General features: G+C 40.5%; 4 protein-coding genes across 5 annotated transcripts in view; all 4 read right to left on the reverse strand.

The window, feature by feature from the left end:
* The window catches only part of LOC149275790 (epididymal sperm-binding protein 1-like), a 14,776-nt gene extending 8,313 nt beyond the window's left edge, over positions 1-6,463 (reverse strand). The window contains exons 1-4 of one of the 2 annotated variants that reach the window (XM_089504331.1): positions 6,441-6,463; positions 3,912-4,070; positions 1,215-1,361; positions 270-431 (exon numbers count right to left, since the gene is read on the reverse strand). In XM_089504331.1, coding sequence (XP_089360457.1) covers positions 270-431; positions 1,215-1,361; positions 3,912-3,975 — 373 coding nt within the window. In that variant the 5' untranslated portion in view covers positions 3,976-4,070; positions 6,441-6,463. Of the gene's footprint in view, positions 1-269; positions 432-1,207; positions 1,362-3,911; positions 4,071-6,440 lie in introns of those variants that run through there. The other variant, XM_089504333.1, reaches the window with a different exon arrangement.
* A 24,067-nt stretch (positions 6,464-30,530) lies between these two features.
* On the reverse strand, positions 30,531-39,112 carry LOC149275791 (epididymal sperm-binding protein 1-like). The gene is made up of 7 exons (XM_089504334.1): positions 38,950-39,112; positions 37,232-37,396; positions 36,850-37,014; positions 35,359-35,526; positions 33,865-34,029; positions 31,965-32,102; positions 30,531-30,667 (listed from the first exon to the last, which is right to left on the reverse strand). Exons 1-7 carry the CDS (start codon positions 39,098-39,100, stop codon positions 30,531-30,533), a joined length of 1,089 nt encoding a protein of 362 aa, XP_089360460.1. The 5' UTR covers positions 39,101-39,112.
* A 2,951-nt stretch (positions 39,113-42,063) lies between these two features.
* LOC149275792 (epididymal sperm-binding protein 1-like) lies at positions 42,064-48,847 on the reverse strand. The gene is made up of 6 exons (XM_089504300.1): positions 48,781-48,847; positions 46,991-47,137; positions 46,486-46,644; positions 44,945-45,106; positions 43,635-43,793; positions 42,064-42,068 (listed from the first exon to the last, which is right to left on the reverse strand). Exons 1-6 carry the CDS (start codon positions 48,845-48,847, stop codon positions 42,064-42,066), a joined length of 699 nt encoding a protein of 232 aa, XP_089360426.1.
* Positions 48,848-55,604: 6,757 nt separating this feature from the next.
* On the reverse strand, positions 55,605-59,148 carry LOC149275793 (uncharacterized). Its single transcript, XM_089504301.1, has 3 exons — positions 59,137-59,148; positions 58,396-58,517; positions 55,605-56,187 (listed from the first exon to the last, which is right to left on the reverse strand). Exons 1-3 carry the CDS (start codon positions 59,146-59,148, stop codon positions 55,605-55,607), a joined length of 717 nt encoding a protein of 238 aa, XP_089360427.1.
* Between the last annotated feature and the right edge of the window lie 3,040 nt (positions 59,149-62,188).

Below are 62,188 nucleotides of genomic sequence, written 5' to 3' on the forward strand. Positions count from 1 at the left end.
CACACCCTGTGTCCCTTTGATTCTAATATGCCTGATACTTAATTAACCCCACTGAAATTAATATAGGAAATGCCAAAGATGGCTGGATCACATCTTGAATTTCACATTTTCATTTTACACTCCAGGGCCCTGCATCTAAGCTTGTAATAAACAAATTCTATCTCCTTGCTGTGTTTCAGCACCACTTTAAGCCACGCTTAGGCACACTGATTGTGCCAAGCAAACACTCTAGTTTCTAATTCAGTCAACACACATACAAGTTCACTTACTGGTGTCAGCACAGTAACTCCACTTCCTGTTTTTATCATAGTTCCCTGTCGTGGAACACCAGAACCGCCCTTGGGATAATTTGTTAATGCAGGTGTAGTAAGTATGACGCAGGTAGATGAAGGGAAAGACACATGGGTGTCCACCTGAATTGCCTCCATAGTCTAAGACAAAGACAAAACCAAATTTTATTCACATTTATGTTTAAACTTCCTCTCTTCCTATCCTGCCATCAAATGATGTATGCTACATAAGAACAGTTGTTGGTGCTATCTAAGAAAAGGAATCAGAGCCCCAATGTTTTGGACTTCAGCTCCCACAAACATCTCACAGGGAATTGTAAAATTTCCAGTCCAACTACTGGGTGAGCCAATGGTTCCCTGTCCCTGGTAGTAACATAGAGCAGAGAGGAGAATGAAGCCTCTGAATTGGAGAAGTCAAAGTCTAACTGCATACCAGCAACACATAAAGATCTGTATGTGAGAGCAAATGTCTCCTTAAGAGGAAAAAAAAATCAAGCATGGGAGGTATGATAAATACTTAATCCTCACCTCTGGCTTGACCACCCTTCCTCCAGCAACTGGAGAAGAGATGTGGATTTAAGATTCTGATAGCTGAACTGGAGCATGACAGAAACCCCACTACCTCCTTTAGCTAAGAGTCTAGAGTTAGGGAAATTTTCTGGACTGGATGACAGAATGTGCATCTATTTCCTTTCACAGAACACAGCATGCCACTGTGGAAAACACAAATAAATAAATTCTGGAGGACAAGTTGTTGGCCACAATTCAAGGGTAGCCAAATGTTTCTGTGTCAAGAGTGCAGTTCTCAGTTATATTCTAGACTTTTTAGGGAACTGTTCAAAGCGCTGAACTTCCTAACATGGAAGCTACTGACCACCACAGAGCCAGATGTTGACAGTTCCAACAGAACTCTTCACCTCTCACCGGTAATAGTACATGGCTTCCATTGGTGATCCTTGTCATAGTTGCTGGTTATGGCACACCACGGCTGATTATCTTTGGTACCATTGGTGGTGCATTTTGAATATGATGTACCCTCAAAAATGAAGGGGAAAACACAGGGTGGAAATACTGAAAATGAAACAGACATGGGGAAAAAGCAGACATTCCATTATGCCAAGAAGATACAGCATGGTAAAAAGAATACATGACTGTGAAAGCCAGTTCACAGTAAATGATGCTACTGCCCACCTGTCTCTTAGCTTACATACACAAATGCTTTGAAGACATTTTAAAGTCCTACATAGAAATTTTAGCTATGAAAAACAGGACATGTCCTGGGAAAGGAGGATGTGTGATATCTCTACAATAAGCTTCTCTATGTAGCCATTTGCTTTAACTGCATTAGCCCCTCACTACCAGTCTGGCTGAGAAGCTTGATCCTGGGAATCATCTAGGGACAGAAAAACTTTGGACCCAGCAGATCCAAAACTGATTCTGCCTCCTTCCCAGAACACCCCTGCATCGGTAACATTATTATTTTTACTGTCTGTCAGGTGACAGGCTTTGCACCATCAGTAATTCAGAATCTAGCCAAGAATGTAGGGATCAGTAAAGTATTTTTTATGACATGACAAATTCCAAGAAGTGTCACTTTTTGTAATTGTGGCACTATGATCCATTCTATGAAAATTTCATTCAATGGTTTTGTCAATCTGTTTGGAGTTACATCATTTATTTATTTATTTATTTATTTATTTATTTATTTATACCCTACTTTCCCACCAAAATTGGGACTAAAAATCATTTACAATTTAAAACAGGTATAAATAAGCCAGAAACCTACAAAGGTGAATGTTAAGATGGTATCCAGCTGTTCCCAATATTCAGATAATTTAAAACATACACTCAAAAAAGATGGTTATTTAAAAAAAAACAATAAAAATTACAGCACTTTCTTAAAGGTGCTTTCTGGAAACTCTTCAGCTCTAGATACCTGTCAGAGGGGTGTTTTTGTTTGTTTGTTTGTTTTTGTTTTTGTTTTTATTGTTTGCGTATTTGCCTAACACCAGAAGGACAGCAAGGACCCAACCCAACAAAGAGAGTTCCAGAGCTTACGGACATCAAGAAAGCCTGTTCTTGTGACAGAGACAAAGATATCTTCAAAAGGTCTCAGTGCCCAAGAAGGCTCATATGGAGAGATGGTCCTTCAAATGACCTGAACCTAAGCCATGGAGGGCTTTTATAGATCATAACCAGCACTTTGAATTGTGCCCAGAAGCAAAGCAGCAGCCAATGACAAGGTCATTGTAAACCTTTCCAGAAAACAACCTGGCTGCAGCACTTTGCACCAGCTGAAGTTTCCAAACACTCTTCAAAGACAGCTTTATGTAGAGGCATCTTGCAGTGATCCATATTCATGTATCATAACTGAATTTGTAATTGTATGTGCCATCAGTGATCTCAGTAGACTGAGCACCACTCATCATGTAACCAAACTGCACTATCCAAAAACAAAAGGTATAAAAGAGCAGGCCTAGGGGACCCCCAAAATATTCAAGAGTGCAATTTTTGGGGGGAAGTTCTAAGGATGATTCCCCCAAAACAACTCTGCAATGAGGACTGAGAATTCTTGCAAGCTTACTAACCAACTACTGTAGATGATTTAGAGACTGACAACTGTGGGAAGAAGCAATCCTGAACAAAGGCACTCCACACTGAACCACTTTATTGCAGTTTTTACTAGAGTACAGTGTTTTATTATATTTTATGTCCTTTTCAACCATTATGCACTAGCAGGCAGCATTCTGCATCCTCGTTGCAGACCTCCAATGAAGGTCTTATAGGGTGTTCTTACTGTCATACTACTAACAAATGTCTCGAATTTCAGTCCCCTGAAATTGCAGCTTTCTTTTCATAAACAAGTAAACAAACACAAAAATGAAAACCCAAAATGTATCTCAACTTGTCAAAAAAAATTTATCACTGGGTTACCACTTTGGCCCAGACAATGTAACTTAGGGTGTATATGCAATGTAGAAACAATGCAGTGTGACACTACTTTAATTGCCATGGCTCCATCTTACAGAATCTTGGGATTTGTAGTTTTGTGAAACACTGGCACTCTTTGGCAGAGAAGACTAAAGACTTTGTAAAACAGCAAATCCCAGGATTTCATAGGATGGAGCTACAGCACTTAAGTGGTGCCAAACTGCATTATTTCTACAGTGTAGATGCACCCTTCATGAGACAAAAGTGTGCATATGCCTTTTTAAGAAACAAAATGTGACATAGAGAAACCAAATTTTACTTCAATTGTCAATAGATCAGCAGAAACAATGGCCTTTAATTAAGTGGACACCAGCATTCAGAAAAGATCCCACACACAAGCAGATTTCATCCTTTGTTAAAATGTTGTTCACAGCTTGTGTTTTCCAGACCTGGATGTCTGGATATTGCACAGTACATTTAATTCTGCAAATACAAGTATTCTGTTGCTTGTGGAGTATGATATTGATACTCACATAAAAAGAGACCCACAATATGAGTAGTGTCAGGGGGAACTTACATCCCATGGAACATGTGTTTTATTAAAGCTTTGATAAGTTACAAAAAATCTCACTATGACATGTTAACCCAACCTGAAGGCATCAGAAGGACCAGATATGGAAGATTTCTTACCTTCACTTGCAGCTAGTGGAAGGAAAACCCAGGTGTACAGGAGGACGGCTACAGGAAAGGCCATCTCTGCTCCCAGTCAGAGAACGTGATAGGCGTGAAGAATATGCATCATGCTCTCTCTTTTTATAAGCCCCACTTGGCCACATCTTCTTCCCACCGCTATAACAGAAGGAGACGTCCAAATGCTGCCATCACTTGGAGATGAATGAATCAATGAATAAATAAGGACTTAACCCTTGCCTTTTCCAGCAGCACTAAGTTGGTAGTCTTTCATTGACTTCAATAGTAAAGTACAGCACAGCCAGTGCTGCTAATTCAGTGTTACAGAATTAACAGCTGCACTGAGGTTACCATAAAGTCAAGGTGAAAGAAACCAGCCAAGCCTGTTCCTATTCATTCAAGACAGGGTTCATATGAGGCTGGTATATATAATATTTTACAGAGAGAGAGAGAGAGAGAGAGGTTTTGACCTTTAACTGGCTGTTGTGAAGAGGTTTTCATACGGGTGATGTACAGTAGGTCCTCCACATTCTCTGGAGTTTGGGATGCAAGATCCCATGATAATGGGAAAACTGCAAATTAAAAAATATTGCTTCTGTACCTGAGAGACCACTTCTCTAGGAATCCATTTTACATCAATAAAGTTAGAGAGAGAGAGAGAGCGCACAATTTGCTTTAAATCATAGTGGGAATGTGGCCTATGTAAGCTTTTAATAAATTTTAATGTTTTCAATGTTTAATGTTTTTAACTTTACAAAATGGTTTTATCATTTTAAAATAACTTTTATATTTATACTTTATTGAAGCTTTTATATAGCTTCAGCCTGTGCTGTCTTTAAATATGATGTCATCTACCTTGAGTCTCATTAATCTTGGGTAGTGCGGCCACAAAAAATACTACTGTGGGGGGCGGGGCAGGTACAGTCCAGAGGTCACCATTTGATAAAGAGCTGTTTTGTTTTGTTTTGTTTTTTCAAGATCTCTTCCTCGTTGCCCTTTTAAGCCTTCTGTCAAACACAGAGGTGCTAAAGAGCTTGTTTGTTGTTTGTTACAAGCTCATTCAAATGTAGCAGAAAAGATTGCCAAGAGTGATTTCCTACCATTAACATCCCTAATACTTACAAAACGATAGATATACACAGATCATTTAACTGAAGGTTTCATCATCGACTTTCCATTTCCAGGATTTGTAACAATGGTCCAGAACAGACCTCTGCTTTGAGGCAGCCTGGGGCTAAAATTAGGGTTCGGGAGAACCACACGCTCCCGAACCCTAGTACGCACCGGGCCACCATGATGATGCACATGCCGCACTGCGTGCAGACGTCACTGGCAGGAAATGGTATCATGGCGGCGCCCTTTCCCATTTACGGCACCTTCTTTCTGGCAGCGCATCGTTGCCACACTGTTTGGTGGCTACAGCAAAGATGTGGGGCAAGAACGAGCAGCACGGAGCCACCTGTCTGTCGAGCCCCATTGGTTGCTTCCTTCTGATAGCCATTCTTATTGGGGCTGGAGCAAGGGCAAAAAAGGATAACACATTTCACACACACACCAAGCACAGTGTAATATTGGTTCTGAATGGCTAAATGGCTGTTTCCTATTTTGAAAATCAAAATCGTGAAACTACAAATGACATGAGTGGTGTACTGTGTAGTTTGATTGCCTATAGCCTACTAAGGAAGGAGGAGCAGAAAAGGAGAAAGATGAGGAGGAGGATCTTTAGCTCCTTAGCCAGAAAAGCTTCAACAGCTGTTTATCAGCATCACTAGCAAGACCATATCATCTAGTAACAATGAAGGTCAGAAGAGTGCTAGTCTCAAAGCTCTAAACTAATGGGATAGCCCTGCTTCTCTTCCTTGGCTCTGCTCTGCAAGCTGGTGGCTCAGGCTGGATCAAGATGTTCACATATCAGTGCTGGAGTGAGGATTTCAAATTGTTTACTCAGTATATTAACGTTACACTACATTCGCATAACATCGGTCCTGTGACACACCATCCCAAAAGGGCAGAGACATTGCTTCTGGAAGAAGTAGGGATTTCTCAGTGAGGACAGAGAGATTTGTTGTGGCATTACATGGAGTACTTTGATCAGTTACCCACACCAAATAGTTTATTAGTATCCATCCTTCTGCCTCACAGAGATACATTTAGTAATAATCCCGTTTGAGTCCACTTTAACTGTCTTGGCTCAATGCTAGAGAATTGTGGGAAATATAGTTTTGTGAGACAATTAGCCTTCTCTGTCCGAGATCTCTGGTGCCACAATAAACTACAATTCCCATGATTCCCTAACACTGAGCCATGATCTCAAGCTAGATTCTTTCTGCAGTGTGTTTTGGCCCTCACTGACTTTGGGTCAGTCAGTATCTCTCAACCTTACACAATAGTTATAAAGATAAAAGAGAGGGAAACCATGTATGTATGATGGGTATAAACATCATAGATGTAATAACAATACTCAGATCTTACATTCCTACAGAGACATTTGAGGAGGTTTCCTTACTCTTCTCTTCCTCACTTGCTTACCCACTTGAGCCCCACGGTTTCTCTTCTCCTCCAGGTTTTCCTTCGGATTTTTCTAACTGTCCAACTGGCCTGTGGAACCCCACTATCCAATCAGACCTCAGCCATAGAACAAACCAATTTCATTCTAAGCTAAAGTCCACCAATCGGATAGGTTTCTCCAGCCAATAGGAAAGTAACATATTATATTCTCACCTTTCTATGTTGGACCTTATTCAGCCATGAAACCATGGTTCTTTTTTAACCCTTGCTCTAAGAACAAAGCTCAGGAGGAACTGTTACAAAGCTGCCCCTGTCCACTCCACACAAGTGTATGCAACCCAGACAGATGTGTTGCACTGCTTTGCTCTGCCTAATGGTAAGCAGAAGTTTCTACCTCTTCAGGCAGCCCTAAGCAAAGCCCTGGTTTCATACTTAGACACCTTGGAAGAGCAAATAGAAGGTAGACTGCAGTCTAGAGTGTGTATTGGCAGATCTGTGGGTTATTACCTGTCTCTGGTAACTGCATTTCATTCTGGGGTCCAAAACACACTGCAGAAATAATCTAGTTTGAGACTGCTTTAACTGTCCTGGCTCAGTGCTAGGGAATCCTGGGAATTGTAGTTTATTGTATCACGAGTTTTCTGACAGAGAACTCTAAATGTGTCAAAAAACAACAGTTGTCAGAATTCCTTAGCATTGGGCCAGGACAATTAAAGCAACTTCAAACTGGATTATTTCTGCAGTGTGTTTTGGACCTTAGTTATTTAATAATGTCAAAGATGTTCCCTTCCCCAAATACTAGGAAAGATGATTTGAGAGGAAAAGTAGGATTTTTGTGTGAAAGTACTTGAGCCTTGAGGATAAAAGAAAAAAGAAAAGTGAGTATTTGAGAGTTTACCATCTTAGAGCACATGAAGCTTGTCTCTTTACTATCCTCTCCTTGATAGCCCTTGATTTTCTAATAAAAACAAAAACTATTGTACAAATCTGAGATCTGCCCATGACTAACATAGAAGGGAGTAGGAATGTGAGAATATGACACTTTCATTTTCTTACCCATTTGAACTATTTGAATAACAAGTTCTTTCCATCTTAATATGAAGAAATTTACAAATTTGGGTAAATTCTTATTTAAACTGAATTGAAAATGTACACCAATTTGTACTTGCCAAATCTATTGGTCACAGCTGTTCTCAACAGGGAAGGAACAACTGTCACTCCTTACCATGTCCGTAAAAGACCGATCGTTGCTTGTTGTGAGATTCTGGGAGCTATAGTCCTTTAAAAGTAACTTTTCCCAGCTCTGGACAAATTTGTCCATTTTGGTTTTCACAATCGTTTTTGTAATGTGAATTTCTTTCTTTCCTGAATATGAAATCTTTTTTGTTTTTATTAAAAAAAAACTGAAAGCAACTCATATGGCCACATAATGGAAACCATGTTTTGGACCATTGAGGGGCAACTAGTAGCTTCCATTTCATCTGCGAAATGGTGGCTCTGTTCTGAGTTTTAGTGTAAACTGTATAGGAGTTATCCACAGTACTGAACCCTAACCCCTACAGAGAGAGAGAGAGAGAGAGAGAGAGAGAGAGAGAGAGAGAGAGAGCAGAAGGCCAGCAATTTGGAGAACTCAGTTAAAGTTTGTACTATATTTTAGATTAACCACCCAATTTATACTGAAGCCACCAGCTTCGATTGGAAATAAATGAGACAGCAGCAGAAAGCAAAGATCTTGGAAGATGGGTAAGACCTCTTCCCCACCAAAGCAGGGGAATTTAAATGAAATAAACATTTTCTTTACTATTCCACAAAGCCTCAGTACCTGCTTTTAATCTCTTGGCAGGAATCATTATTTTTGGAGGGAAGAGTTGAATTGCCACAATCAACATGACCCAGGAAGTTAGTCTAAGGGAACAGATTATCACTGTTGGCAAAGAGAACAAAAGCCACTTTGCCAGGGTAATCAGCTGGTAACATTGGGAGATAAAACTCCAGAACATAAAATATCTGTGTTTAATGAGGTAAAAGTAGTTGTGAAAATGAACAAGAGGTTTTTACATGTGACCCCCTGCCATGGAAGTTTGTGTGATCTAGAAAAGACTCTTTCAGCTACTCCAACTAGTGCACACAGAAACGGTAGAATAAAAGCAAAAGTGGAAGAAGACCATAATTTAAGCCCCAGACAATGGCAACAAAACTCTTGCAGTCTTACGCTGACATAAAGGGTGTTGTGCGAGCAACTGACTGCTGTATTGTGCAGGTGTGATTCAGCTGTGACAAGACTTTTTTTGAGTAAGCTTGGTTTACCATTTGGATGATATAGAGTGCATGCATGCAGTGGCTAGCTATTGTAAGAAGCACTGACAGCAATGGCTATGGAAAATAAACTAAAGTTTTATCATAGGACCTTCATTAGAGATAGGAAAGCATTCTAACAGTGCTAGGGCACACTAAGATGGAAAAGGAAGAGAAGGACTAAGTTAGTTTCACATCTGGAGCAGTGAGAGAGCAAAAAGAGGTGGATAGAAGAGATGAAGTGATTAAGAATATTAGTCTATATCTCAGAGAGGTTAGGATATGATGATAAGGTATTAGGAGATTTTAGATCACTGAAACACTTCATAACCCTGTCACTGCTATTCTCTCTAAGACACACTTAAGTCTTTAATTCAATAATTTTTGTTTAGTGTTTCAAGAAAAAACAGGAGAACAAGGAGGAGGAAGAGGAGGAGGTCATGTATATATACATAGACACACAAAAATAAAAGCGCCTTTTTTTTTTGCGTCGCCAAAATGACGCAGCAAGGCACCAATGGTGCACTCGCTGTGTCATTTTTGCAGCGCGATGAGCGGACACTAAGCATCCGTGATGTCAAAATGGCGGCACCCATCTGTATAGGGCGCCGCCATTTTGTACGCACAGAGTGCGTACTTTATGCCTGTGTAGAACGGGCCATAGTTTCATGTGGCTGAAGTGAACATTTGGTAAAAAGTGATGTTTTTAAAGAAAATTTTTAAAGGATTACTTTTTATTTTTTTAAAAAAATTAAAAATTTAAAAGTTTAAATTTATTTTTTTTAAAAAAACAAGGACCTCTCTTCTCTGCTTCTACTGAGCCTCACCCCATTCACTCCATCTCTTTAGTGTGTTAATGAAACACAGGGAAATGCCACAGCTCATTTCTGCCAAGTAGCAAATATTTGAGGAGAAGTGGCGTCACCCTCCTTTACGGTGTCATCTGGTGCAATCCACACCCGCCTAGTGATGCCACTGCCTAGGGGTGGAGGGTTGCATTGGAGCCCTCCCTCATCATGCCACGAACTGCACTACCACCCCACTATTATTCAGTGCCCTAAAGTCTCCACAGTTGCTATCAAAAACATTATAATTACAGTGGCTATCCATAGTTCAGAAAGTTAACAAAATAAATTCTTGATTAGAGTGGTCCTTCCTACATCCTAGAGTGTCTCCTTCTGTTCCAGGTGGAAGGGCCAAGAGAATATTGGTTTTGGTAGCAGTGGCAAATGGAGAACATGGACACTTCAAAAGTGACTGATTGGGTACATGTAGCCAATGGTCCATGTGTTGTGCACCACTGCTTGTACCCAAACTAACTAGATGTCCAAGCACAAATTGTATAGGTATATTTACAATCAGAATCATAAAGATAATCTGCAAAAAAATGCTTTATTTCCATTTGTGAGATAGGTAGAACTGAGAAGAAGCAAGAGAAACACGATGGAGAATTACTATAGCTGGAGTCACAATCATTCAGCTGGTTTGTCACCTGAAAGAGAGGAAAATGACAAAGCATATCTTTGAAAGGAATTGGGCAGATATAGTGATGCCAGGAGCCCATACAACTCAAAGGAGGAAAGAGTCAACTAGTGTTATGTTGAAAAATTATTCTACTTTTTTATTTAAAAATAACAAATTAGCAATCAAATAAAAACAGCTTACAATGAGTCTTATGTTGGCTATAATGTCTAAACATCTTTTCATAAATTCTGGGGCTGTGAAGGAGGTGAGAACTTTTCTGAGTGGGTGTTAACACATTCAGCAAGGGGAAGCCACTTTTCAGCAAACAAAACTTTTTTACAACTGGCTTTTTTTCACATTGTGTCAAGTTTTGCCATCAACCAAGTATCCCAGAGTCATCTCCACAGTCTCCATGGAGAGATTTCCTGTTTTCCAATTCTTAGCAATTTACAATCCTGCAATAGCAAGGAGTAAGGCTATCAGCTCTTTATATTAAGTCCTTTTTTCCCAGACCCAAAGATGGTAAGTAAAAGAAGGAGAGGTGAATGGTTCCTATTTCTTGCTTTGAAATTTCATTAATGAGGCTGATAATTCAAGTCAAAACTGGACTATTTTAGAGCACTCCAGCCACATATGTCTCAACATCTCCAACAATTGGGTGATTTAATTTTTGTAATTCTAACTATATGCACAGGAGCAAGACATCATTTATAGATTAGTTATAATGTGTGCCTTTTATGTAAACAGATTATTAAATGTAAACAGATTTTTACATTTTTTTCCACACATCTTTCACTTCTTTTCCAACATTCTTGTTCAATTTGATAGGGAAAAACTTTGCTAAGGAAGGAGGATTGGAGAAGAAAAAGAGAATTTCAGGAGGGAAAATTCATGCATGTTGCTCATGGTGCTTCACTTATTTAAGATGGAAGATGGCTGAAGAATGTCCTTTTATGCACTGTACACTCATCTTCTCAGCAGCCCCTCTCAGCTTTCCCCTCTTTGGTTAAAGCCCATGGATACTGCAGTGTGAAAGAAAGACTATAATAGAAAGAAAACACACAGAAAGAGAACATATTTTTCTACTTTGCAGTGATCTGTCCTGCTTAATAACACCATTAAAAAAATTCTATGGTGCCCCGCTAATGAGGCAGAAAACTGCCTCAAGAAGAAAGAAACATTTGGTGAATTTTGTACAATTCTAGCTTTAACTGTTTCCCAGAACTGGACACAAAACAATGAAAATTTTCAAAAGTGCATTTTTGTTCTGTTTTCTGTGCAAAAATATCTGATGAGGATTAGCATTTTATTTTGGTGAAGCATTTTGGTGTATCAAGAACAGTTTCTCATCAAAGATGAGGAAAATTGCAAATATTATTCACAACCCAACAGTGTAAAATGGGAGCCAGACTGCCCAAACTCCTGCCGTTGTTATCTTGTGCAGTGGCAAGATATATCTGCATTCCCTTGTTGTGAAGAATTGCATGCTAGACTTGTAATTCAACAAATTAAAGTGAACTAGTCTTCAGCAAGATACAATGGGACCTTGATATCCACTGGGGTTTGGTTCCAGGACCCCCTGTGAACATCAAAATCTGTGGAAGTTCAAGTACCATTATATACAATGGTGTAGTAAAATTGTGTTCCTTATATAAAATGTCAAAATCAAGGTTTGCCTTTTGGAATTTATATATTTTTTCATATTTTCAATGGTTGATGGTTGAATCTGTGAGTAAAGAATCCATGAATATGGAGGGCTGAGAGTACAATAATAATTTTTAAAAAGACAAGTTTTATTACAAACTAGGAAACAGAGCTATCAGTCTTAAAAAATGAAGGAAATTGGCAGTTTCCATTATATCTTTCCCTCCTTCCTCATATATCTACTCCAGTTTACATCCTACCAGGGCAGCCAATGGATCCACTGCAGAAGGAATAACCAATACACTTTTGATTTTACCATCAATTCTCCAACATCTCCTCTGAGTTTTATGTAATGTCTATGAGAACCAACCCTCTGAGGAGATAGGATCCAGCATTGGTAGAACTCCTATACAGTTTGGAGCAGGTGCCCCAGGAGCAGCAGTAAAGTCAAAAGTACATTTGTTTCCCCCATGGCATTAGGGATACCATGAACTCACTTTGCCTCAAACCTTTCACTTGAGTTTTTTCTCATTTGGGGGATTACAGTAAGTCCATTTGCGATCCACATCATAGTTGCTGGTGAGGGAGCACCAAAGCTTTCCAGCGAATTCGCCATCTGTTGTACATGACGAGTAAGATTTATTTCTGTAGATGAAAGGAAAGGTGCATGGTCCTTTGGGTTTATCATCGAGTCCTTGAATGAGCGTGGGGAAAGAGGGAGAAGGAATGAGTGAGCACTCATGGCAACAATACTTCATTTATGCTATCACATGGTCATGGCAAACAACACCTACAACATTCTACCCTTCATTAAGACATGAAGACATAATATTTGTTATGGTAGGTATTATTCAAGGAGGATGTGGTGAAATGGAGAGATGATACAAAAAGAGAAGAAGTCTCCTGACACTGATGCTTCCTTCATGTTATCAGTGGATTTTGACATTCAGAAAACCTCTCATGACAAAACTAGATTGAGAAAGTTGCATGGAAAGACCAGTTGGATAGACTGCATATTCCCTGCCTGTGGTATAGTTGTTCCTTTAAATGACACTCAGCTATTTTCCACTTTCCAGTAGTGGTACAGTGGGCCCACCATATCAGTGGGCTAGCCATCTGCAGACTCAAACATCTGCAGATTACCCTACCCCATCATTGGCAATACCAACATGGCCACACACACATCACTGCCCATTAACTATAATGGGACTTGAGCATGCACATTTTTTCTCATCTGTGGAGGGGAGTGGAACCAAACCCTGATAGAGGGGAAGAGCATGCAGTACTTTTACATCGGGCACTTTTGGTCTTATCTGTTTGGGTGGTGTGTAAAAAAGAATAAAGCAGATAGGTGATTGGTCTTCCTGCCCCCCAAAAAACCTTATTTCTTTTACATTCTGAGTCTGAAATGCATTATCTAGTGTTAAGTTATGCTTCCTTGCCTGCACAATTAGACTTTATGACTTGCTTTCTTTTACAGCTGTTCACACAGTAGCAGAAGTCTTGAATGTAGACTTGTAAAGAACCAATATGGTTTTACAGCCTCAACTGATGTCCATTCTGAATACTGCTTGCTAATGTCACACACACACACACACTATCTTACTTGTGTCAGCACAGTAGCTCCACATCTCATCCGTATCATAATTGTTTGTTGTGGCACACCAGAACCTTCCATCCCTTGAATTATCATTAGTACAGGTGTAGAATGTCTGGTTTTTGTAGATGAAGGGAAAGACACAAGGCTGACCACCAGAGCTGCCCTCATACTCTGCAGATGCATGGAACACAGAATAAAGGTAAGAAAGAGTTCAACCATAATTTTCCAAAGTAATGTAAAATATATATATATAATCTAAAAGTTATGTTCTAACTTTTAAGAAACAAGCCAAAAGGCCCACCATCATGCCATGAGAATGACCTGGAAGAAACAGTTCAATGTTTGTAGCAAACATCTTTATGAAGGGTTGAGCCTTCACAGTCTTTAGGAGCCTGAACAAGCTTGGACTTATATGGGCCACTAACGAAGGTCAGTTCTCAGTTACGCTGGGTCTATTTCTTTTTCTCTAGTTCAGTTTTCTCTATCCTGGATTTTCCACATGAGTTACAGTAATACATAGCTGTTTCATTTCTTCTGGGTGTTCCATGATACCTTTGGAATCAGTTCTAGATCCAAGTCCAGATCACCATCAACAGCCAGAAAAGGCTAGCATGCAGAAGATAGTGAGCTATTCAGTGTAGCCTTAGTCTTATACCACAGCACTCAAGGAGCACAACTCAGAGACATAGCCATGTCCATCTGCAACATAAGTATGCAAAGGGATGTCTGGACAGTATGCAAAGTATAAGTATTAAACATAGATCTTTGTGAAGACTGAATTGCCTACCTTGAAGGGAACATGCCTTCCATTTAGAATCTTTGTCGTAATCAGGGGTTGTGGCACACCATAGTTGGTTATTAGCAGTCCCCCTGTTGGTGCATTCAGAGTAGGATATTCCTTGCCAAGTGAAGGGAAAATGGCAAGGAAGGATTTCTGAATAAAGAAAGGAAATGTTCATAAAAGCAGAGGAAGTAAACAATGAAGCTGGCCTTTTCTGAAGTGGAAATCAAATAACAACATTCAGTCTTGCTCTTTGTCCAAAGAGCTCAGGTCATCCTGTCAAGATTCCCCCTTTTATCCTCAAGACAACCATGCAAGGTAAGCAAACTCAAAAGATAGTGACTTGTCTCCCAGGTCTGCAGAGTCCCTAGGGTTAGGGTTAGGGTTAGGGTTTGGGTTAAGGTTAGGGTTAGGATTTGGGTTAGTGTTAGGGTTAGGGTTTCGCTTAGGGTTAGGGGTTAGGGTTTGGGTTTGGGTTAGCATTTGGGTTAAGGTTTGTGTTTGGGTTTCAGTTTGGGTTAGGGTATAGGTTAGGGTTTTGGTTAGGATTAGGGTTTCGGTTAGGATTTGGGTTTGGGTTAGGGTTTGGGTTTAAAGACCTCCAGGGAAGGAGACTCCACTACACTCTGAGGGAGTTTGTTCCACTGTCGAACAGCCCTTACTGTCAGGAAGTTCCTCCTAATGTTGAGGTGGAATCTCTTTTCCTGCAGTTTGCATCCATTTTTCTACGTTCTAGTCTCTGGAGCAGCAGAAAACAAGCTTGCTCCCTCCTCAATATGACATCCCTTCAAATATTTAAACAGGGCTATCATATTATCTCTTAGCCTTCTCAAGGCTAAACATACCCAGCTCCCCAAGTCGTTCCTCATAGGACATGGTTTCCAGGCCCTTCACCATTTTAGCCACCCTCCTTTAGACACACTCCAGTTTCTCAACATTCTTTTTAAATTGTGGTGCCCAGGACTGGACACAATATTCCAGGTGGGGCCTGACTAGAGCAGAATACAGTGGCACCATATGATTAGAACCATCATATGAGGGTAGAGGATGGATGAGCCTTTCCCCTGTAAAATTTTCCCCATAATCTACTCCCTATGGAGTCCCCCACCCTGTTGAGTTGCCACACAAATTAATTATAGAAAAGATTGTTGTGGAGCAGGTGTAGGTCCTCTACTAATGTGATGTGCTTCTAATGATGCTTATTTTGACATATGTTGTATGTTTTATATTCAGTGCTGCATGCTGTTTATACCTTTGACCGAACAGAGATGCAAATATCTCCTAACACTAACCACTCCACTCAGCACTCAACTTACTTTTACATTCTTCTTAGTAACTCCTAAGCACTCACATTAGCTTTACCTTCCCTGGTCCTTCTCAGTATTATTCCTACCTGAGGGATCACAGAAGGTCCGTCTGAGATCCATGTCATAGTTGTTAGTGAGAGAGCACCAGAGTTTCCCTTTGGTTTCCCCAGCTGTTGTACAAGATGAGTAAGATGTACCATTGTAAGTGAAAGGGAAAGCACATGATCCCTTGGGGCTTGCATCTAGTCCTAGAAAACAGAGTATATGAAGCTACATAAGTCACTGATGTTTATCACACTATGCTCTTAAAGAGGTACTATTCCAGTGTGACTCCTCTAGCTGCCTCCTGTTGCATGCTGGGATTGGCAGTTTTAAGGAGGGGTATTTAGAATTCTCAGGCAGAGAAGTTCAGCTCCTTAAAACTGCCAATCCCAGCATGCAACAGGAGGCTGCTAGAGGAGTCACACTGGAATAGTACCTCTTTAAGAGCATAGTGTGATAGACATCACTGTCTTCTGCTAAGTCAGCGGTATTCTGTGTTAGCCGTGCCTAACTTTATGCCTTACAAATAATTAGATAGGACTGCAAATCCCATAAGCACTGCCTGTGATATATATGCCGTGCCTGTCTAGCCTTATAACAGCTTAGTAGACATGAAAAAGAATTTTATTTTTACACCCTCAGGATTCATGGGAAAAAGTGCACCTTGCCTCAGAAACATATTCATTTGTTTTCAGTTTTAAAATTATATCCTGCCTATATTTCAAGATCTCAGGGCAACATACAAATAACATCATTTTGAAACATTTTAGAACAACTGAAAACAGTAAGAAATAAACTGAAATAATCTGAACAATCTAAGAGAGTTGTTTTACTTGTGTCAGCGCAGTAGCTCCACTTCTTGTCCTTATCATAACTCCCTGTGGTGGCACACCAGTACCTCCCATTCTTAGCGGGTTTATTGGTGCAGGTATAGAATGTCTGCTTTTCAACAGTGAAGGGAAAAACACAGGACTGCCCTTTGGCGCTCCCTTCATATTCTGTGGAGACAGAGAACAAGTGGTTATTTAAGAATGTAAGTAGAACAATCTTGAATCACACCAAAGGCCTTTCTGGCCTTGTTTTACATATTGGATATCCAGATGCCTCTGTGTCACTCAGGAAAGGGTGTGAAAGGGTGTGTGCCACTGACTACTAGCCATCAGCTCAATGATAGATCATACTCAGAAATGTGAAGAGTGTTTGCCTTAGGAAAGCTCCATATTCGAGATCCAGATAAGAACAGATTATAAGTGGAGTGGAGGGGGTGATTCCACTTTTATCAACCAAACCATGTGATTTTAGGTTTTTTCCCTCCTTTTGATTTTGATAATAACATTTTAACTTTGACAGAACATATGTTTTGGGTGAATTGGGTGGTACAAAAGCTGACCGAACTGACAATGGCATTTTCTTCTATGCTGTCAATGTAATAGCAGACTCCACTGCACCTGAAGGCTGGTGAGAAAAACAGGGCAGCTTGTGTGGCACACATTTGTATCCTCCATCAGCTTGTGGCTGTGCCACAGTATCTACTCCTTCATAATTGCAGGGATTGCCCTGTTAAATATTTAGTAGCGGTGTAGAAATAAAGCACATTGGGTGCAACAGGACGCTCTGTGGTATTTGCAGAAAACTCATTATGCAGATAGGGAGTTTTGAAACAAAATGGCTTTTATTGCCATCCCTCCACACTTTACCTTGAAGGGAACATGCTTTCCATTTACTGTCTTTGTCATAGTTGGTAGTTGTGGCACACCACAGTTGGCCATCAGCAGCTCCTTCTGTAGTGCAAGTAGAATAGGATTTCTTCTTGTAAATGAAAGGAAAGACACAGGGACGGGGTTCTGAGAAAGAAAAACGGGGGTGGGAGAGAAGAAATTTAAGATCAGTTAGTATAAAACATTTTGGTGGGGTTTGTGTGGTATGATGAGTAATGACTAGAGGTCCTAGTGCAGTTTTGTTCTTTTGAAAAAATATTAAAGTTTCATGACCAAATTGTACATGTACCCAAAACTTTAACAAAACAAGTCTTGCAGATACCTCCTTCACAGGTGTGGAACAGACACAAGTAGAGTCCTACATAAAATAAAACTATAAGCATATTAATCTTACAAAGGTGGCTATGACAGCTGAAACATATAGACCTCACTACTGGATTGCATCTGGAAGGAAGAGCATGAGAAAAAGTTGCTGAGTTATGGCTGCTATTCACTCAGATCTTATATCATGGTTTCATAATGTACATTTCTGTATGCAAAGTTATGCACTAAATCTGCACAACTGAACCAAGATAGCAAATGTGCAACCCAATGGACAACCAAAGTCCATACATAACCCTGCATTGTGTGCATCTATTTGGAACTCCACTCCCATAATCATGGCCTGACTATATACATTCTATATGAGACAAAAATGTCAAATCACTTCTGTAGGGGAACATATGCATGTATACGTTGCTAACAGGATTCTAACCATTGCTTTCTTGGGACTCAGAGACCAGAATCCTGTTGGTTCCTTGCATTGAATTAATAGTCTGTTGTGGTGCCATAAGGTACATTTTGGAGTCATGCACAATGGCTGCAAGGGAACAGCAGGAAAAGCCATCTTTGTCACCAGAGAAAGCTACCTCACAGTTTGGAAGTTTGCAAGGTTGCTTCCTCCCCCGACAGAGATGGCTTCTGCAGTCATTGCTCCCTCTTGCAATGCCCAACAGTACTGACCATCTCCTCCAATGCCTCCTTCCATGCCAGTGCACCTATAGTGGTCATCTTAAGACTTAGGGCTGAAACAGACAGGCCAAAATAAAGCTGCTTTGGGTCACTTTGGAGGTATGCTGTTTAAATGTCACATGCATCTTGAGAGGCCAGAAGCTGTGCCAAAGCTGCACTCCAGTCCTTAGGACTGGAGCATGACTTTGGCATTGTTTCTGGCCTCTTAGGACGTATGCATCACTTAAACAGCATACCTCCAAAGTGACCCAAAGCAGCTTTATTTTGGCCTGTCTGTTTGGGCTCTTAGTTTCTAACTTGGCAGGGGGTGATCTGTGAATCTGTAACTACAAACATGTTAGTGAAATAATCAAAAGTATTTCTAGTATGGTACACCAGATACCGCATCCTACTTGCCTGTGGTTTCCACCTATGTACCACACATTTCTGAAAGGTGGAGAGCTTTCTCTGCCTGTTTTTGTTTTCCTTACCTGATTGATCACAGTATGCCCGCTTAAAATCTACATCATAGTTGCTGGTGAGAGAACACCAGAGCTTCCCATTAGATTCTCCATCAGTCGTGCAAGTTGTGTAGGACTTGAAGTTGTAGGTGAAAGGGAAGACACATGGCCCCTGAGAATCTGCAATTAGTTCTAGACAGAGATGAGGATATGAGAAAGAGAAAAGGCTGGATATTTCTTAAAACAAAAGTGCACCCATAATCCTGCTCCTCAGGGCTCCTTTTCCAAGCTATGTTTGTGGTAATTGTTGCAAGTAATCTCTGTGGTATATAGGGATGGCTTCATCTTAAATATCCAATTAAAAAAAACATTAGCTTCACAAAAGGTGAAACCTGCCAGAACTGGTTCACCAATATATATCAACAAAGCAGTCTGCATTTAAAAAAAAATATCCTTGAGGGCAGAGCTATGAGGTTTACCACACTGAGTCCCTGCATGTCAGAATTTTCTACTACATTATTGGGAGTGTGGAAATGTTAAATATCAGCTTCCATGGTGCTGATTTAATCACTCTCCACCTCTGCAATGGAAGTGTTTAAAATGCAACAAACAATCCAGTGAGAGATCGCCCACAACACAGATAATTTGGTTTTAACAACCTGTATCGAAACAATTAGCATTCTTTCTATTCTACAGCATAGAACTGGAAACATAATAAGAAACCTCCCATGGTATCATACAACAGAATAACAATTAGAACATCAATGCTAAAATTGATGGGTGGCATGCCTTGTGTCAAGAAGACATCTCCAGGCAAGGCTCAACAGAGATAATTCTTGTCTCTATTTCTTCCTTCTGGTGCTTTGACTTTTCTAATTTTGTGAATGCTTTTCATTCCTTCTCTGGTTTACATTGTGATCTAGATAACTTAGACTGGTCTTTGATTCTGCAGTTAGTCCTCCCTGTCTCTATGACATGATCGTTCATTTTCAAGTCTCTGATTTTTGTTTCTTGTTTTATAATAATTATTATTATTAATAATAATAATATGTTTTATTTATATACCGCTATTCCAAATATCATAGCGGTGAACAGCAAGTAAGCTAATTAGCAAGTAAGCTAATTTGCCCCCAACAGTCTGGGTACTCATTTTAGCGACCTTGGAAGGATGCAAGCCTGAGTCGAGCTTGGGCCCTTTTGCTGGTCTTGAACTCGCAGCCTTCTGGTTTCGAGTGAATGGCTGCAGTACAGGCATTTAACCACTGCGCCACCAGGGCTACTAAAGGGCCAGACACATACATATTTTAATTATTTAATTAATAGTCTCATGTGAGGCATCCATGTACTCAGACTATCGAATCTATCTAATCTCAGAATGGGCAACTGTGGAAGTCTACGGGGTTGAATTAGCTGTCCAGCAGTTCTTGGAGGACTGCACCCATCACCACACCTGCTCCCACAAAAAAAAATGTCCTGAAATGCTCCTCAACACCTTCTAGAACACATGGTGGGATATTATGGGGGCCTTTCTCTTCCCAAATGCCTTTTAGGGCCCAAAAAAATTTTTTTTAATTCACAAAAAATCATTTTGACCCCTGGGGAGTCCAGGGGGGTCAAGACAGGGTGAAAAGCCCTCCACATCCCCTGGATATCATTTTTGGCCATTTCATTTACAAAAAAAAACTGACACACACACACAGGGCAAAAAATGGCCCTGGGCCCACAAGCTACATTTGCTCTTGTCTATATAGCTCCCTTTTTATTGTCAAGAGATGCCATGATGTACAAAGCAAAGAACTATGTACTCATAGATTATGGACTCTTTTCTTATTACCTACACATCTGGTTAATGCATGCTTTCCTCACTGCTCTCTCTCTCTCGCTTTTGCTTTTTTTTTTCCAGATGTGTACATGTTTGTGTATTTTTTTTAAATTATCTGAATACTTTTTCCATAAAAGTAAAATGTGTTTAAGCAAAATTTTGCACAAATTTGAACCATGGACATTTTTTCTATCAGTACTGCAAATGAGCTCCATATTGAGACAGACTGCCCACAGACAGTCTGTGAAGTGCACTGCAAACTGGTCAAAATCATTAAAAAATTAAAAAGTCTCCCTGAAGGGATTTCTCACACTTCCCTACAACAAACCAACTCTTAGCATGCATGACCTGTGTCCTGCTTGTGACCTCTGTCTTCTGCATCACTTCCATCTCTGCATGGTGCCTCTTCTCTACTACAAAGCATTTCACTGCAGAGTATATTATCAAAAATCTCCTCTTGTACCCAACTCCTCCTCATAATTTTTTTTCTCTTTTTCCAACACTCTGCTTGACTAATGGCATCCAACCTCTTTTTAAACTAAATCCCTTCGATTTCTTACTAGTATCAGCGCAGTAGCTCCACTTCTGGTCTTTGTCATAGCTCCCGGTTGTGGCACACCAGAATCTTCCAAACAGAGCATTCTCATCAGTACAGGTGTAGAATGTTCGTTTCTTGTAGACAAAGGGGAAAGTACAGTTTTGTCCACCAGAATTACCCCCATACTCTAGAAACAGAAGAATTTAGATGTTAATACAGTATGTACTGCTATCCAGTAGTAGCAATGATTGTCTTTAAGAGAGACTTGTGATCCTTTGACAGCATACCTGTCTTTTGAGCATACTCAGGGCTGAACTTACACTTGTGAGCAAATAGGAATTCCCCAACATTTTGTTTGCTTCATAGATATAGCTCTGCCAATTGTTTACCCACGTCAATTGTTGATGTTATGTGCTTTCAAGTTGTTTCTGACTTATGATGACCCTAAGGTTAATCTATCATGAGGGTTTCTTGTTTTGTTCAAATTTGTTCAGAGGTGTTTTGCCTTTACCTTCCTCTGAGAATGAGAGAGGATGATTTGGCCAAGGCTACCCAGAGGATTTCCGTGGCTGAGTAGGAACTCAAATTCACGTCTTCAGAGTCATAGTCCAATGCTCAAACCACTACACCTACCCATTTCAATACTGGAACCAAAATAGTGCTTTGGGATGCATGTGAAATATCTCCCTCCAAAAAAAAATCTCCTTAAATACTGAGATATTTTCTTAAAGCCATAAACTGTCATCTCCTCTCCAGCTCAGAATTTGAACATGTTTGTGTTCACATGTTGACTTAAATCTTCTTATTAGTCCTGACTTATGAAGAGATGTTGAAGGAGCTGGGCATGTTCAATTAGGTGAAGAGAAGACTGAGGAGAGACATGATTGCACTCTTTAAATACCTCAAGGGCCAACACAAAAAGGAAGGTGGAGGTTTGTTCTCTGCAGTCTCAGAGGAATCCCAATGCCATCGCCATCCACAATCAGGGCTCAGGGACATGAATTTTGAAAGACAGAAGCTTTCCAGCTGAGCAAAATCACACAGCTGAGCCCTGATTGGGGATGGCTTAGCATTGGGCGATGGCATGGGGATGCCTTGAGGACAGTATGGCATGTGATAAAATGTGTTTCCACATGCATCCTCTGCCCATGCCAGATCAGGGGCAAAAGTGGGTGCGATAAGGTCCTATGTCTAAGAGTTTTAAGTTAAAGAAGGGCAGATTTCTGTTGAACATTGGAAGGAACATCTTGACAGTGACAGCAGTTGGGCAATGGAATCAGGGACCCCTTTCAGCCTATGATTTCATGATCCTAAGACTCTGATTCTATATCTAGAGTAGATCCACTGAATCAATTAGGTGTACCTATATGTTAACACACCATTCAACAGTTCTTTCAATGGGTCTATTCCAAATGGGGTTTAACAAACAGGCTGTCAGCAATAAATATTAAATTGCTAAACAGAAATTATTTCTTATTGGTGAGCCTTTAAAGAATACAATTTATTTCTGTTACAATGTTTAAAAAAGACATATAAAAATTATTAATTGTTAACATTTTAAAACATTGTTTAAAATATGATGCTATAGCGAGCTAAGAGAACACAAAATGTTAATCCTTATAATCATCATTCAGAAAAAATGTCCTCAGTATTTTTTCAATTTTTTAAAAATCCAAAATCATTGTTGAAAATTTGAATGCACTAAAGACAATGAATTTATTCTAACAAGTTTCTTTTCTCCCAATCCACTGCTGTTTCAGTGTCACTTCCTATTATCAGCAGTCTTCTTCTTCTTCCTCTTCCTCCTCCTCCTCCTCTTCTTCTGATTAAAATCCTGTCTGAGGAGTCCATGCACTGAGGGAGAATATGGGGTGCATCTACACTGTAGAAATAATGCCATTTGGCACCTCTTAAATTACCATGGCTCCATCCTACAGAATCCTGGGATTTGTAGCTTTTGGGGGCGTCAGCATTTTTGATAGAAATGACTAAAGACATTGTAAAATTACAAATCCCAAATTCCATAGGATGGCGCTACAGCATTTGTGTCAAACTGCCTTCTTTCTGTCGTGTATATGCACCCATGGATGAGTATTCTAGCTCTTCATCACTGTCATTGTTGCCCACAAAGGGATGTTATCAGTGGGAATCACTCACCATAAAGAGCACATTGCTTCCATTTGCGATCTCTGTCATAGTTTGCAGTTGTAGCACACCACAACTTCTGATCAATAGCACCATCCTTGGTGCAAGAGGTATAGGATTTCTGCTTGTAAATAAAGGGGAAGACACAGGGACGAGGGGCTGGAATGGAAACAGAAGACAAAGTTATAGGAAAGGGAGCTATTACAATCTGCTAAGTTTGCTACAATCTCCCTAGGAACAGCTTACAAAAAGAAAATAACACAAAACTGGGTGGAGACAAGTAGAATTCAAAATCTCATTGTGGCGTGAACCACTATCAAAGATCATCAAGAAATGGACAGTGTCTTCTACCCACCCTACACACAGAAACCAACAAAATGAAACTTTCTCAGGAAGCATATTTTTTGGCCTAGCTGTGTGGAAGGTGTGTGTAGTTGCTCACAGATGAGCTGTAGTTGTTCACATCCACATTCTTCAAGCCTTGGATGACAAAGGGGTAACTCAGGTAACTGGTTTATCACTCGTTTGCATCTCTACCCCTTGTCACCAAGGGACACTGATCCGGCATTGCCTCCATGATGGCAATATTCCATGCACCCAGCACCCCCGAGTTCCTGACGAACTCCAGATATGGTGCTCTGCAGCACCATACACAAACGCCTACCAGATCCAAGACCTATGCCATTGGCTCCATAAAATTGTGACAGTGTCATGGGCTGCCCTGGCCTTGGGCCTGATTTAGAGGCACAGTCAGAGGACTCAGATTCTGAAAACATGGAAGGGACTGAGACAGGGGCAGATCTGGGACTTCCTGGATCAGCAGTCCCAGAGCAGGCTCAGGACGCTGCTAAGGGAGAAACAGACTCTGTGGACTCTAGGCTGCAGGTGCTAGGACCTCTGCTGAAAAGGCAGGTCAAGGAGTCTTTGAAGAGGTCTTCCAGGCCAGAAGCCAAGAGGAGAGCTAATAGGTTTCAGCTGAGAGAAGCACAGACCATTTAAAAGACCCCCAGCTGCAGAGGTTATTTGTAGCCAACAACCAGTCTTGTTGTTCCTGTATTCCTTGCTCTTGGATTCAAATTACCTGAACTCTGGATTTGCTTTGTGATTATGCTCTTGCCTCTGCCCTTTGGTGTGACTGACTGGCTGGTATTGTGTGACCCTTGAACTGGACTCTGGACTACTCCTTGGCATATATCCCCTGCTGTGCTGCCCTCAGTCGAGGTGAGCAGGACAGGCAGCACAACCACATCTCCAAACTGAGGGAAGGTACGTGGGTGGGAAGAGTTGTTCTCTGAATGGCACTGACCAATGGCACTGCATGGTCTTAAACAACCAATGGAAGCCCAGGAGACCCAGAAGCTCCCATTCCTTCCGGCTTCCTGGCCAATCCCTTGGACCCCTTTCTCCAGCTGGCATCCAGTGGAGCAGCACTTCCAAACCTGATGTCAGGAGTTGTAGTCCCAACATCAAGGATGTAAGTACCACCCTCACACTGCCCCGTCAGCCAATCATGGCCCTGCAGGCCTGGCATGGTGCTCCCTGGGACACAGTCAGCTGGGGATGGATGTGATGGCTCACAGCTTTCCCCCCAGTGGCAACAAAGCTCAGTAAGTCAGGCAGCCTCATTTTTCCTACCATCCTATGGAGGGAGAAGAACCAAGAATTGAATCATTTGGTTAACGGTGATACGAAGACTAAAATATTTCAACTACTGAACTTAGCAAGTCTAGTAGGATTTAAGGCCCATTCTTCTAGGCTATGGCTATAAGACTGATGAGACAGAAACACCAGCAAGAAGATTAAGCAAAGACCTAATATAACACTATCCCACCAGAAACACCAATTACCATCAACAATACTGTTAAGACTTCTGAGAACTGGTGATATTGATGCCATTATCTCAGGTCCTGTGGAGGACTGGGGAGAGGACTCTAATGAACAGCCTCACCCAGCTTCCCCCTTTGATGTCACTGCCATTGAAAAGGAATGGGAAAGAAATTCAACCAGTTAGACAGGTATGATGGATGCTGTTAGCAGTGTGAAGATAGCTTGCTCAAGAAGGTTGCCTCCCATGCCTCAGGAATTCTTACAAAGCTGCAGAGTAACAATATCCAGAAAGGATCAGATTTAGATACCTATCACAGTATCCAACATTAGCAGTTGCAACCTTCTAAACATACTGTTACTGTGAATTGATTTGGGAAACATGACTGAAAAAACATCTTTAACCATCTTTAAAGTAGACGAACTGAAGTCAATGGGATCTGATTTCACTGGATGGAGGGAGACAAAGGCAAACCCCTCTCTGAGCAAATCTTGAGGTGTGTTCACCTTAGGGTCACCATAATCAAAAATGACTTGAACCCACAAAGCAACAACAGCAAAAAAAAAATTTAAGGATGATTAAACATCCTTAAGGATGTTATATAAACCCACACACAAATAAAAAAGAATCCTTTCCTATTCCATCTTCTAGGTCGGGGAATGCTTTGATTTGGATTTCCTGCATGGCAGGGGGTTGGACTGGATGGCCCTTGTAGTCTCTTCCAACTCTATGATTCTATCTTCCTAAGATGAAATTCTGGTCCATGACATCATATACTTATCTCCCTTCTCTCTTGGTTTCTTTATTTATTTATCCCCAGGTATTACTAGTGATGCTACCACCACTTATTTCTCTCTCATCTGAGTTAGTATTTTATGTCTTCAACCACAGTTTCTCTCTCTTTTTCCTATAGCATTCTTTAACACCTGTGGTTACTGTAACAGAGCTATTGAAAACACAGAACAGGGATATTTTAGCGCAGGTAAATGAACCACAACTAATAACAAGGAATGTTCCTTACCTAGAGTTGCTGTGACCAGTGGTAGGAGAGCCCACCTGTATATACGTGATGCCAGGATTAGGGCCATCTCCTCTCTAAGGTAGTCTGACAGGCAAAAGGAGTGTCGTATTTATAAATCACACTGGGCTACTCCTTCCTCCCACAATCATACATTTCTGATGTCTGACAAGTCACCAGGAGCTAAACTTTAAGGACTCTTCCCTAACTGTTCCTTTGTTAACCATAATAGTCCGGCATAGTCAGGTGATGTTTCTTCTGTGAGAACAATGGTTAAAAGATGGTCTCCTAGTAAGTAGAAAATATCTCTGTGTTTTTGAAAAGGATACCTAGCTAAAGTTCAACAATATGACACCTGTGTAGCAGAGATGAGACAACAAGGGTGTGAATGGGAGGGGAAAGAATTTATAATTTTGCAATAAAGAGAGGTGGAGATCAGAGTTTTTATATGGAGCTCTCTGAAACTATACAATACAGCCATAAGAGCTGCTCAGAGAGCTACCTAAGGAGCTTCTGCATTCTAGGAGCACTTCTTTCATTTCATCTACATTTGTTCCAAGAGCCAGTGTGGTGCAGTGATTTGAGCATTTGACTATGACTCTGCAGACCACCATTTGATTCCTCACTTGACCGTAGAAACATACTTGGTGACCTTAGGTGAGTCATACACACTCAGCCCCAGAAAACCCTGTGATAGTGTCACATTAGGGTCACCATAAATCAGAAAAGACTTGAAGGCAACAACAAAAGCAACAGCAACAGCAACAACAGCAGCAACAAACCATAGATGGAATAGAGTGGAATGATCATGGACAAAAAGCATGATAACGCCTGTTAACCCCTTCAAAATATTAGGGAATGACAGAACCAAGCACCTTCAGAATTTTAAAATACTTTAAAAACTTTTTTTCCCTAATAGTTTTACTAAAAATGCCTCCCATGTGCCACATGTTTATATTCTATTCCCCAGGACTGTATTTGGATGAAGCAAAAGCTGAGAAAAGTCAAGTTCTGTTTACTTTCCCAGTTGAAGGCTTCTTCTGGGCCTAAAGGAGAAACTGGGGGAGGGAGGCAAAAATATGGAAAAAATTCCTCCCACCTATCTAGCATAGGGGCATTTTTATTAAAATATTGACAAAAATGTTGGGGGCAGCAGTTCTAGAAACATCCTTGGGAGCTACATGCACTTTCCCTACCTCTTTTTTGAACAAACAAAAAAGATTCCCTATAAATATAAAAGTGATGGTGCAATGAAAGGGATCAGCCTGAATCTCTCCCTCTGTGCTGATCTTTCCATTATTAATTTTAACTGATTATTGGCATATTGCTTAATGTGCTTGCCACACCTACCACAGTGTTTTTAAATATGTGAGAGGGGTTGTTCCCACATTGTCCACATGTTGGGAGAGGTTCTGGGGTCTTGCTAGATTCCTTGTGGGATATTCATGGGGGCAGAAACCTTGCTTCCTGGTTTTGTTTGGTACTAGTTGCAGTCATGTTGGGTGACTTGTTCACTTGACCATTTATAAAGTCCTTTATGCCCTAACTACTCATTAGAGGAAAGAAAGTTGTGAGGGGCTGATGCAGTTCTTGAAGCACAGTAATTGTGTGGGGAGAGGTACTGTTTTATACATTGATTGCTTGTATTTATGCATGCATGCATGCTTCTTTTACATGTGATGATTAACTGGTTTCACTACCTGCTTGAATATAGAAAATGAATTCCACATGTATAGTTATGGAGGAATGTGTTGGGGCTTGATGCATAACAAGGGTGGTGTCCATACCAGCCAGATTACTCTGGGAGCAGCCCAGAGTATTCTGGCCCCAGAGATGCCTCAGCTTCTCCCATTACCTGGGCCTCTCCATTATGATGCTAGGTACCTGTTCATATGCATATCCCACTGTGCTGCCTGTCATGGCTGCCATTGCAGCAAGTCACATGCAGACAGGACAAAAGCTATGTGTCATGGGACGTTATCAGACAAGGGAAATTGGAAGTATAATCCAATGGCAATCTGAATGCAATCATGGGTTTAACATTATTCCGTGATAGACTACCACACGCAACTTCGGGCAATGGGAAGTCAGTCCGAATGCAGTCATGGGGTTTCACATTATTGCGTGAGAGGTGATCACATGCAATTTCTGGCAATGGCAAGCTATTTTCGGGCAATGGGAAGTCAGTTCGAATGCAATTGAATTCACGTAAATTCGCTGAAGTAGTGAATTCACGTGAATGCATCCTGGCCCCACTTTCTTTTCATTCGAAATTAAGAGAAATTCCTCCCGTGTGATAAACTCCATCATGGCTTGAGATGGACAAATATGTCAGTTCTGATTTGTCATATACACTTTCTGGTATTCTGTTCAGCATTTACAATCTTGTAGGCCAGACTTACAATACCACAAATATTGAGATTCACTTTTACTCCACTGAGGTGAGTATCTGAAAACAGGTCTTTTGCAGGGGAGGGAGGAATGTTTTATTACATATTTTAATGTAAAAGATGCACATGTATTTGTGTTAATACTTTTCTGAAACACTTCAGTGAAAATACCAGGCAAGAATTGAACATGAATATTCGCAGGGAGTAAACCAAAGAAATCATTTATCCTCATATGCGAAAATGAAACAGCTGGGTATTTACATCCCTAGATGACATACAAATTGAAGATGCTGCTGGTTACTAGAGTTCTCAAATGACAAGCTCATATGTCTGAACCCAGTCGTTTGTGTCTGGTGTAAGGCAGCAGTGATGGGTGAGATCTCTTGTTCCTATTCTCCTTGGTTGACAGAAGACATCTTGCAAAGCAGTTATTCAAAAAGAAGCAAGTGAAAAAGGCAGGAGAAGTCTGCATCTGAGATGCATATACTCCAAGGTACAGAAGTCATCAAAATAAAAGGAATACAGATCTGCTGCATTCAGTTGATTCATTTTCTGGTTTCATGACATGCTGGGTGCTCACATTCAGGAATATCCAAATGTTAACCACAAACGTCTTAGCAAGGCTAAGTGGCTAGTCTTTTGGACACAAGCTGAAAAGACGGCAAGAACAATTGTAAGTGCCAGTACTATGACCAATATGCCCTAGACACATGCACAGAGCAAATCTTGTAAAACCAGGAGCACTGCAAAAACTCAACATGGGTCACAAATTTATGTATGTATTTATTTGTTTGTCTGTTTGTTTGCCATTCATTTAGTAAACCTATGGTTCTGCCTGATACCAGTTGTTTGCCATTCATTTAGTAAACCTATGGTTCTGCCTGATACCAGTTACTATCATGGTGCATTTTTATGATGCAGATTGCATCTCCCTTTTAATGCCTCATAGCCTGTGTGGAAAAAAAGTGAAGAGCTCCATCAGTGTGAACCTTGTCCTACTCTTTCAGCAATTTGTTCAGCAATTGCATGCTCCCCAGTACCCTGTGCTAAGCCAAAGAGCCAGAGCAGGCATGCTGTTGGTGTTCAGCCCACCCTGCTATACAGTAGCCTCCCTGCCCAAGTTGGTTAAAGTGGTCTCAGAGGTAGTTCTGGACAACTTCAGAACCTTGGTCATGGGGGATTTCAGCAACTAGGCCAAGGTGGTCCTGACAGGGCCTGCTGAAGAGTTCATGGCTACCATAACAGCCATCTCAGTACATGTTGGGTATAGCCTACAGCACCCATCTAAATATTAACCAGGGCTGACCCTGCTTAGCTTCCAAGACTGCACCTTTTTGTAGGGGAAACTGCAAAATAGGAATGGGGAATAATTTTTAACCCAAAGACTATGTTATGTCCAGCCGAACACATGAGGATGTGTTCAGAACACTTAACGCCCATCCTGTCTTTCTCACACACACAAACACACAGAGAGAGAGTCACGAAGAAAGAAAAATTTCCAGAGAAGGGAGATAATGGTTTTTAAAATTGCTGCTGTTCAGGATGAATGGCATCTTCCCTAACCAATCACACCATAACATGTATCAGTTCTAGAGAGAGCCAGTATGGCTTAAGTACTGGACAAGGACTTCTGGAGACAAGGCTTCAAATTCCCACTTGGCCATGGAAACCTACTGGGTAATATTCTCTCAGCCTCAGAAGAAAGCAATGGCAAACACCTTTTGAAGAAATCCTGCCAAGAAACCCCCGTGATAGGGTCCATCTTAGGGTCTCCACAAGTCAGAAGTAACTTGAAGGCACACAACAGTAACAAAAGCAACCACAAACTATAGATGGAATAGAGTGGGATGTTCATGGACAAAAAACATAATACCCCCCTTTCCTATGGTACTGAAAATAAATTGCAGCTTTTACCAACATGTTTCAAGCATGTTGAGTGGGGTTGATGAAAGCTGTTGTCCTAAACAGATGGAGGGAGCTCCGTTTGAGAAAGCTGGTCAGTGCATGGGTAGGTAGTGTTGTGAACCAAATCAACTGTGCCACTGTCTCACCTGAACTCCCTTCTCCTGAATCAGCACAGAATCCACTTCTTGTCAGTGTCAGCATCAGCAGTGAGGGAACACCAGCGCTTTCTATCATTGCGACCAGCTCTGGTGCAGGTGTTGTATGACTTGCCATGAAACACAAAGGGGAAGATACAGTCCATTTCTAATTACAGAGGGGAAAAAGAAGCACGTTAGACTGAAGGGGTTAACTTTCATGATTCTTCCCACATTATGTAAGCAGTGAAGATCTTGTACCATATCTGTCATTAAGCTCCCTGCACCCACATTTCGCTTAATCTTTCAGGCTGGCATTGAGCTATGCAGAGCTGGCAAAAATTCAACAGGTGCGGTTATCCCAGTGACATGCTTCATACACAGACCATAAATTTTTGCCTGATGCATCTGCAAAATACTTAATGCAAATTCGCAACCTCAAGAGCATGCAGTGAATACCCAGGCAGAAATGAAGTAGGTGCAGTTGTTACCCCAAACGCTTGATTAAATTTCTGCCTGAAATCTCTATTTGAGAGAAAGGGGATGTGGAAATGCAGACGGTTTATGTCTGGATTAGTTAAGACCCTTCACTCTTTCATCCATCCATCCACCCACCCACTCATTCATCCATTATCTATCCATCTGATTTCTTCATGCATTCATACTTTCATCCTGCTTTACAGATAAAACATTCTTACTCAAAGCAGTTCACATATATCAAATGGCCTTGCTGGACTGGAAACCAAGTCAACAAATGTTCAGAATTTGACTCATGGGAAGTGATGTAGTAAAGCAAGAGATACCAGGAACATTCACAAAGGTTCTAATCTTCAACAAGAAAGGATTTCTTGACACCAAGCCACTCTTTTTGTTAAAAGTATGTCACCTTCTATGAGGATAGAATTCAAAGGTATAGCTATGTTAATCTGGAAAATCAGTATGCAGAGGGATCTTGTAGCACCTTTGAGACCAACTGAAAGAAAGAAGCTGGTAACATGAGCTTTTGTATACTTGAGCCTACTTCCTCAGAGGCATGTTTGGAGTGGAGAATCCAAAGACAGACCTATATAAACTGGTTGTGTGTGAGAATACCAATACAAATTCAAAACTTTGTGGGTATGGAGATGAGGCAACAAGTTCAGTTTTAATAATGATGGCGTCATAGGGGGACAAAGGCAGGAGGAAGGGTGTTGCATAAAGCCAAGGAGAGTAGATAACCATATGAATGAGTATTGGGATGTAGTATGGAAACAGAGAGGAAATATGACGAATTGGTCAAGGGCACCCTCATGAGGATTGGCGTTAGATAATGTTGAAATGCATGTAATGTGCCAAGAAACCATTATGATCAGTCAGCTTAATTCATTGACTAAAACCTATACAATATTTGATTAACTGAGCAATAGCCTTATAAATAAAAACAGTCACTTTCTCTCTTGTTTATTTGTCCCTTCTGTTCTACTCACCATTGCATAATCTCCACTTCAAGCCAGTTTGGGAGTCTGGAGCAGTGGCACACCAGGCTTTTCCCTCATTTTGATCCACTGAAGTACAGCTTTCATACAATTTTCCTTTATAGGTGAAAGGAAATATACAGCCTGTCTCTGAATGGAAAAAAATGGAGCCAGAAAGACAAGTAAAATAAGCAGTTACATTCCAAAATTCCCAGACACCCTGAAAACTGTAGTTTGGAAATATACTTTATTTTCTGAATTCCTGTTTTGTTTATTGGTTGGTTTTTCATTTTAGATCAAGGTTGGTTCAAGCACTGAGAAGTTTTCCAGAAACTGCAATACGGTGGGTACTAGATGCAAACACACATGAATGTAGGAGGTGAGTGAATCCAGCTGTTTGCATTTAGACAGACAGAATCCTCTGTATTTAAACTGATCTTCCTAAATGTCTTTTAGCAGAAAATAATGCGATTTTAAATGTATTTTAATACAATATTTTGAACTGAGAATTGTGTTGGAACATCCAGTAAGTGCAAAGTCTGTGGGCCAGAAAATTTCAATCAATGTAATAATCCATGATGTGTTGATTGGATCTGTTCATACTGGAGTTCACAAAGACTTGAATCCTCAGGCATCCCAGTATAAGGAGCAGATATAGTTATGTCCAAGGCAGCCACCTGAAGATAGTAATGGGTAGCAAGAAGGTTGCCATTTTAATATTCTCATAGCCCCTGGATGCTCTGGAAGTCTGGGACATTGAAAAATTTTTAATGGTGGCTTCCCAGGCCTAGCCACTTAGTAGAGGGGCAATGAAGCTGGTGTCAGTGCTAGTGGATCTGTAACCCCTGCAGTTGCCTTTATAGGGTTCAGGTAAAGAATTTCTCCTTTTTGGTAAAACTGTGACAGTTAAACAAGTTTTAAAAAATCAGACATAGGACTCTATCATACAGGAGGTTTTCTGTGAGTAAATCGCCATGAAATCATCATAAATTGTGAAAGAAACATGATTGGGCTTCACATCCCCACACACTTCTCTTGTCAGTAAATCATCATGGAGGTGTCAAGCTCACTTCTCCAGTGAGTAAAGCGTCCTTGGAGCCACCATTTGGTATTAATGGCATCTTCCATTATTACCAAATGGCGACTCTATGACAATTTATTGACAGGAGAAGTGTGCCCTCATGCCTCTATGACAATTTATTGACAGGAGAAGTAAGCCCTGATGCCTCCATGACAATTTACTGATGGGAGAAGTGCACGGGGGTATGAACCCCGATCATGCTTCTTTCACAATTTATGATGATTTCATGCCTGTTTACTCACTGGAAGCCTCCTGTGTGATAAAGTCCAAAGTATAAGTCACCACTAGGTGGCAGCACAACATAGATGCTAGAGGAATAAACTACAGGTGCATGGAAAAAATCAGATCGATCATGACTCTTTTTATTGGGGGAGGTTTGAACTACTGGTAGTATTTTTCTCATCATTTCTATTTTTAAATGCTTGAGTTTCTGCACATCCACATTAACTCCATCTTTGCTGACCATGTTCAGCCACAGCTACTTTTCTTAGACTTTTGATTGAAAATAAACACAGAGAAATTAAATTCTCACTCATTCCTCTCTCCCACATTCAAATTTTGGTAGAATAAGGTGTAAAATGAACAAAAACAAAAAAATCTCAGCCAACCCTAGTATGTCAGAGTGGAGCAAGAACTGCCATTTACTAAGTCTCACCAATCAACTGAGAATTAATGTAGCCAAGCAAACTAGACACTGTGAGAAAATGATGTTGCAAGCCATCCAATATCAGATCTCTCCCAAAAAAAGATGTTGGTATAGGATTTTCATTGATAAAAACTGAAGAATAAGACCCAGAGAAAAGTAAATTCTCTCCCGTGCTAGTTTCTTACTTGTGATAGTACAAAGGAGCCATTTCTTGTCTATGTCATAGTTACTAGTAGTGGCACACCAGAGCTTCCCATCTCTTCGCCCATCTTCTGTGCAGCTGCTGTAATTCTTACCATTATAGATGAATGGAAAGACACACGTAGGTACTTCCTTACTTGTACCTGGTCCTGCAGGATGAGGAAGAAAGGATTATTGATGGACAGCAACAATCCTCTGGTCTCGATACCATGTCTTCTTCTCCTCTTAAGCTAGTCCACCCAGTCCATCTTAGAGAAGAAACAGATAATTCACAGATACCTGCTTATCATCTAATGACTGCACCACCAAGTGGTGACTCCCATGTATGAGTGAATTATCATTACACCAAAGTAAAAGGTTTCCATATCACCTCCATTGCAATGCTAGTGTTAATCCACACATTCCATTGCAAACCTGGGGATATGCCAGTAATGTGGTAAAGCATATATTTTGCATGCATAAGGTCTCAGGTTCAGTTCTCAGTATCTCCAGGTTAAAAAAAAACATAGTATTAATTAATGAGAAAAGTTTTTGTTGCAGACTATGGTGCAACACTGACCAGTCTAAGCAGAAAGTACTGGGCTAGAAGGATCAGAAATCTAACTCAGCACACGACGTATTATTTAGTTAGTTGGCTGGCCGATTAATTGACTGACAGATTTGTATTAGGTTTTTCTCCCAAAATTAGAATCCAAGGCAGTTTACAACATAGTTAATAATACAAGCACCAATAAAAGCACAAGAAGTTATAAATGTCACAGTACCATTAAATTAACAGTATTGTCTCATATGGATAAGGCGCAGCCATATGAGCAATATTGTTGGCATGAAATCAAGCAATGCACACTCATGTATGAAGTACACAAAGGTAACAGAATAGGAGTTGCTCATTATTTATTTCTGACATATTCCTATTTTTCACCCATACAGGGAAGCATAAAGTCTATTAAAATTCATATCATAACACATAAAACATAATAAACTTACACACAAAGACCTCCATCCAGAGTAACAGATTATATAAATAGTAACTGCATTTATTATCACAATGATGGTATTTTGTTTTGCATTGTAATATCCAGTTGTATTTAATAAGCATAAAGAAGTCACCACCCAATTACATCCACACAAGCAGAGAAGGCCCAACATAGCAGGTAGCAGAGACCTAGATGAGTAGAATGCAAGAAGTCCTGGTCCATTCTGATAGAACATAGAGATAAGAACAATTCTTAGTAGTTTGTATAATGCTCTGTCTCCCCTTAAACACATAGGCACACAGTCATTCCAACTGCAAACTCTTCTTGTTCTGATTGCCTGCTAGGGAGAGAATTGTAAACTGTTGAATTAAAAAACACAATTTCAAGATGTGGAGTAATGATGGGTCACTAACCCATTCAGAAACTTTCCAACAATACATCCTGAGGCTCCCTCTAGTGACTTCATCCCCATTTCCTTCTGCTGGATTTTGACTCCCTCACCTGAATCCTCCTGACAGAACCTCCATTTCTTGTCGGTATCATAGTTGCTGCTTGTGGCACACCACAGCTTCCCATTGCTCTGCCCATCTGTAGTGCAGTTTGTATAAATCCTGTCTTCATAGATGAATGGGAAGAAACAAGGTAGGCTCTTCACATTCGCATCAGGTCCTGAATTTTAAATACATCAGAGAGGGAAAGCATAGTCTTTAAGGCAGCAACATTAATTCAGCTTTGTTACCCTATTTGCTCATTCTCAGAGACATATATTGTAGAAGTCACAGGAACTTAGAAAGCTGTCCTATACTGATTCAGACTGTTGGTCTCTCTAGACCAGTATTGTTAACACTGACTGGTAATAACTGTCCATGGGGTTTCACCTTTTCCTAGCTTTACCTGTAAACACTCTGGATTGAAACAGGGACCTTTTGCAAAATGCTCATTCTGCTAATAAATTCTTGTATCTTTCATTATTTTTGCTTTAGATAAAGAATTATATTAAGCTTTTTAACGTATAGCATTTTTCACCTTTTTATACATTATTATTATGATTACCATCACTTATTTATTTATATAGTGCCATCAGTGTATATGGAGCTTTATGAATAAAAGAACAACAACAACAAAAACCAGCTAGCCCTGCCAAAGGTGTACAGCCCAAAACACACATGAAAACAGAGGAGTTTACCATACTGGGAAAAAAGATGGGAGCATAACATAATGATCCTGTCAAATGTTGTGCAATTTGGATTTTCCTGTGAATAAAAAGCGGCACCACAATTCCTCTTTATTCACGGGGTAATTGTGGGATATTTGAAACATCGTGTGATAATCTTTGCCAAACTGTCCAATATTGACGGGAGGATCCCTCTATGCTCCCATCTTTTTCCCCATTCTGATAAACTCCAGAGAGAGAGAGAGAGAGAGTGGAGATTATTGTGCCACCAATTCCCACCAGGATAGATGTGTATTGTAACCATAGCAGACAGACATGGGGCTTATTGGACAGCCCCATGGCCAGGCCATAGACAGCCTGTATCAAATCTGGGCTTCTTCCACAGCTCCCATTCTTGAAAAGCTGCAAGAGAAGTTCAGATTTGATACAGGCTGCCCACTGCCTAGCCACAAGGCTGTCCAATAAGATTCATCTGTTACAGTTACAACATGCATCTATCCCAGTGGGAACTGGCAGTGTGATCATCTCCAAAGAGGCAAAAAGAAAAAGGAATACAAATATAAAATTATGCAATACAATTGTAAAAACAAATTATCAAAATTATCAAAACACAAAGCAATATAATATAAAGCAAACATGCATATACATAACACCTCTCTAAAGCCCTCTCTTTAGTTCAAGGGTTAGGGCTGTATAGGCTGCAGGTCACATGCAGTCCTGCTTTAGCAATAAAACAATGTATAAGGTGTTGTTTCCCATTGAAGATCAGAGCATTTGTATTTTTACTATTAAAAATGCATGCCTTTTTCTCCTCCCACCTGTGATATTACAATACATCCATTTCTTGTCCACATCATAGTTGCTGCTGGTGGCACACCAGAATTTCCCATCAATCATGCCCTCTGTTGTGCACACATCATAAGAGGTGCCATTGAAGATGAATGGAAAGATGCAAGATGAGCCTTCTACATTTGGGTCTGGACCTGATTGAAAAAAGCAGAGGTGGGGACAAGGATTTATGGACCACCCAGAACATAGACATGATTCTATATTAAAGTATGATATCATGAGAGATTAACAGCCGTACATATTTCCTCTAGGGTGGGAGACATAAAATCCTAGTGGTAGGCAAGGAAACCAGCTAGGTGACCTTGGATGTATCACACACTCTCAGCCCCAAAAACCCTAGTGCTAGCCTACCTGTGACATTGCAATACACCCATTTTTTATCCACATCATAGCTGCTGGTGGTAGAACACCAGAATTTCCCATCACTCATGCCATCACTTGTGCACGTGCTGTAGGACTTGTCCTTGAAGGTGAAGGGGAAGATGCAAGATGGACTCTCCACCTCTGGAGCTGGTGCTGAATATTAAAAATAAAAAGAAGCCATGTACAAGGAAGATTGTATGGGTCATAGCAGGTGTCATTGTAGATAGATGTTGGAAAAGTTGCCTTTTTTTACTACAATTCCCAGAATCCCTCTGCAAGAGATGGCTGGGGAATCCTGGGAAATGAAGTCCAAAAAGTTCAAATTCTGGATTTTCTTTACACAAGGAAGAGATAGGAGATCAACAAATCCAAACCTTTACGTACATCATTCAATTTTGCTGCTTACAAGCTCCCAAATATTTTTGCCCCATCACCGTACTGCTACTGCTATCTCAACAAAGAAATCCCAGCTGGAGTCAAAACTGAAGGCCCCAAAGAAAAAAATTATATTGTGAAAAATGGATGAGGCACTGCTGCTGCCCTCTACTTTTCAACTACCTCTTTTAATTGAGGCCACTCATTTCCATTCAGCTCACTTCTTTAATAAACTAAAGCCCTTTCTTGTGTTCTATAATTATGCTCCTCTACAAGGAGAATATGAAACTGAAGCATGCCCCCAGCAGCACACTCATTGCTTCCTCTGCACCCTCAACATCTTTATGTTAAACTGGGAGGCTTATTGCTTGACAAAAGAAAGCCAACATGCAGTGAGAGAGAGGTGGCTTTCTCCTTGCCTTTTCTCATGCTGTTGTAGCATTTCCGTTCTCCTTCCAGAGGGAGATGGTTGTAAAACCATGCCTTTTGCCAAATGCATTTTTCCACTGTGACAAAAGATACACTTTTATGACAGTCTCCCTTGGTAAGAGAAAGGATGCAGAGAGATAAGGAGAAAGTTGCTTCTTCATGCTGCATGTCAGCTTTCTTTTGTCATGTGATAAGGCTCAGGGATTGCTTCAAAGGGATAAAGACTGAACAGGCAAATGTTTGTATAATTCAGAAATTCTGCTTTTCTCCATCTCATTATAGAGGGGTTATGATAATATGTTACACCTAAATGTGATCTATTGCTGACGTTTAGGTGTAGGAGGCATGTTTTCAGAAAAGCAAAGCAGGCAGCAAGGTGGCAGTAAAAGGTGCTTCCTGGTTAACATATAGAAGACGTAAATCAGAAAAGAAGACTCAAAAAAAGCTTCTATAACTTCACTAAAGCCATTGAGTTTAAAGCAGGGGTAGGCAACCTGTGGCCCATGGGCCGGCCGCAGCCCGGTCCTGCCGCCGATTGCCGCCGGGGCCTTTGGGGCCCTCGCGCGCAGGGGCAAGGGGGGCAATTGTCTATAGACGCCTCAGAAACATGCATTTATATTAACATTTTTTTAAAAATCAGCAAATTTTTTTGCATGTCCTCCACTTTTTTTTAAAAAAAGTGTCCACCATTTGAAAATGTTGTCCTACATTTGTCCCGGTTTATTTATTTCTTTAAATTTTTTAAAAATTATTAAATTATTTATTTTTTGGCTTTGGCCCCCCAGTTGTCTGAGGGACAGCAACCCGGCCCCCGGCTCAAAAAGATTGCCTACCCCTGCTTTAAAGTTAGGTCTTCTTGGTGCACATTGCTATTTCCTTCTCCTACCTCTTGACTCCTTTACCTGACTCTTGACAGAACTTCCCTTTGTTGTCAGCATCATAGCTGTCTGTGGTGGCACACCACAGTCTCCTGTCTCTCCGACCATCGGGTGTGCAGTTGTTGTAAACGTTTCCCTTGTAAAAGAATGGGAAGAAACAAGGTGGCTTTTCCATAACCTCACCAGGTCCTGTTGTTTGTTGGGGGGAAATGATGTTATTATTGTAAATATTACTATCACATGTCAATTATTAAACTATTTTTTTGTACAATCACTAGCAATATTATTCCAGTTGATGCCTATTTACATTATTCAGTTAGGAATTACTTATATTTCCTTAGAATTTTGTTCTTTCTTACAGGATCCTGAACCAGGGATATTAACCTTCATTAAGTTTCTTCTTTAAGGTAGCAATGAGTAATTTTAGCAGCTCTCTTCCTGTTGCAAGAGGTCTTTAAAAACCACACCTTTTTTGCAGACTATTTCCAGTGTGGAGCTTATCCAGAGAAAATTTCATACATGGCTGTTTTGCACAGAAAACAGCACTTTCTGCACATAGAATAACATCTCAACACTGAAATACCAATTCCTGTGTGGAGAAAATGCTGTTTTCTGTAAAAAATAAAGTATGTGTGAACTTTCTGCAGAATAAATCTTATATTAGTTATCTTAGCTTATATTCTATTAGTTTCTCCACAGGAAACTGTACTTTCTGCACAAGAATAGATATTTCTGCATTGAAATATTATTTTTCACACATAAAATGCTGTTTCCCTTGTAAAACAACTACATGCAAATTTTGCACAGAATAAGTCCTGAAGTGCAAAAATTTTTGTCCCAGGATTCTTCTTATCAAGTTTCTCAGCATTCGAACCATTTTTGGAATATTTCCAAATATTCTTTCCATCCCTATAGGCTCAACCTCAGAGAAAGGCAATGACAAATACCATCTGAACAAATCATACAAAGAAAACCCCATTATAGGTTCACCTTAGGAAACAACTCTGAAACAACTTGAACACACAACTTATCATTAATTCACAACTATTTACTTGTAGACTCTGTTTCCAAAAGATGCACTACCTCTCAACCCAGTTTCTTCCTCTTTCCCCTTTCTCCTTACCTAAAGGTTCACAATATGTCCACTCCAAGTCTGCATTATAGTTTGTGGTGAGAGAACACCAGGGCTTCTTGCCCCCCATTCCATCTGTTGTGCATGAGAAATAGCTCTTCTGGTTGTAGATGAAAGGAAACACACAAAAGCTCTTGGGGTTTGCATCTGGCCCTGAGTAGAGAAGGACAGTCAGAGTTCATGGAGGCCAAAGATAATAAGAAGCCAGTCATGCATAAGTAGCCAGCTATGGACTAGAACTAAGGGTCACAGTGCTTTCTCAGTTGGATTCACTGAGTATATAAAGGAGCAGCCATGACATCTGCATCTACCAAATGGTACAGACTGGGGACCATTCACAGCATATGATCATAACAGTAGATCCCACTTTAACTCCAATGACAATATCCTATCAAATCCTGGTTCAAAACCTTGTAGTTTGAGGAGACAGTAGTGCATTCTGGCAGAGAATTCTAAATGTTCTTCCCTTAAATGCAAATTTCAGGATTGCATGGGATTCTGTTAGTACTATAATAGTGTAGTATAAATGGCTCATTTCTCCACTTTCTCATGCTGAATGACTCCACAGCCAATCAGAAGCTTGTCACCAGATTCTGGTAGGTCCCTTCAAAACACATTCCTCCCTATCAAATAATTGTAAGAGCCACCATGAATCTCATTCAGGAGAAAGGTTGTATATTAGTTAATTAATTAATTAATCTCGCCCTTCAAAAAAAATTACTCAAGCTACCTATCTCTAGCTACAATAAAAATACAATTGGTAAACAGTTTTGATCATTCTGTTGCCTATTCCTCTCCATGATGGTAGAGACAATTTCACAGTTGCATAAAATTTAAAAATATATGCAATTACATGAAGAAGCAACGGGAAACAAATGTAGAAACAGAATCCTGTTGCTTAGTCCCAACTAGGAAAAGCACCCTGAATCATTTGCTAAATGGTGAATCAATATCTAAGTAAATCTGATTCATTCAATGGGTCTATTTCAGTCAGGACTAACAATACGTTTCTGGCAGTACACTTATTCCTTTCTCACTTCATTCTATCCACAACCCATTTCATTCTAACTTTTCAGTAATTATGGACTCCCTTTCTCCAAAATTAAAGGAAAAGCACATGCTACTTTCTTACCTGTGACATTGCAGTACACCCATTTCCTATCCACATCATAGTTGTTGGAGTTGGCACACCACAGTTTCCCATCACTCATGCCTTCTGTTGTGCATGTATTGTAGGAAACACCCTTGTAGATAAATGGGAGAGCACAAAGTGGATTCTCTACCATTGGACCTGTTTCTGTATTTTAAAATGAAAAAGAAGCTGGAAGTAAAGTTTTATGAGTTACCCATAGTTGTGCTACCTATAGACATGGAAGCTGTCATATTGGATTCTACACAGAGATAACATAGTACCACCAGATGTCAAACAGCACAAACAACATGCAAGGAGTCATGGAAGTTGTTGCTAGGGTCCCATTCCTTACAGAATTTCAATTTCTTCTCAACATCATAGTTTATGGTGATATCACACCACAACTTTCCTTCGCTCTGCCCATCTGTGGCACAGTTCGTGTAAATCCTGCCTTCATAGATGAAGGAATATATACCACAATCTTATTAGGTCCTGAGGTTTTTTTAATAACAAAAAATAATAAAAGCCAAGACAGAAAGATAATTATTTCTTCATAAATATTTTGATGTAGATATTTTGCACCTGAAGTTCCCAAACACAAATATTATTGGAAGGTTTACAAGGTCCACCAAAAAGTAGCCAAGAACTTTGTTGTCTCTTTCAAACAAGAACAAAACAGCAACAAGAAAAGCCCCGCTCCACATAAATACATCTAGAACTAGTGCCACCTAGGGAAATAAATTTTCATGTATTTTATTCTTGCATACAAGAATCTTTAGGCCATACATTCCAAGTTTTGTACACAAGAAAAGAAACTTAAAGTTGTAGAGGAAAGGAAAAATGCACAGTTCCTTAGGATCTATATATTTCCCTCTTAAGCTGAGGAAGGAAAGCAAAGACCAAGGCATATTGGCATGGCCAGCATGAAGCATAATGTTTTCTAGTGCAGAGGTTAGGCTTATATGTGCTCCAATTTCTTTCATTCATTTAAAAAAATCAAAGGTGTCTCATACATCTCACAAGCATCTCTTGCATTGTGAACAATTTGCATTCTGTGTCATGTCACAAATTCAATTCCTGGTCCTAGATCCCATTAGATATTTTCCTCTCTAGACACAAATGCATATTGTCAAAGTATAAGATAGGGTAAATAACAAAGATGGAGTAAAGGGCATGAGCCATGCATATTAACATTGCTATGACACTGGGCAGCTCATAACCATTTCCTGTATTGCTATGTACTGTATATGCATTATCCTACTTGAGAGTATGTATTTTCCCTGGAAAATGATTAACCATCCATTATGAAGCCAAGCCCTCCCTCCAGTCCATCTGCCTTGGTCCAGGCCTCGGAGGTAGAGAAGAACTGCTGGACCTCTTACCCTTTCCCTCCACCACTCCCTTCTCCTTCTGTGTCATGTCTTTTTAGATTGTAAGCCCAAGGGCAGGGAACCGTCTAACTAAAAAGATTGTATGTACAGCGCTGTGTAAATTTACAGCGATTCATAAATAAAGGTTAATAATAATAATAATAATAATAATATAGAGATGTTAGAGGAATTCAGTCATTGTAATTCCACATATGGTAAGATGAAATTCATATATATTGCCAATGGATTGAGCAGAATTTCAGGCCGAAACAGACTGAAAGAGCCGGATGTGCACAGCGGCAACAACATGCCAAAACAAAACCTTATTTAAATGTGTACTTAAATGTGAATAGTCACACAGATTTATTTCTATGGAGCAATACATGAAAGGACATTGAATAGGAGCACATTGATTTGCTAATCCTTACGGTCAACTGATCATCTGTGAGAGTAACCAGAAGTTTTGTCTTCTACTACCTGTATGGCATATTCCAGACCATTTCTGCTTCTGCCCTTCTAGACATTCTTGGGATGAAGATCCAATTTGTCATCATGCAGTTTCCTTCAAATGTGAACCCATTCAAACTCTTTTTCAGCCAGAATCTTCCTCTATCTGAAAATCTATAGAGTAATCCTCCTCAAATACTAGTGGACTATATTGTTTCACAGGATTCTATTGAATGAGCTTACTTTTTTTGAGTTCCAACTAAAATAAACACTTTGATCAATATTTCTGAAACATGCACAGACTTATAACTTTAGTATTTCTAAATTTTAGATCCAGTGTAGAAATATTTTATAATTTTAGTTCCAAAATACTTGGGGCCTAAGAGTAAGTTCATACATGAATTAGCATTTGCTGACTTCTTGCCATTTCATCAGGACTAGGCCAAACAAATAATAAACAGTACATCATCAATGCAGAAACATTTTACACCTGTTCCCCTCCATACCACTTTGCATTCCCATTTGATAATAGGTGGTGGAAACTTGTCTGAAGCAGTTTCGTTGCTGTTCATTCTGGACCCCACTCCTTTTTAAATCTGCAAAAACAATTCTTCTGCTCCCCTCCTACCTGTGACATTACAAGGCATCCATTTCTTGTCCACATCATAGTTGCTGGTAGTGGCACACCAGAGTGTCCCATTACTCATCCCCTCACGTGTGCACATGCTGTATGACTTGCCTTTGTAGATAAAGGGGAAGATGCAAGATGGACTCTTCACCTCTGGCTCTGGCCTCGAATCTTAAAAAGAAGGCACATATATATGATTTGTGTATAAAACAGAAGGAGATATCATTTTGCATTACTCAAAGATACCATGACAGTACAAGCAATAGCTCCTAATATAAGATCTATGGAAGATGAATTCTCAAATCTAAACATTTATGTACCCTTATCCTATCTCCTTTTGGTGGCACCCCAAAACATTTCATTTATCCTCCCATCTGTAGTGCCACTGAGGTAAACTGTATCCTTATAAAGGTTGGGGCCATACTGGGCCTTCTCAGCAGCTCCCCTGGCCTTGGGCAATGGACACATGGGACCCAGAAGGTGGCTAGCCACCCAACCCCAGCCTTCAAAGTCCCATGTGGCCATTGCTACGCAGTCGCTGCCACCCACCCACCTTCCGAGTCCCGCATGGCCATTGCCATATACTATCCCAATGGATGATAACCCCCTCTGGAGTGTCACCTGATGTGTCTGTACCACCGGAACCGCCCACCCCAGTTATGCCACTGGTTTAGAGTGGCATGAGGTTTTTTTTATTTTTAACATGATCAATGAGGTTATATTGTTTTAATCTTGTTTTAATTGTACTGTTATTTAATTCTTTGTTTCACTTTTCTATAAATAATGTTTTAATTACATCTTGCTTTTTACATGCTGCAGCCTGCCTTGGGTCATGCATAAGGAGGAAGGTGGGATATAAATCAGATCAAGTAAATAGTAAACCTTTGCACTTTTGGCACCTGAATCATAAAAAAAACACATTAGCATCCATTCTATTAGGTGGAAGGTATGAGAAATTCTTTGGAAGTTTGTAATCTTCTCTTATCTTGTTGGCAGTAGTGGTGATTACCTTTTAGTTATTTATTCAGCCAACTCACAACACCACCTCGTGGTAGCAAGTAAACCTTCCTCTGGCCAACCCCTTCGCAAATCAGAATTCCCACATGCAAATAAAGTTCCATATTGGAAGGCACAGACCTATTGTCACAACATCTTGGACTTCACAATGAAAGCCAAAACAGCATTCTGCCTCTCTTGCCACAGAGATTGTTCCTAACTCTCTCCACTATCTCCTACCTTTTCAGAAGGGCGGTATACAAATAAAATTTTATTATTATTATTATTATTATTATTATTATTATTATTATTACCTGAAGGTTCACAGTATGTCCATTGCAAATCAGCATCATAGTTGTCAGTAAGAGAGCACCAGGGCTTCTTGTTAGAAATCCCATCTGTCGTGCATGATGAGTAGGATTTATGGTTATAGATGAAAGGAAATGCACAGGGTCCTTTGGGATTGGCATCTAGTCCTAAACAGAGTGGAGTAAAAGACAGAGACATTCACACAGTGTTAGAAAAACAGCACTATGAGAAGAAAGAGAGATAGTGGATAGGATGTTGAGCTAAGTTGCTGAATCCCATCTCCAAAATTAATTCAGTAGGCATGCAGTTTAGCTTCCCACAGTTTATCTCCTTTATCACTTCTCTTCTCAAGTGAGCAGAGAGCCAGTAAGGTAGAGTGATTTGAATGTTGGACTAGAACTCCAGGAGACAAGGATTTGAATCCCTGCTTAGTCATGGATACCCTAAGAAGTAATACTTTCTCGTCCTCAAAAGAAGGCAATGGCAAACCTCCTCTGAATAAATCATGACAAGAAAACCCAATAACACTGCCATAGTTCATAGAATCATGGAGCTGGAAGGAGTCTTAGCAAGTCCAACCCCCAGCTGAATGCAGAATCTCCAGCTACAGTACCTAAGTGGGTAGCTATCTGGGCTCTTTTTGAAGACTGGAGAACCCACCACCTCTCTAGGCAACCACTGTCAATAAATTTAATAAAAATCTACCATCCTGCAACTTAAAACCATTAGATCTGGTAAAACCATTAGACCTGGTCCTCCTCTCTGGGGCAGCAGAGAACAGATCTGCACCCTCCTCTCTGTGATATTTAAAGAGTGCAATTGTGCCACCTCTCACTCTTCTCTTTATCAAACTGAACATGTCCAGCTCCTTCAACATTTCCTTGTATTATTTGTGCTCCATACCTCTTATCTTCTTTGTTACCCTTCTCAGAACCTGCTCCAACTTGTCTATATCTTTCTTAAAATGTGGCACCCAGAAGTACTCCAGTGAGGAATATAGTGGGGATATTATTTCCCTTAATTTGGAAACTGTGCTTCTATTAATGTAGGCTAAAATAGCATTCACTCTCTTTGCTCCAGCATCACATGCATAGACCAAACCTTAGGCCATATTCCTCATCCCACTGACATGGAAACCACCAGCTGTGGCTGCACACTCTTCTTTTTTTAATCCTTTATTGCAGTTCTCCCTTCCTCTCTGGTTGCCTCTGTATCTACACCTAAGCTAGAAAAAGTTTGCCCTCTCAGAGATTTCTGAACTGCACCTTCCATCACCATTTGCCATTAGCTTTGATGGCTAGGGCTGATGGGAGTTGTAATCCAATAACATCTAAAGGGCACATTTCTCCCACCCACGACATAAAGATTATGCTACAGAGCTTCATCCTACAGTTGTGCTCATTTATGGATGACTTCATCTTGTCTTAATGATTTTTTTAAGTAATGTTCCAAGGTCCAGATTTCTATATGTACATTTATCCACTGTTTCTTCCTTTCTAGAGTACCGGTAATTACAGAAGTCATCATTCACCACCAGTTCTCTTACTGGTGTCAGCACAGTAGCTCCATTTATCATCCCTGTCGTAGTTTCTTGTGGTGGCACACCAGAATCCTCCTTTCTCCTCTTCAGTACAGGTGTAATATGTACGGTTCTTGTAGATGAAGGGGAAAATACAGGGTTTACCTCCTGAGTTTCCTCCATGCTCTGAATAAATGGAGAATAACGGTTTCAGTAAAGAGAAAAGTGAATATGTATAACAGTAGGCTTAAAAAGTAGATATGTTACAATTTGTGTGTACTTACTCCAATCCATTGACAAACCCCTTGACTTCTTTAATTATTCTAATATATAGTAATTCTAGAATTTATCAAGTAAGCATACTTGTAGAAATTACAAACAGAAGCTAATGCCTAGTCTTCTTTATGGTGCCAGTTCTGTATGAACCGGACACAATCTTGCTCAGCAGTAATGGGCAAGTTGTAAAGACATCATATGCATGGTTATGCATTGCCTACAGAGTATATTTTTAGCACAGTTCTGACCTACCTACCTTGGACAGAACAGTGCTTCCATTGGCCATCCTCATCATAGTTGGCAGTTGTACCACACCACAGTTGCTCATCAATAGCCCCATCCTTGGTACATGATGAGTACGATTTCCCATCAAAAACAAAGGGGAAGACACAAGATGGAAAATCTGAAAAGAAAGTGTGGGAAATTAGGGATGAAATTAATGTGGGATAAGCCAGGAATAAGGGCACCATGAAATTCTGAAATTCTACTAATCTGTTGTTGGGTGGTGATAGAGAATAGGATAGGAAAGACCCAATTCAACCCTGTTTCTCTTCCTCATCAATTAAGAAATGAAATTCAAGCATTTTAGACAATAACTGCAGCTCTCCCTGTTGGGTAAGGTTTTGGAATTATATGAGCATCATCCACTTGCATACACTCTTCTCAATTCAACCCATGATGTGCTTAGATAAATTTTCTCCTGTTTGCATGTATTACCTTTCCTGAAAGTTACAAGAACTGTGGAGGCCACAAGCTCTCTCTTGCTATCTATTATCTATCAGTTGTTTGGTAGGTTGTTTCTCAAGATGTACAATTTCAACAAAACTTTAATATCCCTTCAGCTGCATCCCAGCACTGTAGTCAGATGTGGCTCTTTTCCCTTGAGTCATGGACCAGTAAAAGCTCTGTTAATATCTGCCACAAGAGTGGAGTTTCCCTTTACTTGAAATAAGGAACCCTCTGCTTGGATGAAACTTCCTAAGGATAACAGACCCAATACAATCAAGCAGATGTGAGAAATCAATAACTTCAAATGAACTAATGAAACCTGTAACATATACAGTTTCAACTATAGTAAACATATATATTTAAAAGAAAGGTAACCTATAGTATAAATTAAATGTGCATTAGAAAATCCAAGGTAGGTTGATTTTTCAGCTGAAATGTATTAAGCTGATTTCAAATCCATTTATTTTATTTAGTTTATTACATATCTTTCCCATGTTCCAGCCCACACCTGCCACACAACGTATGGTAAAAGGCAACCATCACAACACTCTGATTTTTCTCCACCCTTATCGATATGAGGCCACTGAAATCAAATGAGCTTCTTGTGTTTCATTTATTTCTGATTCGTTTTAATGGGTCTGTTCAAGAATTACTGAGTTTGCTCCCAGTATAGACTGTGCTCAATAAAACAGGTCCTTACAATAGTTTTAAAAACCTTATCCACCCAACCATTTTCTAAAACCATTTCCTAAACCTACTTCAGCAGCATAAAAATGATGAACAGTGTCCTTCCCACCTTTCATCAAAACTTTAGCAAAGTAAATAGAAGTTGAATTTCATTGGCTGAGTGTAAAAAGACAAAACAAACTGGAAAGAAATTAGAAGAGTCTCTCAGGAGAAAAAAAAGGCAAACCAAATTCCAAAGAGTAACTTTGATGAACAAACAGAAATTCAAACTGAAACTATCAATAGCTAAACATTCTAAAACCTGAGTGGATGGTCAACCCCATCAGTTTTGAGTTTTCCCAGATTTGAATTGCTTTTTAAAACATAAATCAAGTTCTTTCTACCCTATGTATGAAGACATGTTCAAAGGCTGGTATCCTAAATGACACTTTCACCCAACCCTATGGGAACTCCAGGTCATACCAATAATATTTTTTTCATTCTCCTGCCATAGACCAACCAGGTACAAGCTTGGGGTCACCTCATGAGTGCATAAGCCTTGAGGAAAACATATCCAGCCCCCCCCCTCCATTGTTGTTTTCTGAAGTCATCGCCTAAAAATCTAAGACCCTCCTTTGGCATTAATGTTACCTTTGCCATCTGCGTGGGTTTGTTGGAAATTGCAGACAAATGTCAGGAGAGCTAGGAAACCAAACATCTCACTTTAGCTTGCTAGTAAGTCTGTAGGATATGAATGATTACATGTTCCCCTTGCTATATAATCTCTGTTTGGCCTCTCCCCACATCACTTTCCCAGCTCAAGTGAACATTTCCTTCATCCTGGAGGAACCACAGCAAAAATGTTACCTCCTTTTTCTCTCCAGGAGAGCTGCCATGGCTGGTTGCCATTTTCTTCCAAAGCTAGCAGGTCACCACAGCCTGGTGGTTGTGTATGGAATGGTGGGAAGGACTGAGCTTTCTGAATTTTCCACTGGTTACTGTGAAACATTCTTTAACTAGCTTTTACCAACCATAGCTTGGACTCCAGCACTTATTATAATAAGCCACAGTAACCCATAGTTAGTGGTGAGGGGAGTTGTGGTTCAAAAACAGCAGGGGGATTGAGACTGGTTATGGAAGTTCTGGGCAGATTCCATTTCCCTAAGATCTACCTTTTACTCTTCCAGGGCCATTATGTGATGCCAAGCATCCTACGTTTTATGTCATTAAACTGAGTTATACTGCTGTATACAAGATTATCTAAATAATGCCACTTCATCTTTGAATAACTACAGCTATCTGTAGACATGATGACACTTGAGTAAAGATTATTCTTCTGAGTATTTCAGAAAGACAGGGCAAAGCTCAGCCCTCCATTCATAGACCCCTTGTTAGTGGGAAAGCAAATCTGCTCTGGGTTTCAGTCTGAATTTTTAAAGGAGCTACCCAAAATTCTAGAGATTAAGAGTCTCTCAGAAGGAAAGTGGCAACCCAAATTCAGCAGAAACTTGGATGAATAAACAGGAATTCAAACTCTGCACCATGAATAGTTCCTTTGAAGTTCTGACAAAAACCAAAGTAGATTCACTGCCCCACTGATATGGAAGCCAGCAGCCTCCATTGTCATTCATTCATTTCAATGATATGCAACAAATATCAATCCATTCACGTCAATAAAGCCACTCAGTGTCCATGCATTGTTCAGTGATGAGCAATTTTTACAGGCAAATGTCATCCATAAGGTTCTTTGAAAGTATTAGAAAGCAAGCAGGATCATATCAGCGTCCCTACTTCCAAACTTCCAATCTGTTAGCTGTGCCTGAATGTGAAGAATCTTCTTCCAGACAATATGTATTTCTGTCAATCAGCATTCCTTAACCAGATGCCTTTCAAATGCTTTGGAAGTGATTGCTCATAGCTCTGACATCACTGGAGCAGTGAATCCACTTCAGAATGTAACCTGAATTTTAACAGACGTATGCAAACCAGCTGCCCAAACATCCTCTATATATTTAGCCTACACGGTTAACAGTCCATGCAGAAAGGGATAACAAATATACATAAAGATGGCATAAAGGAAGCATGATGCCTCCATTTTTAATGTCAAGGACACACTGTATTCAGGCCCTGCTACTTTGCCAGCCTATGCCACCAGTGTTCTCTTCATATGGCAAGCTTGACAGACTGCAACCTATGCTTTAAGGATGCCATCCACACTGCAGCTCTCAGACAGCAAACCCCAAAAACCAATCCCATATCACCATAGCATTTATGACACCCTAGACTCAGAACTTGCTCCTTAATCTGGCAAATTACATCCAGTATGAAGACCCCATTCACACTGATAGATTGCTTCTTTGAAATTTGACTTTTGCTTGGCTTTGACTGCACAATCATTTATGAACTATTGAAACTGACAGCCAGTTCCCTTAGGGTTGCCATAACCCGGCTGCAACCGGGGTTTTCCCGGTTTTGGCGGCACCTGCCCGGTCACGGCACGGGTGCAGCCAAAAACCAGGAAAAGCCTGGTTACAGCGGGGTTGCTAGGCAACCCTGGGGACTCGCTGCCCTCCTCCTCCTCCACCGTGCATGGCCGCGCGGAGGAAAAGGATGGCAGCGAGGCCTAGGGCGGAGGAGGCTGCAGGGAGGCGGTGCCTCTTGGGCGCAGCCGCGCCAACCTCCCCGCCTCCCTGCAGCCTCCCCGCCTCCTTCCTGGTCTCCGCAGGGGCCAAGAAGGAGGCGAAGCCCTGGCCATCGCCGACGCTGTCCCCGCCTCCTTCCTGGTCCCTGCGGGGGCCAGGAACAAGGTGAGGCCTCTGCCATCGCCGGCGCTCTCCCCGCCTCCTTCCTGGTCTCTGCGGGGGCCAGGAAGGAGGCTAAGCCCCGACGATGGCTGGCGCTCTCCTCGCCTCCTTCCTGGTCTCCGCGGGGGCCAGAAAGGAAGCGAAGCCCTGGCAATGGCCGGCGCTCTCCTCGTCTCCTTCCTGGTCCCTGCAGGGGCCAGGAAGGAGGCGAGGCCCCGGCCATCGCCGGCGCTCTCCCCGCCTCCTTCCTGGTCCCTGCGGGGGCCAGGAAGGAGGCAAAGCCCCGACGATGGCCGGCGTTCTCCCCGCCTCCTTCCTGGTCCCTGCGGGGGCCAGGAACAAGGTGAGGCCCCAGCCATCGCCGGCGCTCTCCCCGCCTCCTTCCTGGTCTCCGCGGGGGCCAGGAAGGAGGCGAAGCCCCGACGATGGCCGGCGCTCTCCTCACCTTCTTCCTGGTCCCTGCGGGGGCCAGGAATGAGGCGAGGCCCCGGCCATCGCCGGCGCTCTCCTCGCCTCCTTCCTGGTCCCTGCGGGGGCCAGGAACAAGGCGAGGCCCCGATCCTGGCCTCCGATCGCGGCGAGCCCCGGGGCCCAGGTGGGGAGGGAAAGCCTCCTTAAGTGGAGGCTTTCCCTCGCCGCTTGGCTTCCGCTCCCCTCCGCAATCACGAGGGGAAATGTAGGACAAAATTTTCAAATGTAGGACACATTTTGTGTGTCCTACATTTGAAAATTTTGTCCTACATTTTCCCGGTTTGGAGGTCCGGCACTATGGCAACCCTAAGTTCCTTCCACATCAGATGGAAAAACACAGAGTTTAGGGGAAAATGAAGCTAAAAAAACTATGATTTTATTGGAACAATATGTAAAACACTAAAACAAGAACTAAAACCTGCTGTGAGGCTTATTCTTGCCTGTAAGCCACACTTTGTAAGTTAATAGGTAAAACTGGGCTTGAAAACTGCAATTCCCAAAATAATACAAAACTATAACAATTCCTCTGCGTCTCACACCATGTATGGAAACGAGTACACACAATATTATTATAGTTACAGAGTGCACAAACAGAGGCTTGGTTGAAAAGGGATATACAGTATGCCCAAAACAGATAAAAGTGTCAAAAAGACCAATGCAGTTGTCATTCAGACCATGCGGTTTCTGTGTTTGTAGTGTGTACATCCAAAACAATTCCCTGTGCCGGAGTTTTCTTTCAAGATGTAATCCAGTTCCCGGGACTGGTCTGCTGTTCTATAAGTATTTCAAATGTTTGCCTTCTTTTTTTTGTTAATTGTGGCAGGGACTGTTATTACTTACAGGATCGCACCCACTGCAGAATGATTTTTGATGAGATCTAACAGGTGTATTTGTTTTTGGTTTGCAAAAGGATTTAAATTTTCCCTTTGCAAAACAGCATCAGAGCTGACAAGTACTTGTGGGACACCCCAGCCTTAGGTAAGTTGGAAAGCAATTGGTTACACACAAAATAGCTTTTATTGTAATCCATATTTTTTCAAATTTTGCCTAAATTTTTCAGGCACGGCTCTAGGTCTTAGTTGACCTTCCACTTACCAAAAGGACAGGTGGTTCCCACATGCTCTACCTGACAAAGTGGCTTAAGTAGGTACCTACACATTTACTATTTTCCAGCTATATGGTCTTCTTTATGCTGCACAGTGTTTGATTTTCACTTATTTTATTTCCACAGTTCTTTGGACCACTGATGAAGACAACTGTCGAAACGTGTTTGGTGTTTTTTTGAAATTTTTTGACACTTTTATCTGTTTTGGGCATACTGTATATCCCTTTTCAACCAAGCCTCTGTTTGTGCACTCTGTAACTATAATAATATTGTGTGTACTCGTTTCCATACATGGTGTGAGACGCAGAGGAATTGTTATAGTTTTGTATTATTTTGGGAATTGCAGTTTTCAAGCCCAGTTTTACCTATTAACTTACAAAGTGTGGCTTACAGGCAAGAATAAGCCTCACAGCAGGTTTTAGTTCTTGTTTTAGTGTTTTACATATTGTTCCAATAAAATCATAGTTTTTTTAGCTTCATTTTCCCCTAAACTCTGTGTTTTTCCATTTGCTTCTTGGTTTAGGGTATCACCTCCCAGTTTCTCTTCCTTCCACATCAGAGCCTGGCTATCTGGACTAGCTGGATTGGCTGAGTAGTGTCCTCAACAAACTCTTATCCCCAAGACAATTTTACCACTGGTGCTTCAAATTTTCTAAATACGCTTGGTTTATCACCAGTTTAGTATGGGCTTTGGTTCTTTTGCACTTGTATCAATGAATGAGATTAATCTCAAGCAATTTCAACTCAACTAGTTTGCAGATTAGACAGAATACAGAATGGCCAAAGAAGGAAAAATATAAATCTTTGTCTCTGAAGCCTTTGAAATTCCTCTGACTATCAGAGGCTAATAAATACATCAGCCATTTAGAAGGGAAGCTGTACAGAAAACAAAACAAAACAAAAGGTCACTTCCACACTTCGTTCCACCCAGCTGGATCTCTATTCACCCAGCTACATTGACAAATGAGCTTTTGAAATTCCATTTCTCCCACTTCCTCCCCATTACCAATATGTTTACAGGTGGCTCTGGACTGAATGTGTGGTGGAACACTTGAAGTCCTCAAAATTATGGGACTCTCTGAAGAATGCTGACCCTGAGCAAATGCTCCGAGGCCTGAATCCAACTACTAATCCTAAACAGAGTAGAACTACTGAATAATCGGATGAATGGTAATTCAACACTAGGGTTGCCAGGTTGGATATGGGACAGGGCTCCTGTAACTTTAATTCTGAACAGATCATGGAGCAGAATGAGATACCATAAAGCAGTGGTCCCCAAACTGTGCTCTTTATGGGATTTTGGACTTCGGCTCCCAAAATCCCAGACTACAGACCAACATGGTTGAGGCTTCTGGGAGCTGAAGTCCAAAATATCTTAAAGGGCACGGTTTGGGGACCACTGCCATAAAGTTTTGTCAAGTGGAGCTGACAAAATCTGCTGAACAAAGAGAAAGTAGAGTAACCACACCTGCAGAAGAAAAAGCAGGTGGAGGAGAAGGAACAAATTGCTGGAATGGTAGCACCACTTCTGCAAACTGTGCTCACAATGAATGGTTCTTTCATCCAGTGCTAAAGAAGCTCTGAAAAATATAACCTATCACTTCTTCCAATACCAACCAGACCAAGAAGCATAAATATCTGTTAGACCTGCCTCTGTCTCCTGACATATTAGTCAATATGAAAGCTTGCGGTTTGAATTAGCACTTTATTAATATGAAACATTTCAATCAATCAGCTGATTCATTAATTTGCATGCCACCTTTCTCTCAGAGTGGGACCCATGGTGGCTCACAAAAAGAACCAATTTAAAAACTCACAATAAAATATTAAGAACCATTTAAAATCATCACATTAAAACTATATAAAATCTTAGCTATGCTCTTAAACTGGCAGGTTTTTGATCATTAGAGAGGCATTTCCAAATATGTCATCTCAAACTCCACTTTTAAAAATACATTTAGAGACTTATTTGAACCTGAAATTATGTCATTGTGTATTATTAAATTCAAATCTGCACATTTGTCTTGTGTGGATCACACAAATTGATTCATAAAAATCAAATTCATTGAGCTCCCATAGTCCAAAATATAGAAACACAGGAGAGCAGGATGGCAAACAGCTTACCAAAGAACAGTTTAGCTAATAACTGTAAGCAACCTGTTATTATTTTTAAGATGACCATTGATCATTGTTCTTCATCAGTTAGTACACTTCTGATTGATAATTCCTCAGGGGATTCAATCGCATAGAGGAGTCAGTGATCTCATTTTGGCTGATCATTTCAGAGGATCTAGTCCCCCTGCCTAGTCTTGGTGGGCTAAAGTGCATGATGCCATAAAATGTAGCTTGGGAGATGCAGTTTTTATAGAATGCAAAGTGAAGACTTCTGAGGACCATAAAGGTGGGTGGTGAGCCCCTCAGATTAGGCAAAGAAGGAAAATCTGACCCTCTCCCTTTTTTCCCCTAGGATAATACAGTCAACTGAATTGCTCCAAGGCAAGTCTTACCTTGCCCATCCCTCTCCTATGACTATGATTATGGTTGCCAAATATTCAGTAAACTCCTCCTTTCCTTATTCTATGACACAGACTCGGGACTGGACAGGCAGAATCCAGAAGCCTGGATTGACTGATGACCTAGGACCCTGTCCCTCCAGAGACCAACTACACCTCTCACCCTTGAATAGGGCTACAGCTAATAGCCCTAACTTGGATCACTTCTCCAATCCTCAGCAAACTGACTTTTAGTTTCCTGGGCTTAATTCCAACTATAAACAAAGGATTGGATTACAACATTTCATTTCATTCAAACAAACATATGGATGGGGGCATACAAACATTGTGTGTATGGTGTTAATGTGAGCAACAGTGGATGCATTCTGCATCTCTCAGATATGGATCATCACAAGCCTCAGTGTAGATTTAAGCAAATGAAAACAGAACACAGGATTCTGTGGTATGCTCTAGATATTTATTGATTCAACAGCAAAGCAGAAAACAACAACATAAATCATATACTAAGCTCAATTTGGTGAAACTGGGAGTCGGCACCTTGATTCTAAGGACAATTGAATCCATTAGACTGTTTGACAAATGTTAGAAGTAGTAACAAGGGGTCAAGGTTCGTGGTGGGCTATTATTGAAACATAGGATGCAACTATTTATGTCACACCGGAATAGTGGTGCATCCTTGATGCGTCCCCAGGCTTCGTTCACATTCTCTATTTGGTTTGCATCATCTGGATAGATTGTTTCAAATACAAAAGCCCTCAAATCTCTCTCAAACGTATTAAAAAGAAAATTGACCATGTCGACAATGCTACCCTTGTCATTTGGATTGAGGCACCGGTCTATACAGGGGGAGAAATGGGTGAAGAAAATCAGGCAACTATTCTGGCGGTCCTTACCAGCTAGCATCCTGTTTACTGGGCTATTCTGGCCTCCAGACAGCAAACGCCATTCAGCATGCTCGTGTGTATTCGTCTCTGGCCTAGCTGCCACAATATTGCTTATTTCATCTGGGACATACTGGCCATCTCTCTGTCTAATAGCATTATGCATCCGTCTCATCTCTCTCATTGGCAAGGCAGTTTCCAGGTTCTCTGGAGTAGGATTTATGCAGTATGGTTTATCCAGCCTTACAGCCACAGCATATTCGTACTTGGCATCAATTCCGTACCTAGAAAACACCACAGAAATGGGAGCATTTAATCATACTACTGAATGAATAGGAATTAACATATTATATGCCAAATTAGGATTTGTTCCATGTGGATATACCCTAAAATTGATGTTGTCTTGATAGAAGGCAGTGGAATGGAAAGACATAGTCAGTTAGCTGAAATGCTCTATTCATGGTGCTGTATAATGGCCTATTTATAATTATAATTATTTATAATGATATTATAAAGTTTCCATGTTCTCTGGAGTAAGATTTATGCAGTATGGTTTATCCAGCTTTACAGCCACACCTTATTGGTAAATGTCATCAATTCCATACATAAGTAGAATCACAGAAATTGTGGCATTGAATCATAGTGCTCAATGAATAAGAATTAACATATTAGTATACCAAACTGGACTTTGATCTATGTGGCTTTGTCCTTAGATTATTGTTGTCTTGATAAAAGACAGCGGAATGAAAAGGCATAGCCAATCAGTAGAAATGCTGAGTTTATGGTGCTATGTAATGGCATGTTTATAAATAGATAATTACTGATATTATAAACTTTGCTTTTCATGTATCAACCAAGAAACAGGTTTTCATCTGCATTCCCTAACTGCTCAGGGATATGCTATTGCGCTTGCTAATAGCTTTGTGCATCTCTTCTGTACTATCACAGCCAAAAGTTATATAACTGAAGTACTGGTCATCCAGTCTTAAAAGCTAAGAATAGCACTTAATATTAATTTCCAAGAAATTCTTGTGATGAACAAAAATTGACATTCAGCACACCAAACTGAGTTACTGCTTTAGCTCCATGTGGACAATGAAGGCAAGTTGCTGAAGGGAAAGCCATGGTTAGATCAAAATAAAAGGTTAGATTTGTGGTGTAATGACCTGAGATGATCCATTTACAGAATCAGGTCATCACTTCATATAAGAGCAGCAAAATAGGTTTTTCAGAAAAAGCTCTGAAATATTTTGCACTTCTGTAATTTAAAAGAGATCGTCGTTTGCATGTTATGTGCAAGAAAGGGTATTTTGCATGTCATGTGTTAACCTCCACATTCACAGGAGTTAGGGGCACAAGCAAATACAGTGGAGGCGGGAACAAGGCTCCCTCCTAAGAACGTTCCTCAGCTTGTGAAGTGGGCAGCTAGGAGGCTCCACAGGAAGGAATACAAGGAATGTGCACCTTGTGGCCCAGCTCCATGGCTGCCACCCTCTCTAAAGCCTGGGGCTGCTATCTGTTTCTTCCAAGAGGAATCCATACTATCCATCTCCTTCCACCCTCCAGATCAATATTGGGAGAAAACAATCCATGCAGTATGGTTTATCCAGCCTTACAGCCACAGCATATTCGTACTTGGCATCAATTCCGTACCTAGGAAACACCACAGAAATGGTAGCATTTAATCATACTGCTGAATGAATAGGAATTAACATATTATATGCCAAACTGGGATTTGTTCCATGTGGATTTACCCTAAAATTGATGTTGTCTTGATATAAGGCAGTGGAATGGAAAGGCATAGTCAGTTAGTAGAAATGCTCTACTAACAGCCACAGGATATTGGTAATTGTCATCAATTCCATACATAGGTTTCCAGTTCCCAAAGTGTTACCCCACAGACTAGCCCTCCTTCATCCCTAGATTACCTTTGATATCAACTTAATATTAAAGGAATGTTTTAGGCGGGTAGCTAAGAGAGCATCCAAGTGCAGGAAAACTAGCCATATCATGTAAGGACCATATTTGGAGATCCTACTGGTTCTGTATAGGGGAAGCCAGGACATATATGAGCTTATTGTTTGGTGCTTTAAATCAGCTCCAGCTTCCCAGACTGCAACTGGGACACGGGATGGAGGCAGGGATTATCGCACACTAAACCACAGCTAGCCACCATCAGCTCAGATCCCAGCCAGGTCCCAGCCACACTCAGCCAGCACTTTTTAGAAGTCAGAAAGCTTTCCGACTTTTAAAAAGTGCCTGCAGAGTATGGCTTGGACCTGGGCTGATGGTGGTCAGCTTTCTGTTTGTGAAAAATATACTTGTGTATGCTTTCTAGCTTTGAATGCATCCTTTAATTATCTGAGGATGCATACATGCTCTATAATGTGCCAGTTCATGTTTGTTTGGTGTAGTTCAACAACCATATTTCAACATGCTTCTCTTAGTGCATAGACCCTTTGAAAGAAGAGTAATTTTAACAAATTACATACTCTGCGATGTAGTCAATAATTGTCTTCAGATTGTTTAGGTCTATGTTTCCAAAGGCTCCATTCCCCAAAGAGAGTAAGACAGCCACACATAAGAGACTGAAGCCTGGCCAACACCTGGTTGTCTGTCAAAAAGGAGAAAGAACGTTTGAGTGGCCAAGACCACAGTCAGTTAGAGCATTCTGGGAGCTGGTGTTCAAAGAATAATTTATCTAGCCTGAAAAAAGAATGACTAAAAACACTTTCTAATACATGCAAATTCTGTTAAAATAATCTGAAAGCGAATGTGCTTTTTAAAGAAATATTAGGATGCAAATGTGGGAAATATGAGCCTATATACTGTATATGTTCCAAACTGAGAAGAATATTAACTGGACAATCTTTTTCTGCTCAATAGAATCCTTAATAATGGTGGGAAGGTAGGGTCCCTTATCTACTTTATAACCTTTTCCCACCCACATTTTTTACAAAGATAAATGGTGTCTTCTAGATAACACAGTCATACAATGGAGACATAACATAACATTTTATTTTTAAAAAATCAGTAGCAATAAAAAAAACATGGATGATACATCAGGATTCAAAAGGATAATCAAAAGAAAGAAATTACATAATCTATCCATTCATCCGAAATTAAGTAGAGAGCACATCCTCTGTCTTTGTAAGTGATGGTGGTAGAAAAAGAAATCGAATAGCAGTATGACTAAAAAATTGTTCTGAAGGTGCAAAGCAAGGATTACTTACCATAAAGTCCATGGTAGGAACAAAAACCAGTCTGTTTCCCTTCAAAAGATGTTTCATTTACAAATAGGGGCAAGTTTCCAATTTCTTCTTTTATAGAGTTACCCCACCTTTCCCAAGAATTGCCCCCATTTGCAGAGAACACCCAAACACAAACTGTCTGATTGTCCTAAAGTAAACAGGAACGAGATATGGTTCTGCCAAAGCATACAGAGATGATTAAAAGGGAACTACTGTTACCAATATTAAAAAGGAAATATACAGGAAGCATGCGGTAAAATATAAGTGACAGTTCAAGTAAAGTTCAAAAACATATAGCAATGCTTCCAGTATGGAATGTGTTGGTATTCTAACAAAATCCAACAAACACACAAAGAATGTAAATCTTTTCTTATTTCATTCTCACATGCAAGAATGAATTATTTGTATAAAAATGATGGCAAGGTCCCCCATGATATTCTTGCAAACAAGCTACTAAAATGTGGGCAAGACAATGCAGCTGTTAAGTGGATTTTGAATTAGTTGACTGGCCAAACCCAAAGGCTACTCAGCAATGAACTTTTGAACTTTACTTGTAACTGTCACTTATTTTTTACCACAGGCTTCCTCTTCATATTGGAGAGAAGTGGCCAGTGGAGTGTCACAGGGTGATGTCCTGGGCCCAGTGCTATTCAATATCTTTATCAATTCCTGGGGAGAAGGAATAGAGAGCATGTTTATGAAATTTGCAGATGATGCCAAATTAGGAGGAGTAGCTAATACCCCAGAGGGCAGGATCAAAATTCAAAATGACCTCAATAGATTAGAAAGCTTGGCCAAATCTAACAAAATGAATTTCAACGAGGAGAAATGTAAGGTACTGCCCTTAGGCAGAAAAAAGGAAATGCAGATATAGGAAGGGGGATACCTGGCTTAACAAGGCAACATATGAAAGGGATATGAAAGTCCTAGTAAATCACAAATTGAACATGAATCAACAGTGTGATGCGCCTCCTAAAAGGGCCAATGCAATATTAGGCTGCATCAATACATCAAATGAAGCTATAGTGCCACTCTATTCTCCTTTCGTCAGGCCTCACCCGGAATCCTGTGTCCAATTCTGGACACCACAATTCAAAAAGGATATTGACAAGCTGGAGTATGTCCAGAAGAGGATGACCAAAGTGGTAAAGGGTCTAGAGGAGCTGCGTATGTTTAGACTGGAGAAGAGATGGTTAAGAGGTGATATGATACCCCTGTATTTAAGTTTTTGAAGGGGTGTCATATTGAGGATGGAATAGGGCCTGGAGCAATGGAATCAGACTAGAGGAAAAGAGATTCTACCTAAACATTAGGAAGAACTTCTTGTCAGTAAGAGCTGTTCCACAGTGCAACACACTCCCTCCCAGTGTGGTAGAGTCTCTTTCTTTGGAGGCTTTTAAACAGAGGCTGGATGATCATATGTCAGGGGTTCTTTGATTGTGAATTCCTGCATGGCAGGAGGTTGGAGTACATGGCCCTTGTGGTTTCTTCCAACTTTTTGAATCTGTGATACTATACTACTGAATGTGCACTCCTGCTGTGACAGATTATGAAAAGCATAATTTTCAAAGAAATGGCTTGTTAGTGTCTTGCAGCAAAAAAAGGAGGAAAGGAGGGGAAGAAAAAACGGAATGTGGCAACACCTTTAAGACTAACTGGTTTTTATTTTAACATGAGCTTTTGTAGATAGAAACCCATTCTTTCAAATAAATAATAATAATAATAATAACAACAACAACACATCACTAAATGATATTAGGGTCTCAGGAATAAAGTAGATTTATACAGCATATTTATAAAAGTGTTTTCCTTATAAAGAATGGACTGTCAAGAACAAATCTTGCAAATCTTCAGTATTACTATTACACTAATAGATGACTTTGTCTGCAGCACTTAAAAATCATAACATAACACTTACCTTCCAAAAGAACAAGCAGACAAATATTCACTTGAGAAGTCTTTGTTGGATCAATGTAGATCTACATAGATAAGTAGAATGAATTAGTGTGGTGTAGTAGTGTCATTGAGCACTGGGCTACAATGCTGAATCTCCTTTTAGCTATGGAAACCCACTGGGTGACCTTGAGCAAGTCACACACTCTCAGCCTCAAAGGAAAGCAAACAAAGGCCCCTTTGAACAAATCCTGCTTAGAAAACCCCATCACAGGGTCACTTTAGGATTGCCATAAGATGGGGATGACTTGAAGGGACACAACAACGAACAGCAACAAAATAGATAAGCAGATGATAGCAGTGTAGTATGGGGGCTTGAGTGTTGGACTAGGACTCTGGGACATGAGGATTCAAATCCACTCTCAGCCATGAAGACCAGCTGGGTGACTATGTAAAAGCTGGTTTAAGAAACAATCTATCAGCCTCTCCACTTGAAAGTGCGGTCTGTTTTATTCCTTGTCTTCCAGATTCTCTTTAATAAACTGTTGTATGGTTTTTCTTTTGCATTGTTCATCATAGACCATAATAAATACTAATTCATTGACTGATTGATTAACTCAGTGGCTTTGAGCAAGTCACACACTCTCAGCCTCAGAGAAGGGCAAATGAGAAATCTCTGAAGAAATCTTCCCAAGAAAATCCCAAGACAGAGTCAACATAACTCAAATTAAAGGCACATAACAACAGATAGGTGGACAGACCAATAAACGGAGATTTCCACTTAACAAAGATGTTAACTGTGAGCTGGGTCAATTATCAAAAACACTGACTCCATTAGCCAGCTGTATAGCAACTGTACAACATAGCCAACTGTAATCTATGATGAAGCATATAATTTGGCCAGTCACGTTGGAAACTGCAACATTTGCCAATCATATGATATTGACTTTAAACTGGTATGATTACCAAATGTCACAATTCCAAACATGACTTTCCAAATTAAACATTCAGCAGATATGTGGATGGGATTAATACAGATGGGATTATTACAGGTATGCAGATGGGATTATTTCAAACATGACTTTCCAAATTAAACATTTAGCAGATATGGAGATGGGATTATTACAGTGTAACTGAAAAT

This window comes from Sceloporus occidentalis, unplaced genomic scaffold (genome assembly GCF_023333645.1).
Source record: "Sceloporus occidentalis isolate IW3139 unplaced genomic scaffold, rSceOcc1.0.p SCAF_265, whole genome shotgun sequence".
Lineage (NCBI taxonomy): Eukaryota > Metazoa > Chordata > Lepidosauria > Squamata > Phrynosomatidae > Sceloporus > Sceloporus occidentalis.

Excerpts from the sequence above, each read along its gene's own strand:
- LOC149275791 (XM_089504334.1), bottom strand. The coding sequence starts at position 39,100 with ATGGAAAAGCCACCTTGTTTCTTCCCATTCTTTTACAAGGGAAACGTT. Across the intron at positions 37,015-37,231 it reads GGTGTATTGCAATGTCACAG|GTCCAGACCCAAATGTAGAA; the intron begins GTAGGCTAGCAC and ends TTTTTCAATCAG. Across the intron at positions 32,103-33,864 it reads GCTCCTTTGTACTATCACAA|AGACAGGCTGTATATTTCCT; the intron begins GTAAGAAACTAG and ends TTTTCCATTCAG.
- LOC149275792 (XM_089504300.1), bottom strand. The coding sequence starts at position 48,847 with ATGTTTGGTTTCCTAGCTCTCCTGACATTTGTCTGCAATTTCCAACAA. Across the intron at positions 47,138-48,780 it reads AACCCACGCAGATGGCAAAG|ATTTTCCATCTTGTGTCTTC; the intron begins GTAACATTAATG and ends CTTTCTTTTCAG. Across the intron at positions 43,794-44,944 it reads GACATACTGTGAACCTTCAG|AGCCAGAGGTGAAGAGTCCA; the intron begins GTAATAATAATA and ends ATTCGAGGCCAG.
- LOC149275793 (XM_089504301.1), bottom strand. Across the intron at positions 56,188-58,395 it reads ATTATTGACTACATCGCAGA|GTACGGAATTGATGCCAAGT; the intron begins GTATGTAATTTG and ends GGTGTTTTCTAG.